This window comes from Apodemus sylvaticus, chromosome 21, assembly GCF_947179515.1.
Source record: "Apodemus sylvaticus chromosome 21, mApoSyl1.1, whole genome shotgun sequence".
NCBI classification, from domain to species: domain Eukaryota; kingdom Metazoa; phylum Chordata; class Mammalia; order Rodentia; family Muridae; genus Apodemus; species Apodemus sylvaticus.
This window is the reverse complement of record NC_067492.1, coordinates 1,135,659-1,207,747: the sequence shown is the minus strand read 5'-3', so window position 1 is coordinate 1,207,747 and position 72,089 is coordinate 1,135,659.

The window sequence follows — 72,089 nt, the reverse complement described above, 5'->3', positions numbered from 1 at the left end:
TAGAAGCCTGAGAACTGAATGTGTGGACCATTAACTAAGGGTCAATTTTTATTAATCTCATTCCAAGTTTCATTTCATGTCCCTGAAGTTGTTTTACGTTCTCTTGCTTTTTAAAAACCAGCGCCTTTCATTCATAGGCAATATAAGTCAGCAATTATATATGTAAAACACAATGAGGTTTATCTTTTTTTTTCCCAAGCAGTGCCAGGAGATTGGACCTAAGGCTCTCCATATGCTAAGCAAAGGCTGACACTGAGCCACATCCCATGGCATATTTCTGCTTTTTATTTTGAAACACAATCTCACCAAGCTGTCCAGGCTGGTCTTGAACTCACTCTGTTTGAGGGCTTGAATTCACAATCCTCCTGCCTCAACTTTCTGAGTAACTTGTATGATAGACATGTATAACCATGTTCAGCTAAGTTCCACAAGTTTAGGAAACTAAATTAGATGAAGCTCTTTAACTTCCACCACCTCAGGATATCAAGACTATACCTATCACTTTGAAAAAGTTCCCTGCTGCCTTACTTTCTTTTCTGGTGTTTCATAGTCTCACTAGGTCATTTCTTTCTAGCCTCACTCACTTAGAATAAACCCCTTCAAGGTTTGCCTATGTGGTTGGGCTCACCAGTAGTTTCTCCCACCAGTTGTGCAGTAGTAATTCTGTCATGTGACCCTGTAGATATTAAAAATCTAGGTTGCTTCTAATTTGGGACTATTATAAATAAAGCTGCCACAAACATTAGTTTACAAGTTTATGTGCAAATCTTTTCCTTTTTTCTTAAGGAAATATGGAAACCAGAGGAAGCTTCCCTGACTCCATAGCATCTCTACTTTTAACTTTTTGAGAAACTGCAGAATTGTTTTCTAAAAGCATTGTGGCATTTTGCTTTCCTCAACAAGGTATGGTACTCTACCCTTTCAAGTCCTTGTGTCACTTGGCACCATGGCCAACTGAATGAGATAATGGTCTGGTATGTGTGGTCATTCCCTGGGATAACACTGCATTGCCCTGGTTAATCATCTGGGTATATACTCCTGTTATTTGGCACTCATGTATCTTCTTTGGTGAAGTATCTTGTAAAAATCTTTCTTCATTAAAAAACATAGACAACACATCTTCTCCCATTGGATTTGCATGACCTCTTTGGCAGTCTCATGATCACCCTGTATCTGGGTCTTCAGCATATCTTACCATCATGTACCACTACAACCAGCTTCTTTTAATGCTACTCATATAGGACATGCAAATTCTTCCTGCAAATATTCTTCCTAGTTTCTGACCTGGAGAACTTTACACTGTCATACCATTATATTTCAAAAGCAAACATCTTCAGCTTTGTATAAAGTCTAGTTTATTCAACTGTTTTTCTATAGTTCATAATTTTACGTCTTAAGATATCTTTGCCAATCCATGTTGAAAAATATGGTCTCATGTTTTCATCTAAACATTTCCTAGGTTTGACTTTCATTTACACATATGACCCATTTGAGTTCCTTTGATGTGTGATGTGAGGAAAGGTCCAAAGCTTTTGTGTCTCAGCATGTAGCTATCCAATGGATTTGTTGGAAGAGGGATTTTTTTGTCCCGTAAGCAAGTTTTGTGCATTTTGTAAAAACCAAGACACAATAAGCATGAGTCTACATCTGTGCTTCAGGCTGGCAAGATGAATACCAATTTATACTTTCATGTGGTGCTCTAGCTTTATAATAACAATGATTCCTGACAGCCTGGGTCTTCCCTGACTTCCAACTTTGTTCTTTTAACAAATTATTTTAGGAATATAAATATTTCATGATACGGTAAGCATTTTAAGATCAGCTTGTCAAATTCTCTTGTTTGGTTGTTTTGTTTTTTTTTTCATCATTTTTTAAATTTATGTCTGTTCTCATGAGTGCAGGTGTCCAAATTGGCTAGAAGAGGGTATTGGATACCCTGGAACAAGAGTTCTAAGTGCTTGTGGGTTGCCTTGTCTTGATGTTGGAAATTAAATGCAGGTTCTCTGTAAGAGTGACCTATACTTTTAACCACTGAGCCATTTCTCTAGTCCTAACATGTTAATTTTGTAAGAGGAGACAGAGACAGAGACACAGAGAGAGACAGAGAAAGACAGAGATAAAAGGAAAGAGACAGAGAAACAGGAATAGAGATATAGAGACAGACAGACAGACAGACAGACAGATACACACATACACACACACAGAGAGAGAGAGAGAGAGAGAGAGAGAGAGAGAGAGAACTTCTGTTATCTGTTGATTGAAATTGCATTGAATCCATATTTGCTGCCTGCCGGGACAGAAAAGGGTCACTAGGTACTGTATCACCCTGAGCTTTAGATCTCTGGTGGTACAAACCGCCAGGGGTCTGCCTGCACTCAAGAACTGAGCACATAGGCTGTTTGTCTGCCAGCCTGCCAGGCTCAGGGCCTGTGTCCTGCCCAGGGAGATGCGGAAGGAGAGAAGACCCGCAGCCATACTCACTGCCTGCCGGGACAGAAAAGGGTCACTAGGTACTGTATCACCCTGAGCTTTAGATTTCTGGTGGTGCAAACCACCAGGGGTCTGCCTGCACTCAGGAACTGAGCACATAGGCAGTTCATCTGCAAGCCAGTCCATCGTGGGACCTGTGTCCTACGTGAGAATCAACAGAGGGAGTGACCCGAACCACAACATCTTCCCTCCATAATAGAGCAGACAGAGAACACCTGGTTGACCTTGACAACCTAAGTATAACATTGCTTGAGGCAAGACTGAGAAGGGCTCCAAAGGCACAAAAGAGGAAGGCAGCATATCAGTAATCTGTGCCAGAGGAAACCTAGTCATCCAGTGTTGCAGAGATAACCTTAAAGATCCACAGTAGGTTGAAGCACCAGCCAGTGACAATAAGACCATCTAACACCTGGGAGAACAAGATGTCTAAAGGCAAGCTTAGGAATGTTACTAACAGAAACCAAGGCATTATGGCAGCATCTGAACCCAATTCTCCAACAATAGCAAGACCTGGATACCCCAACACACCAGAAAAACAAGATTTGGATTTAAAATCACTGGTCATGATGCTGGTACAGGAACACATGAAGAACATACTTAAAGAGATTCAGGAGAAAATAGATCAAAAATTAGAATCCCTTACAAGGGAAACACAAAAAATCATTGAAAGAAATTCAGGAGAATACAAAAGCCAATAAGGAGTAAACGCAAAAATCACTTAAAGAAATACAGGAGAACTTTGATCAACAGGCAGAAGTCATGAAAGAGGAAACACAAAAATCTCTGAAAGAATTAGAGGAAAACACAAACAAGCAAATGACAGAACTGAGCAAAAACTTCCAGGATGTAAAAACAGAAGTAGAAACAACTAAGAAAGCACAAAGGGAGACAACTTTGGAGATAGAAAACCTTGGGAAGAAATCTGGGACCATAGACGCAAATATCAACAACAGAATAAAAGAGATACAAGAAAGAATCTCAGATGCCGAAGATACCATAGAAACCATCGACACAACAGTCAAAGAAAATGCAAAATGCAAAAAGCTTGTAACTCAAAACATCCAGGAAATCCAGGACACAATGAGAAAGCCAAATCTAAGGATTATAGGCATTGATGAGAGTGAAGATTTACAACTTAAAGGACCAGCAAATATCTTCAACAAAATTATGGAAGAAAACTTCCCTAACCTAAAGAGAGAGATGCCCATGAATATACAAGAAGCCTACAGAACTCCAAACAGATTGGACCAGAACAGAAATACCTCCCGTCACCTAATAATCAAAACCCCAAATGTACTAAACAAAGAAAGAATACTTAGGGTAGTAAGAGAAAAAGGGCAAGTAACATATAAAGGAAGACCTATCAGAATTACACCAGATTTCTCACCAGAGACCATGAAAGCTAGAAGATCCTGAGCAGAGCTCATGCAGACTCTAAGAGAACACAAATGCCAGCCGAGACTACTATAACCAGCGAAACTCTCAATTACTATAGATGGAGAAACCAAGATATTCCATGACAAAACCAAATTTACACAATATCTTTCTACAAACCTAGCCCTACAAAGGATAATAGGGGGAAAACACCATTATAACGAGGGAAACTATACCCTGGAAAAAGCAGGATATTAAGCTTCTTTCATCAAACCGAAAGAAGATAACCACACACGTATAAAATTAAAATCAAAAATGATAGGAAGCAATAACCACTACTCCTTGATATCTCTTAAGATCAATGGACTCAATTCCCTAATAAAAAGACATAGACTAACAGACTGGTTACATAAACAGGACCCTACATTTTGCTGCATATAGGAAACACACCTCAGTGTCAAAGACAAAAACTACCTTAGAGTAAAAGGCTGGAAGACAATTCTACACGCAAATGGCCCCAGGAAACAAGCCGGAGTTGCCATTCTAATTTCAGATAAAATTGACTTTCAACCTAATGTCATCAAAAGAGACATGGAAGGTCACTACTTGCTGGTCAAAGGAAAAATCCAACAAGAAGAACTCTCAATCCTGAACATCTATGTCCCAAATACAAGGGTGCCCTCATTCATAAAAGAAACTTTACTAAAACTCAAAGTACACATTGCACCTAACACAATAATTGTGGGTGACTTCAACACTCCACTCTCACCAATGGACCGATCAGGAAAACAGAAACTAAACAGGGAGACAGTGAAACTAATTGAAGCTTTGAACCAATTGGAGTTAACAGATATATATAGAACTTTCATCCCAAAGCAAGAAAATATACCTTTTTCTCAGCACCTCATGGTGCCTTCTCCAAAATAGATCATATAGTTGGTCACAAGACAGACCTCAACAAATATAAGGAGATTGAAATAATCCCATGCCTTCTATCAGATCACTGTGGAGTAAAAGTGGTCTTCAATAACAGTAAAAACATCAGAAAGCCCACATACACATGGAAACTGAACAATACTCTACTCAATGATACCTTGGTCAAGGAAGAAATAAAGAAAGAAATCAAAGATTTCTTAGAATTTAATGAAAATGAAGGCACAACATACACAAATCTATGGGACACAATGAAAGCAACGCTAAGAGGAAAACTCATAGCTTTGAGTGCCTCCAAAAAGAAATTCCAGAGAGCATACACTAGACGATTAATGGAACAACTGAAAGCCCTGGAACAAGAAGAAGCTAATTCACCCAGGAGGAGAAGAAGACAGGAAATCATCAAACTCAGGGCTGAAATCAATCAAGTAGAAACCAAGAGAACCATACAAAGAATCAACAAAACCAAAAGCTGGTTCTTTGAAAAAATCAACAAGATAGATAAACCCTTAGCCAGACTAACCAAAGGGCACAGAGAAAGTATCCAAGTTAACAAAATTAGAAATGAAAACGGAGATATAACAACAGAAACCGAGGAAATTAAAAAAAAAATCACCAGATCCTACTACAAAAACCTGTACTCAACACAACTGGAGAATCTGGAGGAAATGGACATTTTCTTAGACAGATACCAATTACCAAAATTAAACCAGGATCAAATAGACCATCTAAACAGATCCATAACCCCTAAAGAAATAGAAGGGGTCATAGATAGGCTTCTGACCAAAAAAAAAGCACAGGACTAGATGGTTTCAGTGCAGAATTCTATCAGACCTTCAAAGAAGACTTAACACCAATACTCTTCAAACTTTTCCACCACATAGAAACAGAAGGAACACTACCCAACTCTTTCTTCGAAGTCATTATTACGCTGATACCAAAACCACACAAAGATCCAACTAAGAAAGAGAATTTCAGGCCAATTTCCCTTATGAATATTGATGCAAATATACTAAATAAAATTCTTGCCCAACGAATCCAAGAACACATCAAAACGATCATCCACCAGGATCAAGTAGGCTTCATCCCAGGGATGCAGGGATGGTTCAATATAAGGAAATCCATAAATGCTATCTAATACATAAAGAAACACAAAGAAAAAAACACATAATCATTTCATTAGATGCTGAAAAAGCATTTGACAAAATTCAGCATCCTTTCATGCTAAAAGTCTTGGGAAGGACAGGAATTCAAGGCCCATATCTAAACATAATAAAAGCAATATACATGGAGGTAGAGAACATCATACTAAGTGAGGTAACCCAGACTCAAAAGGTGAATCATGGTATGCACTCACTAATAAGTGGATATTAACCTAGAAAACTGGAATACCCAAAACATAATCCACACATCAAATGAGGTACAAGAAGAAAGGAGGAGTGGCCCCTGGTTCTGGAAAGACTCAGTGAAGCAGTATTCGACAAAACCAGAACGGGGAAGTGGGAAGGGGTGGGTGGGAGGACAGGGGAAGAGAAGGGGGCTTACAGGACTTTCAGGGAGTGGGGGGCTAGAAAAGGGGAAATCATTTGAAATGTAAATAAATTATATCGAATAAAAAAAATTAAAAAAAAAAAGCAATATACAGCAAACAGGAAGCCAGCATCAAACTAAATGGAGAGAAACTTGAAGCAATCCCACTAAAATCAGGGACTAGACAAGGCTGCCCCCTCTCTCCATATCTTTTCAATATAGTTCTTGAAGTCCTAGCTAGAGCAATTAGACAACATAAGGAAGTCAAAGGGATACAAATTGGAAAGGAAGAAATCAAACTATCACTATTTGCAGATGATATGATCGTATACTCAAGTGACCCTAAAACTCTACTAGAGAACTCCTACAGCTGATAAACAACTTCAGCAAAGTGGCTGGCTACAAAATCAACGCAAGCAAATCAGTATCCTTTATATATTCAAAGGATAAGCAGACCGAGAAAGAAATTAGGGAAATGACTCCCTTCACAATAGCCACAAACAATATAAAGTATCTTGAGATGACTCTAACCAAACAAGTGAAAGACCTATATGACAAGAACTTCAGATCTCTGAAGAAGGAAATCGAAGAAGATCTCAGAAAATGGAAAAATCTTCCATGCTCATGGATTGGCAGGATTAATATAGTTAAAATGGCCATCTTGCCAAAGGCAATCTACAGATTCAATGCTATCCCCATAAAAATCCCAACCCAGTTCTTCATAGAGCTAGAAAGAGCAATTCTCAAATTCATCTGGAATAACAAAAAACCCAGGATAGCTAAAACTATTCTCAACAGTAAAAGAACTTCAGGGGGATTCAGTATCCCAGACTTTAAACTTTACTACAGAGCAATAGTGATAAAAACTGCATGGTATTGGTACAATATTAGGCAAGCGGATCAATGGAATAGGATTGAAGACCCAGAAATGAACCCACACACCTATGGTCACTTGATCTTCGACAAAGGAGCTGAAAGCATCCAGTGGAAAAAAGATAGTCTTTTCAACAAATGGTGCTGGTTCAATTGGAAGTCAGCATGCAGAAGAATGCGAATTGATCCATTCTTATCTCCTTGTACCAAGCTCAACTCTAAATGGATCAAGGACCTCCACATAAAACCAGACACACTGAAACTAATCGAAAAGAAACTGGGGAAGACCCTGGAGGACATGGGCACCGAGGAAAACTTCCTGAATAGAACACCAATAGCTTATGCTCTAAGATCAAGAATTGACAAACGGGACCTCATAAAACTACAAACTTTCTGTAAGGCAAAGGACACTGTCAAAAGGACAAAACATCAACCAACAGATTGGGAAAGGATCTTCACCAACCCTAAATCTGACAGAGGGCTAATATCTAATATATACAAAGAACTCAAGAAAGTAGAACCCAGAGAACCAAATAACCCCATTTTAAAGTGGGGTACGGAGCTAAACAAAGAATTTTCACATGAAGAACTTCGGAGAGCTGAGAAACATTTTAAGAAATGTTCAACATCATTAATCATTAGGGAAATGCAAATCGAAAAAACCCTGAGATTTCACCTCACACCAGTCAGAATGGCTAAGGTCAAAAACTCAGGAGACAGCAGGTGTTGGTGAGGATGTGAAGAAAGAGGAACACTCCTCCACTGCTGGTGGGATTGCAAGATGGTGCAATCACTTTTGAAATCAGTCTGGCGGTTCCTCAGAAAACTGGGCATGACACTTCCAGAGGACCCTGTTATACCACTCCTGGGCATATATCCAGAGGATTCTTCAGCATGCAATAAGGACACATGCTCCACTATGTTCATAGCAGCCCTATTTGTAGTAGCCAGAAGCCGTAAAGAACCCAGGTGTCCTTCAACAAAGGAATGGATAGATTCTGCTACTCCTGCTGCTGCTCCTGCTACTCCTCCTGCTGCTCCAGGTGCTCCTGCTGTTTTTGCTCCTCCTGATGCTCCTGCTTTTCCTCCTGTTCCTCCTGCTCCTCCTCCTGTTCCTGCTGCCTCTGCTGCAAACATGAGCTGATTCCCAAGCACTTTGTCATCAGTGGTAGCTGAATCCAAACTGACCCTGTGAGAGTTCTCCAAGATAACCTCCAGCAGTTTCAGCAGTGCAGTCACATGTTGACTAAAGGGACAAAGCAGACATAGACATTCTGAAAAGTGATTGGCTGTATAGTCTGAAAGATACAAAGCCTTGCCCTCAGGGCCCCTTGCTGGGGAGGGTTCAGGGAGATTAGGAAACTGATAAAGGGGTCCTGGTTTGATACCAGATGCAGCTCGTAACCTGCTCCTGTCACATCTCAGTTCCTCAGGGCACCATTGGAATTAGCACACTTCACACTTGCAATAGTCTACAGTACTCCTTTGGCCTATAGAGGAAACTTTTTATCACAAGGAATGTCAGATAGAATTCTAAGGTACCAAGGGCATCTGATAGCAGACTGGTGTTCTAGAAAGTGCAGGGACGTTGATCCATAGATATGTAGAAGTTGGCAGTTTTGTTTCTACAGAAAGTGTGTAGATCCTGGGTGATGACTTCATATATCACCAACTGTACTGAGTCCTAACTCCCTTTATTACTGCTATGCCAATCATGGTGTTCCAGCAAAGGCCAGCAAATGAGGCCTCAGATCCACTGGGCAGAGTCATCGTCTATAAAATGGATGCTTTTCTATTTCAATTAGGATAAAGATCAGAAAATTCCATGTTCATGCAAGATGAAAACTCATTTACAGTCTCCTTAGGGCTATGTTGATCCTGCTCTGTCATAATATAGTCCAAACAGGTCCAGGCAGCCACAAATCACAGGCACTGCCTATCAGCATCATGCTGAGCGGGTAGTAGGCAGTAGGCAGTAGGCAGTAGGCAGTAGGCAGTAGGCAGTAGGCAGTAGGCAGTAGGCAGGAGGCAGGAGGCAGGAGGCAGGAGGCAGGAGGCAGGAGGCAGGAGGCAGGAGGCAGGAGGCAGGAGGCAGGAGGCAGGAGGCAGGAGGCAGGAGGCAGGAGGCAGGAGGCAGGAGGCAGGAGGCAGGAGGCAGGAGGCAGGAGGCAGGAGGCAGGAGGCAGGAGGGACAAAGCACATACCTCAGTAGGTCAGAAGAAGGAGCACTGGAGGTTGGGAGAGAAACAGTCCAAAGATCTCTGGGACAATTTGTGTGTGTGTGTGTGTGTGTGTGTGTGTGTGTGTGTATGTGTGTGTGTGCTGTTCCTCAAATATCTACCTTGTTTGGAGAAATGACCTTTTACCTGAAGTTTCCTATTAGGCTAAATTGGCTGATCTGTGAGCCCAGGGAGGGATCTACTTGTCTATGTGTCTATGCTCCTCTGGTGTTAAGTTTCTATGTGAGGACTGCTGTATCCTGGTCCTTGTGGTGTATGGAGCTATATCTCCATGCTAGGCTATATCTCCAAAGCATAAATGTTTGAGGAGCTGATTGGTGAAGTATATACTAGGAGAATCCCTAGCTTGGGCCAAGATAAATTTGTGTCCCCAAGGTATGCTTCTTACTCCAATTAAGTCCCATCTCCAACAGTTTCTACCTCCTCCTAATGGTGCCATTCAGTTAAGAACCAATCAAAGATGAATCCACCAAAGAAGTCAGAACTCTCTGACTCAATAACCATCCCAAAGCACCATCTTTGAACATGATGCATTAGAGTCCAAGCCTTTAGCACATGAGGATTTAAGGGATTTTTTTTTTTTAATATTTAAACTATGTCAGAATGAAAAAGGGCACTGGGTCCCCTAACAAGCTCCAGAGGTGAATCTCAATCCTGGCTGATTTGGTTCTAGAGAACTACCTTCAGCAGATAGTGGCATCCCTTGACCACGTTCCACAGTACCACTGGGTATTTAATTGTGGTGTACCAAGCACTGTTCAGAACTTCCTGTTATAAAGTACAGTCTGTTGGACCTCCCACCATAAGATGGAGATGGAATATCTAGGATAAAATCAGAACAGGGTCAGAGCCCCCTACCTCCACCCAGTGCCACTCACTGTAGTTTACAAATTACACCCACTAGCTCAAGTTCAAAGTGTGTGTATGGATGAGTTGGCCCAGTGGGTGGGTACAAGCTGAAAATGGACAGCAGCTGCTTTACAAACACATTCATGGACAGCTGAGAGTGGGTAAGAAGAAGAGTGCTCCCCATGGCAGAGCACTGAACCGTGATAGGATACCACCCTCAGTGCAAAGAGCGAAAAGGTACTTGCAGCATACCGAGATAAAAGCTGAATGTCTTCACTATTTCAATCTCACCTTTCTACATTTTAATGGCTGACATGTCCTCCCTGATCATTCTCTGACTCAATGAGTCCTTTGATATATCTGCAAACAATGTTTCAGGGTTTCATAGTCACAAAGAAAGTAGGGTGAATATCTAGTGGCTGAGTGCCCAGAAAGGGTGTTTCTTTTGGCAAAATGAACCAGAGTGATTTCCAAAGTAGTATTTATTCATTTTGAAATTATGCACACAACAAACGTCTGGGTGAGCTGACTTCTCTAACCCGGGCACTAATGGGGAGGTAGGCTGGTAATTTGGAGCACTCACTCAGGAAATCCTGAAATTAAGGTTCTTTTGGAAGTATTGACTCATCCCCTTGCTACTTTCTGAATGCATCCATTTAACACACCAATTAGTAATTGTAAATTGTGCTCTAAATTTTGCAGGTGATTTTCTGATGAAATGTTGCTTTACTAATTCTAGTGGGTGCTGTTCAGAGTTTGGTTTTGCATTGAAAATAGCTTCGATTTTTCTCTTGATAAAAAATGGAAATTGCTAGAAAAGACCTATCCAACTGAATACTTCATAGCTATGCCTCTGTGGCTCCACAACATCCACTAATCAACTGGCAAAGACGTCTCAGTGCAAAAGGCACAGTGTTCAATCCCCCAAAGCCAACATGGTAGAAGAGGAGAACTGACTTGCTCAAGTTGTCCTTTGACTTCCAAATGCAAGCCATAGCTTCCACACCCACACATGCACATAACACATGCACATTCACATACACACAGAGTAAATAAATATATATAATGAAAACCTCAAAACTCATTTTCAAAAATGATACCCACGTGAGGAATTGAACACATTATAGAAAACAAGGCATTGGCACAGGGCAATCTATGGATTGCCGTGTGAGTCCAACCCTGAGACCCATTCATTAGATTTGCACACAGGGAAAACATGCATTATTTCACCATTTAGCATTTTCCTGAGACAGATTACTTTTAAACTATGAATGCTTACTGCTTGATGCCAAATAATAATTCTTATTTAAAACTAGTAATTTCAAATCTTAAACAAAAGTAGGTACTCATGATAGACTTTCTTAACTGATACAGTGGTGGGGGGCAGCATTTTCCTAAGTCATCCCTATAGTTTCTAGTCTTAGCAATGGAAGCATGCAGAGAGTGTATATTCTAAAGCAGAGTTTCCTACAAAGTTGGAAGAAAAAAAAGCTGGAATACCAAATGAGACCCCATTAAGGCAGTGACATTTACTATGGAAGAGGAGACTACATTAAGAAGGTCTGGTGCTGGTCACTGGAAAACCCTTTGAAGGCTTGCTCTCTGTACGTTTAGCCAGTATATTGTTTACTGTCAGAATGTTTGAATGCTATGACTGAATGCTTACAAACACTTACTGCCCCTGAATGAACTCAGTGTAGCTACTTTGTTTGGTTTTCACTTTGTTTGTGTTCCTTCACACTGTCAATGCTGAGGCTGAGATAAAGAAGAAAGAAGAAAGAAAAGTGAAGAAATATGGTTCTTTGAATTGCACAAAAAGCCAAATGAGTATTATGCCAGGGAATAGAAGGAGAAGTAGAAATGTGTCAGTTAGGGATCTCAAGGACGTGAGTACGTTACCTCACACATAGATAACTCTCTCATCACTCATCTACTACCTGTGTAGCATCTCCATGAGAATATTTGTATGATTAAAGATGAAAGTTTGAAACTGGGATAAGTGGGACATGAAATTCCACTCCAAACCCTAGCTTCTATGAAATTGCAAAAGTGTGTGAGCGATCAAATTCTTCCTAAACTCTTTGTCTGTGGCCCTTGTATGGCTTCCAACTGTCTCATACATTTATTGCTTAGATGTTCTTTTCTTTATTCATCTTTATTCCGTGCACAGCACTGGATGCTGAATGGGTTGGCAATCTTCAGCCAGGATGCTGTTTCCCAGATCTATAGACTGGAGATTCATGTTTTGCATCATGATGCCAACATGACAGTATATTTGAAATTTCAGCATATGGCTAATAAATCACTCAACACTCTTGCTCTTCTCTCTCCTTTTTTAGACCTCGTAGTCTCCTTTCTTTGGCTCTTGTTTCCAGAAGCCCCCTTCACACCTTCCTTCTGGTCATCGTATAAAATACATTTCTCATTGCTGTGGCCCAATGCCTGCAAAAAGCAACCCAAGAAATGAAGGAGCTATTTTGGATTACAGTTTAATGATACAATGTATCATTATGGGAAAACATGATAGGTAGTGCCTGCTCACATCCAGGTGAATCCGACCAGAAATACAGTTGAACTACAAATCGTTATAGATGATTAATGTATCTTCCTTTTAAAATGTTCTTTCTATTCCTTGTCCATTTTGCTATGGTGGTATCTGTCTTTCACTAATTTGCCAGTACAGTAGACAATTACCAAGATGGCTTCCATGACCTGCTAAGATGGCCTCTATTACCTCACTTCCTGGGTTCACACCTTGAAATTTCTCTCACAGAAGTGTGAATAGAATCCAGGGACGTACTTCTGGTGAACAAAATACTGCAGAAGTGATGAGGTATCACCTCTGATGTTGAGTTATAAAAAGACAGTTGTTCATATTTCCCTACTCCCTCCTTTCCCCCCCTCCCTCCCTCTTTTCCTCTCCCCTTCCTCCCTACTCCCTTCTCCTGTCATTTTCTATGTTGTCCTAAGGGGAAGGATGCATTATAAGAAACTGATGTTTCCAGCCAGCAGCCAGCAAGTACCTTGCGATTCCCATAGTCACATGGGAGAGATGAGAGCCTTGAGCATGAGACTGAATTGAACGCAGCTCCCAACAGTCCTGTTGCCATCCCATGAGACAACCAAGCCAGAGACAATCAGCACTCAGAAACTGTGAGGTAATACATGCTTGCTCTTTGCACCTCCTCTGTCCAACACTAGATAACTACATGAATAACTGATTGTGTGCTCAAGTAGGAGCCCCTCAACATTGTCATATGTTGATGACAGTGTTTCTCACATTGTCTTTCCTTCTCATGAGTGGTTCTTTTGATGAACAAATGTTTTTAACTTAAAACAGATCTAGTAATTTGGTTTTTGAAATGTTTAAAATTAAAAAATAATTAGTGATTACTGTTTTGTGTTTTTCCCTTTTCTTGTGTGACTTCAGATAGGGCATGATTAAAGACCAAGGAAGTGATTCCACCCAAGTCCAGCTTAGCAAACCAGCAAGTGTTTACGTGTTCATCAGTTTATTTACAGGAATGTAGGTAAGGAGTTACTAACAGGAGCAGGGTGCCTCAAAGGCAGCTGCATCCTCATGAATTTGCATCCCTGGAGCTCAACACACAGCTTGCAAGTGGAGCGGCCTCACCTCACTGGTCCAACAACTCTTTCTAGCAATTATTTCTGCTTATAGAACCTCAAGGAGAGGCATTGGGAGTCATGTAACATTCAGGAATTTTCTGAGACCCCACCCTCCACCCACAACTTCCTAATCCTTTAGGGAATGGTCCAATTCAGAGGAACTAGTGACAGTCTACTTTCCTGGGTAAGGAATGCTCAAGCTCTGTGTTTAAAGAAGTTTAGGAAATCTTTGCTTATCAGAAAGTCTTGATAATTATATTCAATTACTATTTTTAAAAAACACCCCTCATTTATTACAATGGAATATGTTCCTTAATAATCACATTATAATGCAAAACATGCATGAAACAATTACTTGGGGTGAAGCCTCCTGCCAGTTGCCTTAGCTGCATGGTGTAATTAAATCATCGCTGTTGTGGCAGAAGTGGCAGAGCAAACCAGACTTGTTTCTTTCAAGTCTTTACTATATTTATTTTTTTAATTAATTAACTAATTAATTAATTTATTTATTATTTGACATACCCTATCATTTTTGAATCCTGGCTGATCAAAAGAATTTTTTTTGTGTTAGTGCAGAAAAGTGAGATTAAGTTGATTGATTTTGCCATCTAAAATATAAGTCTTCCTTTGGTAGCTCCCCTTCATGTGGTAGCTTCAAAGGGAGAAGTCATAGGACACTAGGGACCAGAACCGCGGACAAGGGACCTGGGACTAGAGAAATAGGTCATAGGAAAATTGCTTGTTCATCAAAATTGAGGAGCTGAGTTCAATCCTCAAAGCCCTTGTTTTAAAAAGCTGCACATAGTGGTGCACACTTAGAATCTTGAGCTGGGAAGGTGAAGACAGATAGATCCCTGCAGCTCACTGGACAATCAGCCTAACCTAATCAGCAAGCTCCACACCAAATGGAACCCTATCTCAAACAAACAAAAAAAAAAGTGGCGACTAGCTAGAAACTCCCATGTCTCCTTGTGTATGCACAGTGTGAACATATATCTACACACATGTGCACACACATGTGCATACACATGTGAATCACACACACATACACGCACACAAGGTAATATAAGACACACCATACCTGGAGTGCTTTGTCTTGACCATAAACAGACATTTGTAGTTATATGAACTGAGAAAACCTACTAAACCTCCCTGAGTTTGGGAATTTTCCTTTTCTGAGCATCATCCAGCATTTTGCCTTTTTGACGTTCTGATTTTCCTGGAGCGTCAGTGGGACAAATCAGAGCACTGTCCTACAGAAACACAACCATATCCCCTCAAGATTTTCTCCCTGAGCTCATTTGTGTCCTTTGGCATGGTAAGCCACATAAGAGGCATGTACCCCAAACTGGGCTAATTGGAGAATCTTTCTGAGGATGCAACGGGGTGATGTAAAATTGAAAATTAGTTGGAATTAGTTGTTTCCAGTTCATTGACAGACATTCATGTGGTTCCTGTCTCACTGTTAGCTGTCTGTCCCAGTACTTTGTGAGATCTGAATTATAGTATATGGCTAAAATAACTGGCATTGTTTTATTGCCAATTTTTCAATAAATTTCCATATTTTGTTCTGTATTATGATTACGAGGAAGCATATAGTCTATTCTAGTGAAGGAGTCTTCCTTTTGAAAAGGTAGGTTTAGAACATGCTCTATTCCAGAACTTGATATCTGTAGTATTTTTGTTTAGCAAATCAGGTCAACTGCTTTAGATGTCTGGCTTGTGCTTCCATTAAGTCTTTTATTACAACAAAAGCCTTCCTGCTTCAAAGTGACTAGGTACATAGATCACAACAAACAGCATAACCAGAGGCAGTATTGAGAGCCTAATTCAGAGGGTTTCTGCTTCTACATGTACTGTTTGTCTTCTAATAGATGATAGCTTTTAGTGTTGTTATTTATAGGCAAATGTGTGTTTAATAATTGAATGTTCTTTTTCTGAATATGCTGTTGGATCTTAGGTATCAACTTCTTTAACTTACATCTTTATAAACACTGTAAGTGCAGAATCTCAAGGAAATACAGTTATACTGCTTGTATGTGTGTATAAATATTTCCATAAGAAGTATCACATAGTATTTGTTCATACCTTCTTTGTCTTAAAAGCAAGTGAAGAAGATAAAGCCATAGCTAAGAGGGGAATGGAAAGGATATATAGGACCTAGGAAACAAGAAGTTCTGACTTTCCTTTCATCTAGACCCACTATGGCTGATGTAGCTGCTATGACTTGCTTTCTGTGACTTCCATGCATTCCAAAGACAAGAACAGTTTATAGTGCAGAAGTTCACAGGGCTACTGGCCATCCAGGGCTACAGGGAAGTTTTCCACAGACCAGAAGGGACAAGCATCATACATGGTGGTTGGAGAGTTGGAGCCACAGCAATAACTGCTGGAAAGGGAGGAGTGTGGGTTCTTGGCTCTTCCTAAAAGCTTACATCCATCATAGACACTGCAAGTGAACTGAAGTCCACTTGAAGCTGAGGAAATAAAACACCAAACAGAGTGGAATACAAAGCCTCTGCTCACCCTTCACTGAACTGATTTCTTTTCTCAACAACTTTCTGCTGCTCTTTGATATGAAGTGTAGATATAAAATCACACATCACATCTTATGGCTCATTAGCAAACATCTCATTTCTGAGCACCAATTTCAAGTTCCTTTAGGGGTCTAAATCTGGAGTTTGGGTCTACACTAAATCACATTCCACCTTTTGCTTTCAATAAGTTATCTCAGTTACAGACACAGAGTTTAGGAATAATGGTGTCTCCAGGTAGGCAAGAGCAGGAGTCCTCTCTGACTTAGGCACTAGGATAAAACAAAACACAGTAAGGTAAACCAAGGTAAAATTCCTCAACCTGAAGTGGAACAAAAAATAAATAAATCCAACAGAATGAAAGGAATCCTAAAAGCAGGCCCAAAAGTCACACAGTGAGAGATACCTGCTCCCACAGTTAGGAGGTCCACAAAAACACTAAGTTAATAGTCACAACATATACACAGAGGACCTGGCACAGACCTATATTGTCCCCATCCTTGATGCATCACACTCTTTGGCCACATACATGTCTTGTTTAATTGGTTCAGTGGCGCATGTTCTCCTGGTGTCATCTGTTGCCTCTGACTCCTACAACCTTACCACCACTACTCCTTCTTTAGGATTCCCTTAGCTCTAAAGTAAGGTACCCAGTGGAAAGCTCCAATTTAGACACTGTCTGTGTACCTGACTATGGGTTTCTGCATTTACTCCCATCTGTTGCTGAAGGAAGCCTTTCTGATAATGACTGGACAAGGCAACAATCTGTGAATATAGCAGAATATCATTAGAAATTATTTCACTAAATTGTTTTGGCTAGTCATCTTTGGTTCTACTCTAGGTCTCTGGGATATCCAGTCTCTGCTTGTAGCCATCCAAGCAGTGTTGATGGGCTCCTTCTCATGAACTGGGCCTCAAGTCAAATCAGACATTCGTTGGCCACTCCTTTTTTTTATTTGATATATTCTTTATTTACATTTCAAATGATTTCTCCTTTCCTTGATCCCCCCTCCCCACAAGTCCCACAAGCCCTCTTCTGTCCCCCTGTTCCCCCCTCCATCCCTTCCCACTTCCATGTTCTGGTATTCCCCTACACTGCTGCACTGAGCATTTCCAAAACCAGGGGACACTCCTTCCTTCTTCATGGACATCATTTGATATGTGGATTGTGTCTTGGGTATTCCAAGCTTCTAGGCTAATATCCACTTATCAGTGAGTGCATACCATGAGTGTTCTTTTGAGACTGGGTTACCTAACTTAGAATGATGTTCTCCAGTTCCATCCATTTGTCTAAGAATTTCATGAATTCATTGTTTCTAATGGCTGAATATACTCCATTGTGTACATATATACCACATTTTTTGTATCCATTCCTTTGTTGAGGGACATCTGGGTTCTTTCCAGCTTCTCTGGCTATTATAAATAAGGTTGCTATAAACATAGTGGAGCATGTATCCTTATTACATGCTGGGGAATCCTCTGGGTATATGTCCAGGAGTGGTATAGTAGGGCCCTCCAGAAGTGTATGCCGAGTTTTCTGAGGAACCGCCAGACTGATTTCCAGAGTGGTTGTACCAGCTTGCAATCCCACCAGCAGTGGAGGAGTGTTCCTCTTTCTCTACATCCTTGCCAACACCTGCTGTCTCCTGAGTTTTTAATCTTAGCCATTCTGACTGGTGTGAGGTGAAATCTCAGAGCTGTTTTGATTTGCATTTCCCTAATGACTAATGATGTTGAACATTTAAGGTGCTTCTCAGCCATCCAAAGTTATTCAGGTGAAAATTCTTTGTTTAGCTCTGTACCTCATTTTTTAATAGGGTTATTTGGTTTTCTGGGGTCTACCTTCTTGAGTTCTTTGTATATATTGGATATTAGCCGTCTGTCAGATTGAGGTACTAGCTAGAGCAATTAGACAACATAAGGAGGTCAAAGGGATACAAATTGGAAACGAAGAAGTCAAACTATCACTATTTGCAGATGATATGATAGTATACTTAAGTGACCCCCCCAAAAAAACTTCCACCAGAGAACTCCTACAGTTGATAAACAACTTCAACAAAGTGGCTGGTCATAAAATCAACTCAAGCAAATAAGTAGCCTTTCTATACTCAAAGGACAAGCAGGCTGAGAAAGAAATTAGGGAAATGATACCCTTCACAATAGCCACAAACAATATAAAGTATCTTCGTGTGACTCTAACCAAACAAGTGAAAGATCTATATGACAAGAACGTCAGGTCTCTGAAGAAGGAAATCGAAGAAGACCTCAGAAAATGGAAAAATCTTCCATGCTCATGGATTGACAGGATTAATATAGTTAAAATGGATATCTTGCCAAAAGCAATATACAGATTCAACACAATACCCATCAAAATCCCAACTCAGTTCTTCATAGAGTTAGAAAGAGCAATTCTCAAATTCATCTGGAATAACAAAAAACCCAGGATAGATAAAACTATTCTCAACAGTAAAAGAACTTCTGCAGGAATCAGTATTCCGGACTTCAAGCAATACTACAGAGCAATAGTGTTAAAAACTGCATGGTATTGGTACAGTGACAGGCAGGTGGATCAATGAAATAGGAATGAAGACCTAGAAATGAATCCACACTCCTATGGTCACTTGATCTTTGACAAAGGAGCTGAAAACATCCAGTGGAAAAAAGATACCCTTTTCAACAAATGGTGCTGGTTCCATTAGGGTCAGCATGCAGAAGAATGCGAATTGATCCATTCTTATCTCTTTGTACTTAGCTCAACTCCAAGTGGATCAAGGACCTCCACATAAAGCCAGACACACTAAAACCAATAGAAAAGAAACTGGGGAAGACCCTTGAGGACATGGGCACAGGGGGAAAGTTCCTGAACAGAACACCAATAGCTTTTACTTTAAGATCAAGAATTGAGAAATGGGACCTCATAAAATTACAAAGTTTCTGTAAGTCAAAGGACACAGTCAAAAGGACAAATTGGCAACCCTCAAATTGGGAAAAGATCTTTACCAATCGTTGGCTACTCCTACCAGTTCTTCGCCACCACTGTTCCAATACATCTTGCAGGCAGGACAGATTTTCAATCAAAGGTTTTTGTGGCTGGGTTGGTATCCACATTTTGGTAGCCAGCAGTGTGCCTTCCTGCACTAAATAGACTAGAACAAACAGGTGAAGGCTCCATGCAGGCACCAGGTTGAACTCTCCACATTTAATGAGCTGCGTGGATTTTTGTCCTCGACAATGGAGCCTTTGATGTCTATTTGTGGAGAGTAACCCTCTGTCCTAGCATTGAACTGGGTTATTTGGGAATCGCCACAGGACCCCCTTGGCCAACAATTCAACCAAATGCAATCTGATCCTGCCACTGGAAGCCTTGCCTAGTTATAAGATACTAGCCTTAAATTCTTTATGTAGCCAAGGACGCCCTTGAACTTTGAATCCTCCTGCCTCTACCTGCCAAATTCTGGAATTATAGGTATGCATGACTATACCCAGTTGCTGTGTTGAGACCCAGGGCTTTGTACATACTATGGAAAGACTGTACTGAGTAATTTTTACCTAGATTTTGAACCAAGAACCTTAGAAACCTTAGAAAACAATAGCTTGTTCAAATGCTCTAGACAACAACAGAGGACAGCATTGAGACCTTCCCTAAAGAAACTGATGACAACTGTAAAGTACTTCAGACGCAGCTCTACCCTAAAGCAACTGCTGACCTGGGGAAATCAATGTTCCATATCTATAATTAATTATAGCATGCTCATGCATTAGATCAGTGGAAACACTCACCATCTTCCTTCTACTTTCCCAGCTCAGCTGAATGCTGAGCTCAGATACTGAAAGTCTAAGCCTCATGTGAAGGGAAGCAGTTTTGTGGAGTTTCATGTCCTCTTAGAAGCTGCTTCCTAATTGCTTCTCTGGACTGGATTCTGTCTTAGTTTCTCTGGCCCATTACTGTGTGCTATAAGGCTATGCTACCTCTCTGGTCACAACGAGACCCATAATTCCTGGCTCTCATGCATGTCTGAAAAGTGCCTTTGGACCTCAAAATCTTCATGTGGATCCTGAAGCCTTCTGAAGACATAAAGAGCTGCATCACATACTCTTGGCTACTTCTTTCTGCTCTTATTATGAATTAGCTCCCAGGGACTGATATGTTAATTCCTTTTCTCATTGATGAACCAACCAAATATCTGACAAAGTAACTTAAGGAAGGAAAGGTTTATATTATCCCACAGTTCAAGGTCACACTTCATTGTGGTGGAGTAGGTATGGTAGCAAGAGCTTAAAAACATTTGGTCACATTGAACCTGGAGTCTAAAAGCAGAGAATGGTAGATACAGGTTCTCAGCTTTTCTCTATTTAGTCTGGGGACCCCAGACTATGGGATGTTGCCACTCAAACTTATGGTGGGTCTTTCAACCTCCATTAACTCAAATCTAGAAACTTTCTCATAGTCGTGCTCAGAGGTTTGTCTCCTCCATGATTCTAGATCTTGTCAAAGTGATTATCAATATGAACCATCACAAGTTGTTAAGATTGAACTCTGCTTTCCTTTGAACATCTCCAGGGGCTGCTGCCTGTGGTTGCCCTATGCAGCCCACATTTGTCTCACTGCACAGAGTGGTTTGTGGGCCAATAGTGCTGGAGTAGCCCTTACAGAGAAGCTATTCAGCTGTACAGAATTTGGACCCTACTGGAACTATGGAATCAGAATCATTGTTTTAGCACTGTTCAAATAGTCAGGTCTCTCCCCCCCCCTTTTTTTTTCCTTTTTTTTTTATGGTTTTATTTATTTATTTATTTATTTATTTTTGGAGCTCGTGATTTTTTTAAAATATTTTTATTTTCTATATTCTTTGTTTACATTCCAAATGATTTTCCCTTTCCCGGATCCCCCCTCCCCATATGTCCCATAAACCTCCTCTCCATCCCTTCTCCAATCACCTCCCTCCTTTTTCTCTGTCCTTATATTCCCTTCCCATGCTAGATCAATCCTTTCCAGGATCAGGACCCTCTCCATACTTCTTTATGGGAGTCATTTGTTATGCAATTTGTGCCTTGGGTATTCAGGGCTTCTGGGCTAATTAATATCCACTTATCAGAGATTGCATTCCATGTGTATTCTTTTGTGATTGGGTTACCTCGCTTAGGATGATATTTTCCAGATCAAACCATTTGCCTAAAAATTTTGTGAATTCATTGTTTCTAATTGCTGATTGGTATTCCATTGTGTAAATATACCACATTTTCTGTATCCATTCCTCCTTTGAGGGGCATCTGGGTTCTTTCCAACTTCTGGCTATTATAAATAAGGCTGCTATGAACATAATGGAGCACATGTCTTTATTGCATGCCGGGGAATCCTTTGGGTATATGCCCAGGAGAGGTATAGCAGGGTCCTCTGGAAGTCTCATGTCCAGTTTTATGAGGAACCTCCAGACTGATTTCCACAGTGGTTGTACCATCTTACAGCCCCACCAGCAGTGGAGGAGTGTTCCTCTTTCTCCACATCCTCGCCAACACCTGCTGTCTCCTGAGTTTTTGACCTTAGCCATTCTGACTGGTGTAAGGTGAAATTTCAGGGTTGTTTTGATCTGCATTTCCCTAATGACTAATGATGTTGAGCACTTCTTAAGGTGCCTCTTGGCCATCCGAATTTCTTCATGTGAAAATTCTTTGTTAGGATCTGTACCCCATTTTTTAATAGGGTTATTTGGTTCCCTAGGGTCTAACTTTTTGAGTTCTTTGTATATATTGGATATTAGCCCTCTATCAGATGTGGGGTTGGTGAATATCCTTTCCCAATTTGATGGTTGCTGTTTTGTCCTTTTAACAGTGTCCTTTGCCTTACAGAAACTTTGTAATTTTATGAGGTCCCATTTGTCAATTCTTGATCTTAAAGCATAAGCTATTGGTGATCTGTTCAGGAACTTTTCCCCTGTTCCCATGTCCTCAAGGGTCTTCCCCAGTTTCTTTTTTATTAGTTTCAGTGTGTCTGGTTTTACATGGAGGTCCTTGATCCACTTGGAGTGAAGTTTAGTACATGGAGATAAGAATGGATCAATTCGCATTCTTCTGCATGCTGACCTCCAGTTGATCCAGCACCATTTTCCACTGGATGTTTTTGGCTCCTTTGTCGAAGATCAAGTGACTATAGCTGTGTGGATTCATTTCTGGATCTTCAATTCTATTCCATTGGTTCACTTGTCTGTCACTGTGCCAATACCATGCAGTTTTTAACACTACTGCTCTGTAGTATTGAGGTCTCCCCCTTTTAATTATTAAACTGAGGCACTTGTATGCCAGTGCTATGATTCAGGTACTCAGATGGCTACCTTATACTCTTATGGGATAAAGGTACCTACCACTCTCAAGGACTTTAAAATTAAAACAAGAAACTATCAAGAACTTTCTGGATTGCAGTAGATCTCAGCTACCCATCAGGGATGTAGAACAGTGTAGTTGTTAACACAATTCCTTATGAGTGACTATATTAGCATGATTGGATTTATACCTAATATTGGAAGCTCACACCTGGGTCTTGTTCTGTGCATCACACTATAGCTTGAATAACTACTCTGTCCTTCCTTTAAGAACACAAAGGACCCCTCCTTTAGCTGATGGTTTGGTGACCTGATGGGATGCTCCCTCTTCATAATTATAACTCGACTTTCCATCTAGAGGGTTTCCTGTGAGTTCCACTCAGATCTCCCCCGCTTTCCTTTCCTCTTCCCTCTTTTTCACAGAACTTTGTTTTTAAACCCCTGTTTTCCTCAGGGTTACAGTAAAAGACATGCAGATACATACAGCCATGCTAACAGACAAGCCTGAAGAGTTTTCTAGCAAACAACTAACATGCTTCCTTGGAGAATTTGGATGAGTCAGTTTTGTTGAATATCTAATCATGACTAGGAAAGAAGCCTCAGAAATGAAACTTGAAGTGACAGGCCCAGCCATTCCTTAGGAAAAAAGTAAAAGATAAGGAGGAAAAATAACCTGTGTGGAGTTATTGGAGGCAACTACATAGAAACACATGCAAAGTTTTACATGTGCTTTAATGGTGCTATTGTAACTAATCAAATCCCTGGCCAATGATGTTTATTGTTTTGAACTTCTGGTTCTCTGAAAGGAGAATGATTCTGGTTATTTTTTTAGCATTTTGGAGAAGATGACTGGCTTAGAGAAAGACCATTATTATTAAGGTTTCCCTTAATAATAGATTCAGGGTTCTATCAAGAAGTTCTTTCCGAGCAAAGCTGATGTGAAGGATGAAGTGGGGTCACAGAATTAAATCATTGCAAGGATGTCTAGCTGAAGATGCTGGCCTTATTCATTTTACTTTGTCTCAGTGTAAAACAGCTCAAGTAGTAAAATCACTTCCCTGTCACCAAGCAATTGCAGCTGTTGATAAGTAGCTATGAATGTAAGAAGGAAATGTTTTATAAAAAACTCATGCTTTCTGTGTACTCTGGGTTTTAGTCTTATTAAAGCTGATTTAGTAACTCATGTTTCCTAACATTTTGTAGTGCTAACACTTTGAGCTAACTCACACTAAGGAAAGGGCTAGGACACTACAGTTTCTCCCCAAACATCGCCTCACACTATAGTCTGAGTCTTCCAGAGAACTGTATGTTATAAGCTTGATCTCCAATTGTTTTGATACTAAGAGGAATGATGGTTTTCATTAGAGTGTCCCCCACAGGATCATGCATTTGAACACATGGTCCTCTGTTGGTGACATTGTTTCAGAACGTTTAGAAGGTTTGAGCTTGCTAGAGGAATTACTTTACTTGGAAATATGCTTTGAGTGTTCACAATCTCACCTTACATCTAATTTGATCTCTCTGTTTCATGATTGCAGTTGAGAATATAAGGGTCTTTGCTTTGTGCTCAGGCCAACAAGTCTGCCACTTGCTGCCATGACTCCTCACCCTGATGAACTCTTATCCTTCTGGAACTGTTAGGCCCGATGTAAGTTGATTAGATCATGCTATTTCATCACAGGAACAGAAAAGTAACTAATACAGGATGCGATGGCTTTGAGAGGCGGGACCTGTTAGGAAGCCTAAAGGTCATTGGAGGTTTTTACACTGGATCTAGCCACTTCCTCTTTTCACTTCCTCTGTTTTTCTTTCACTTCCTGGTCATTAGGTGAGTGGTTTTGTTGAAGGTGTAGGTATATGAGTCCAAAGGGCACCTGCTGAGATGTTAATGTTCTTGTGTCTCAGAGCAAAAAACTGGATAGAGAAAGAAATAAAGACAATAAACACTCCTGGGGGAATTTGCTCCAGGGCTTTCAGGTGTGTTGTTAAGCTGCTCGTGTATGCTCTCTCCATTTTCGTTTTGGAGGCACTCAGGACTATGAGTGTTCCTCTTAGCACTGCTTTCATTGTGTCCCATAGATTTGGGTATGTTGTGTCTTCATTTTCATTAAATTCTAAAAAGTCTTTGATTTCTTTATTTCTTCCTTGACCAAGGTATCATTGAGTAGAGTATTGTTCAGTTTCCATGTGTATGTGGGCTTTCTGTTGTTTTTGTTGCTATTGAAGACCACTTTTACTCCATAGTGATCTGATAGGAGGCATGGGATTATTTTGATCTTACTTTACCTTCAGTGTTAGAGATTAAAGGTGTGTACTAAAAGTGTGTCCGTATTCAGGCCAGAGGGATTAAAGGTGTGTGATATGTCTGTGTCCCAGCTGGAAAACACAGGCTTTAGATTTTAGGTGTGATTTCTTGCTAGAGTAGCCATGTTGGGTGATTAAAATTTCTCTCCACTTATGTATTGGAAGGAAGGAAGTGTGCCAAAATGAGGTCAGAGGTCAAACTTAGAGTCCTTCTCCACTCCCTATTTGAGTCCTTGAGATCAAACTCAGCATGCCAGGTTTAGCAAGTACTATTACTAAACTATCTAGCTTGCCCATTTGTTTTAGTTTTCTTGAGACAGTTCTAATATAGTCCACATTAGCCTCAAACTCACTATGAGGACAAGGGTAGTCTTGAACTTCTGATATGTTTTTATTTTTAACCTTTTGCTGTTGTTTGCCTGATTGTTTTTAAAGACAAAGTCTCACTCAGTTGCCTATCTGTGCTGGAACTCACTGTATTTAACCAATTGGATTTACAGTATTTTTGCTGCTTCAGCCTTCTTCTCACTGGTATCAAAGGTGTCAGCTAAAAAGCCTTGCATCTTTGCATTTTTGAAACTATACTACAGTAGCCTTTCTTCAAAGTAAGGCATTTTTTTTCCTGTGGGAAGAATCATACATACCCAGGCCAAGTACTGATACTTTGAATTCTAACTCCCTAGATTTCCTCATGATTGTCAGAAGTCAAAGTATAGAAGACAATATGAGTTTAGTGATTAGGAATTTTAAAGCCCAATTTCAATAGATTTTTCAGTATCTCTAATGAGTTCATGCCTGTGTGTTTTGTGCCCATTATGTGGTTAAAAATGGCAAAAGCCAGAAAAAAATCCCAGCAAAGAAAGGGGAAGTGGGCACAAAGACCTACCCTCTACTGAGAAACTCTACAATGCCTGCTGGGAGCAGGAAAGTCAGTTACCCACACTGCAGGGCAGGCCCTATGCTCAGAAGCAGCTGGCTCTGGCCAACACAAAATAGACTCCATGTTTTTTTGTATGCTTTTGTTTTGGTATATTTGTCTTTTTGGTTATTTGCTTTTATTCCTTTTTTCTTCCTTTCTTGAGAGAGAGAGAGAGAGAGAGAGAGAGAGAGAGAGAGAGAGAGAAATGTAAATGGGTAGGTAGGGAAGTAGGGAGGACCTGAGGAGGAGGAGTTGGGAGAGAGGGAAAAATATGATTAAAGTATATTGAAAGTATATTGTATGAAGAAAAGTTAAGCCAATAAATATTTTAAAAGAAAGAAAACAATAGAAAAAGAAAAACTCTGGAAAGAAAAAGGTTCAGGTTGAGGAATACCCAGATCTCAGAGGCAGCAGCTTCCTTTACCAGGTCCCTCACAACTGTGCTCCCAGGCACCAGCCCTGCAGGAGGTTTGGAACATTAACCTGGGTACCCAGAACCCCTGAGGTTCTCAGAGGAGGTGCAGAAAAACACTTGGGAAAATGTCTCTCCAGAAGTCTTATAAAATGCTACTGGAGGGCTTCGATAACCACTATTTCTGAAAAAAGAGTCTGGGTTCAGTGTGTTGTGGAAATGTGGAGTCACAGGAGGAAGTCCTTCCAAGCATTCTAGAGCTCTACAAAGCCAGGCTACACTGTCTTGCTGTCCTAGAGGCAGCTGCTCTTGCCTTTCAGAAAGTCTTGGGATCAGAAGTGCTGAGCATCAACCTAAGAGGTGGGCCAGCTTCCCTTCTCTCTCAGATATATTGTCTTCTTTTACTTGAACAAAAAGACTTGCGTAGTGTATATGTGGTAATAAGTGGGTAAACTTAAGCAGCATGAGCTGTCAGCTTCCTGTCCAGACACCCGGAAGTCATTTGTAAGTTTTATACAGGACATTTTATATGATGTGAAATAAGGTAATATAATAATATCAAGTTAAATTAAACCAGGGTGACTGTAACCCAGAGATACAAAGACCGGTAGTATTGAGTGAGAAAATAGATGGGCAAAGAATAGGTTTCAAGGACAACCCAGATCACTCTGGACCCTTCTAATCTAATTAAAAACCTTTCAGCCTGGCTCTGTTGGTTTGGTTTTCCACGCTTTTCCACCCGAATGTTGTGGTTCTGGGAAGCCCGAGGCCGTCTGATGCTCTGAGTGATAGGGACCCGCTAATGCGGTTCCTGGAAGGAATGATGGCTTTTCTCTGTGTGCAGTTTCTACTCTAGCCCACCTGAAACTACTCCCCATGCTTGTTATAGATCTTGACTTAAAAGCCATTTCCCATCCCCTGAAGTGCAGCCATCACTCCTGGGACTGTTTATGTCTGAAATTTATGAGCGGATGCATCTCCACATTGTATCTGGTGGAGACCTGAAGGTTGCATTTGTGAATCCTCTTTCATTAAGACAGACATAATGATGGTCATACATTGCAGGGGACTCAAGCTGATCTTCCCCACAACACTACCTCCATATTCGCTTCTTATCTGTGTTCAGATTTCCACAGCGGTAGCCGTAGTATCATTTTAACAGTTATAATTCTCAATCACATATTTCTCATTGCCATTCACTTTTCTTAGTGATCACATGTTAATCTGTTGTATAATGTCCAACACTATACATTTTGCAATACATTGCTACAGGCAGACTGCATCTTGCTGTTTCTTCATTCATACATTCATAATAATTCATAATGCAAAAGCAATACAAAATCTGGCTACATGCTTGTGTGTTATGAATTATTTTCTCAGGAGAGAGGGTCTAGAATGGAGCCTCTGGGTTTCTCTGTCTGTTGTTTGTCACGTTAGTTGCTTTTCCCAAAAGGGTTGAAATGGATCCCAGCAGTGATAATATAATGCTGGCAATAATACAGCAGTAACACCATTCTCAGTGACTTTCTGATACTGTGGTGTTTTTGCTAATTCAGATAAAATAGTTTCACCACTTTGCTTTAGTATGTGTTTTTATTTCTGCATGTGAAGGCAGAAGTTATTTCCCTATGTTTGTTCTTTTTATTTCCTCTTGTACCAATTATCAGAGCGACATATTTTATCATTTCTCAATGCCCTGCATCCATCACATTTTTAATGGGGTTTAGAAATCTGTGCAGCTGATAAGGTGTTAAGGATCAACCTGATCTTGTCATTATCCTCAGCAGGGTTTGGCAATGTTATTCTTCACCCATTCTCAGACATCACCAAGGAGCTGTTGTTTGGTTTCTGCTTTAGCATATGCACGTGGTCCATATTCCAATGCACTCTAATGAAGGGCAACAGCAGCAGCAGCAACCTAAGTCAGTGACTCAAAGTTGGCAGCCAACTAACCAGTCCTTGTTATATAAGCAGGGCGTCCTCAATAACATGAGTCATCTTTACAGAAGCAAACGCTTGCACTACTGATGTTGCTCATTTGGTAGGGTGCCTCTTGTGCATGAAGTCCTGGGTTCATCTGCAGCACTTCATAAACTGCATGTAGTGGCACATACCTATAATCCAAGCATGAAGGAAATAAAGGCAGGAGGATCAGAAGTTCAAGATCATCTTCAGCTAGACAGTGAGTGCCATTCTGGAGTACTAAAAATAAAATCTTTTAAGAAAAGCAGCATACTATTTACTTTCACAAGATACCAGTATCCATCATAGTCATGTTTTATGGCCGTTTATTTGCTTTACCTTCTTAGCAAAAAACAAAAAACAAAAAAACAAAAAATTGTGTGTGTGTGTGTGTGTTCATAATTATCTTTCTTGAAATTAGGGTTTTATTAATTTTGTTTTACATTTCTGAGACTGGAACAGCAGGCAGACTCCAAGGATGGTCTGCTATCGTCAACAGCAACTGTAGCAAGTTCTCCTGAGTCTGGGGCAGTCTCTGCTGGACTCTTCTGAAAGGGCTCACAGGAGTCTGAGAGGAGAGGAAGCAGAACACACAGGCTGCCACCTCACTTTCTGAGAGTCACAACTCTCTTGTTACATAATTTTCCTCCATATCCTAAAAAAAGCCACTCCCTTGATAAAACAGGCCCTTCTGTACTCTGTCCTCACAAAGCCTTTTCTTCAGATCAGAGGCTGTGATTGTCATGGTTACACAATGCTAGTAGGTAAGCAAGAGGACACTGGGTCCCCAGCTCATGATACCCCTACTCCCATTAAGCCATCAAGACGATTTTCAAACATTGTGACCTTTGTCACCTGTTTCTTTCCCTCAAGTGCCTGCTGCCCTTCTAGGTTAAGTACTGAGCAGTGTTAACATAGGATGAACTGGAAATGGAGGCAGAGCTATGGAGCATAACTGGGGGTGCTCCCACCTTGCACATCAGGAAGGCAGTTGAGTCCAGAGTTCATCATCCTAGAGGCCTACTGCTATCCCCGGGAATGGAATGCTTTAAATTCTTCCAGGAATAGATGTAGTGGGCACCAGCATGATGCTGATTTTCCTGGGAACCTTGACCAAGGGTTGTGGGTAGGATTTAATGGACATATTAATGTGATTCATCTTCAGGTACCTTACCTTAGACCCTCTTCCTTTTATACCGTGAATGCTTGTAGCTCTTGTCCATTGCTATGACCAAAGGTAGTGTAAGGTAGAAAGGGTTGGTTCTGGCTTAGAGAAGGTGCAGTCCATCATGGTGGAGGGGGCACAGCATCAGGATCCTGAGACAGCTGTCAGACTGTATCCACACAAGAGAAAAGAATGCTGGTTCCCAGCTAACTTTCTCCTATTCATTCAACCCCAGCTCAGCTGTGGTGTTCATGTTCTGGGTGTGTTCCCTCTTCCTTTAGGTTTCTCTAGAAACATGAGCACAGAAACACCCAGAGTTCTGTTTTTCAAATTATTCTAAATCTAGTCAGGCTGACAGCAAAGATTCACCCCCAAAAAAGAGAAACATTATTTTTTACAGAAAACTGTTCCCTTCCTACATGTACATTACTTCAACTCAAAGTGTGCTGTTTGACCTTATCACATCTGAGCTAAATATTACCAGACAGTGAGATCTCCTGTTCCACTCTCTCCTGATTCTGATGCTTATACCAAGCTTTCCTTCCCTGGGCCCATCTCTTCAGCCTATTCTCAGACAATTGACTACCTGGTTCCATAGTATTTACTACCTTGGAACCATGTCTGGAACCAAGACTCTGACTAGATAGTGTGCCATACCACACATCTGCTCTAATTGGCTGTATTAGTTGTTTATTTCATTGCTGTAACCAAACACCTGACAGGAAACAACAGGATGGAATGATTTATTCTGGCTCACAGTTTAAGAAAGAAATCAACCCCTCATGGCAGGGAAGATTTGGTAGCAGAGTAAGGTAGTTGATTATACTGAGGCTGAGACATAAAATCTCAAGGCCTGCCTCCAGTGACTCACTTCTTTTAGGAATGCTATACCTCTTTCTATGGGGCCACAACTAAAAACCTTTGGACTACCAGGATCAAGTGGATCAAGTGTTCAAACACAGGAGCCTACAGAGGGTATTTCACATTCAAATGACACTCTCATTTGATTTGATATAATTCTTTAATTCAAGGTCATGAATCTCAATATTTTTGAAGTGTGGTGGGGAGGGAGAGGGAGAAAATCAAAACCCTGCCACCATTCTTCTTAGTATTGCCTGCTCAGATGGCAGTTAGGATAGTGATTATCACACACACACATCACACACACACACACACACACACACACACACACACACACACACACAGAGAGAGAGAGAGAGAGAGAGAGAGAGAGAGAGAGAGAGAGAGAGAGAGAGAGAGAGAGAAGTTATAGGTTGCAACTGTATGGACACAAAGAAAAGTCTGCAGAAATTCATTGTGCACACAATAAAATAATTTGTATTAAAAAGTAAAACATACAAAATTAGACATGTTTCGAATGCTCAAGCCATATGGTGTCGAGGTTTGGGACAGCTTCTAATGCTCATCTTGAGAATGAGGGTCAGAGGATCTAGGCTTTAGAAAAGGCTCTGTAGTTACTACAGACATCCTTCTGCTTGTCTTCTACACAAGATAGAAAATGTGGCTAGGAGTAGGCAGTATTGTCCTTGGCATTAGGCAGTTCTCAGTTTCCATTCTGACTGTGGTTCTTCATATTTAGTGTGTGTCTTTCCTTGGTCAGATAATTTTCCAGCTTCTACTTTCTATCTCACAGCTTCAACTTTCTTTATCTGTAAAACAGAAGCAATGTGGCCTGGGCCGAGGCAAGGATATCTCAATTGGCAAAGTGATTGCCTTGCATGCCTGAAGACTGGAGTTGGGTCTTCCAAAGCCACATAAAATGTTGAGTGTGGAGTGTACAATTATAATCAAAAGACTGGGAATCTGGAGACAGATATATGGGACTCACCCACCAAACCACCTGTCCTTGTTAGCATGCTCTAGTTTCCAGTATGAAACTTTGTTTCAACAGGAAAGGTAGATGGCATCTACGGAAAGACACCTGAGTTTGTTCTCTAGCCTTAATACACACACACACACACACACACACACAGAGGTGTACATAATTATGTACCAGCACACATGTACACACAAAACAGGTAATAAAAGCAGGCCTTCTTTGATATACACCTAGTATGACAAACTCATGTGTTCAATAGATGCTGTTACTTTAAAATTAATAAATATTGTTAAGTAGGTGAATATAGTGGTACACACCCATAATTCCAGTATTTGTGGAGATGAGAAAGGAATATTTTGAGTTCAAGACCAGTCTGGATTGCATACCAAGACCTTTCTCTCTCTCTCTCTCTCTCTCTCTCTCTCTCTCTCTCTCTCTCTCTCTCTCTAAATATATATATATATATATATATATATATATATATATATATATATATATGTATATTAAATAGTTTAATGGATTTCAGGATGCCTTTTTTTCCTCAGTCTATTTGTGGACCCAGAAGGGTAGAAAAACTATAAAAGTGTTTAGTGTTGGAAGCCAATGAAGTTCTGAGTAAATATGTTTTGCTAACATGAGCATGGCCATGCCAAGAACTGAATGTCTCAGACCCATGAGACCAGTAAGGCCTTCCCTCCCTAGATCAGGCTCAGAGGAATGACAAAGATTTCCTCTTGTCCCAATATTGATGTTATGAATGACTGACTTTTATCTAAAACCAGTATATGCAGAAACTACCAACTACAGCTTTCTCCTCCCAAGTGGAACTGTCCCCCCCCAAACCTCCTAATTAAATTAGCAACATTCCTCCCCTTCCGTGCTGCATAAAATAAGCCTGCCTTTTTGCTCATTGGTAAATGGACTGAGTTTCTGGATTACTGGTGCATCCCCATCAGGCTGCACAGCACACCCAATCCTAGAGTTTCTCTATACGTGTCTGTGTCTGTCTTTCCTTCATTCCCTTGTCACCCTAAGCAGAATCAATCCTTAAGCTATGCAGGTCAAGGCATTCTATTTATGGTGACCCATTTGTATTTCATTTCCCTTAAATGATGGGCAGTATCTTTACCCAAACAGCTAAACCAACCAGTCCTCTTCCTACTCTGCCTCCTATCAAGAACACTTTGCTGGAGGAGGGAAACAGCACATTTCTCAGTGTTGTTTCCCAAATGAGCTCTGTCAGATGCAGAATCCACCTTTCTGATGATGACCTTGCCCAGTGAAAATTAAAGACTCATTCATCTAGAGACAGCCAAATGTAAAACTACACTTGTAAAATAACACCTGCCAAGTTATTGCCCTTCAGTCGCTTGGCAAACAGTAAGCCGATGAACTCAGAACACTTAGGAATTAAGGCTTTCAGAAGTCATCATCCAAGGTGGTACATGGATCTTTTTGAAGGGAACTTCCTGCTGGATTCTTTTGCTGTGGTTTCCTTCCCACCCACCTGAAGCTCATGAAAGCAAAGAGCACATCTATCATGCAAAATGGGACTCGTCTGAAATAACTGGAACGAAACCAAAGTTGAATGCTAGGAATGCTCACAGCAGACACTGTGCATGGACCTGGGAGATGACTCATTAATATCTGGCACTGGTTCATGGAGGTCAGAGACAAATCTCATACTCACAGCCTCTGTGCCAAGTCCTGATAGCAGGGTGCTCACTGACATCCTTCAGCAGCCTCACCAACCTGACTAACCAAAGGCTCCAGCCAGCAATGTGTCCTTCCCTATGTTGCTTTGTCAAGACTCAAAGTGGAGACCACTAGAAATGCTTATCTAATTAAAAAAATCATTTTATGAGTATCTGTGGAGGGGGTGGGTCAAGTCTGTATATGAGCGACCTGTTCTATGTAGTGCGTATGCATGTGATTGTCAACTTTTCTAGACAAGGCCTAGACATCACCAAATAAAATGAGCTGGCTGACTAGTGAACCTGGGTCCTCCTGGGTCCACCTACTCAGCACTGGGATTAAGCTGTGTTATGCTTGTCTGTTTGATTGGTTTGTTGTTGTTGTTTTTTTTTTTTTTTTTCAAGAGTGCTGAGGATTTGAACTCAGGTCCTTATGTTTGTGTGATAAGAACTTTAATGACTAAGTCTTCTCTATAGCCTTTCCTATATGATGATACATAGGACCCTGGAAACACAGAGTAGAGGTCTCAGTCTCCTTTCCATCCTTGAAAACCTTATGGTCTTTACCACCTATGGTATCATCTATACCCCCACGTACTGGCTGGTTTTGTGTGTTAACTTGACATAAGCTGGCGTAATCACAGAGAAAGGAACCTCCCTGGAGGAAATGCCTCCATGAGATCCAGCTGTAAGGCATTTCTCAATTAGTGATCAAGGAGGGAGGGTCCAGCCCTTTGTGGGTGGTTCCATCCCTGGGGGGGGGGGTACTCTTGGGTTCTATAAGAAAGCAAGCTGAGCAAGCCAGGGGGAGCAAGCCAAGGGAAGTGAGCCAGTAAACAGCATTCCTCCATGGCCTCTGCATCAGCTCCTGCCTTCAGGTTCCTGACCTGTGTGAGGTCCTGTCCTGACTTCATTTGGTGATAAACAACAGTATGGAAGTGTAAGCTGAATAAACATTTTCCTCCTCAACTTACTTCTTGGTCATGATGTTTTGGGTAGGAATAGAAACCCTGATTCAGACACCCCACCACAGCCTAACAACTTTGTTGAAAGAAATATGTTCATCTACCTCAAGGCCAGTGTGTTAGTTTTTTCCTCTTTTCGACCCCAATGCATAAATTTCCTTATCCTAATATATCGAATGATAATTGTCTTGGTGTGTGTGTGTGTGTGTGTGTGTGTGTGTGTGTGTGTGTTTCTGAGACAGTCTCTTACTCTGTATCCCTAGCTGGACTGAAACTCACTATATAGAAAGAAACAGCCTAAAACTCAGAGATAACTGCCTGCCTCTGCCTCTGCCTCCAGAGTTCTAGGACTAAAGCCATGAACCACCACGCCCAACCCCAATGCTGTTTGTACTTTAAAAGAATAAAAATGACTTCTTTGTCTAGCTGTCAAGATGACAGATAACCTGCTTGTGCCAAGAATGCTTCACATACTCTTTGACAGAGGCTTGATCCTCTAAGTATTCCTTCCAAACTCCCAGGTGCATAGGACTCTGCCTTAACAGTTCTTGTCTCTTCTGCCATTGGCAATGTGGGTAGTATTTGAAATCTCTTAAGGAATCTATATAAAGTTCCCTTTTATTCCTAAAGTTGAATTTTTGTTTCTTGTGTTCTCTGGAGTCTCTGAAATCAGGGCACATCCTATGGGCAATTCCTGGCATCTTTCCCACTTCTAACTTAAGGAAGAGTTTTAGGACACCTTGATATTTGAGACAATCCATTAAATAAAGCCAGGAAAGGAGGAAGGAAAGCAATTGCCCTGGTTATCACAAGGGCTCTTGGATTGCTACTTTGTATCCACTGTCTGTTTCTCTACTTCAAGACTAAGAAAGTTTAAAAAGGTCATCTTTAATCACCAAACTTCTCTTGTTAGAAATCCACATTAACCCTTCACATAGTCACTCCATTTTACCTTCAGTTGTTTGGAGATGAGTGATTTTAAAAGCCCACTGCCCATCAAGAGCAATTAACAGCAGAGAGATGACAACCCATTTTGAAATAGCTGACAAAGTATTTGGGGGAGAGAGCTGGGTCCTTGCTCAGAGTACTGACCATGAAGCACGTACCCTGAGCTGATGTGCTTGTGTACGAAGAATGAGCCAATATTTGCCACCCAGGGTCACTCCATTGAAAATTACACCAACCGATCTCACCTTACGTTAACATTGAATTCTAGACCAGGGGATGAATCAAATTTTAAAATCTGAACATCTCACCCAACAAGGAGGAAAGGGTAAATGTATCTGGGCAGCCTCCATGGACAGACACACACCTTCACAACCTAACAGATGCCTGTTAGGTGAAAGAGGAAACATATTCATTGCCATGATCAGGAAAGTCAGAAGACCTAACATGAATGGACAGGGTCACTTTGCTCATGTTGGAGGGGATGCTGCCTAAAAACAGGGTCATGGGGCTCTTTTCCTCCTTCCCACTCCATTTTTATTCCTGTGCTATACACACACAATTTAACATGCACAGAGGAAAGAGGGCAGCTAGCTCTAATTGTCCAAAAATGGCATAGTGTTTGTACTCCCCGGTGCCTCTTGGCCCAGGTGGAAATTGCTTTCCTGATTAGTATGTTCATGGTCTATTCTGTAGGTCTGACTTGTTTTTCTGATCATACTGAGATGAGCACTATTTAGGCTGCTGGATACTGAAATGACACAGTAGTCATCTTTTTACACAATTGCTCTGACACAGGATGGGCTGGGGCAGTGGAAGAGAAGTAATAAAAGAGACAAGACCAGGAAGTCATGGGGGTACTGATTCCCATTTCAAGGATACTGCTTCCTATCTTGGGGGAACTGCCTCACATCTTGGGGGTTCAGCTTCAGTGGCACTCTGGGGGATGTACTGCTTTTACTGCAGAATAATGTGCTCCCCACAATGCCTGTGCTGCCCACCTTGTTCTGTGAAGTACATGCTAGCCCCAAAGGCACACATTGCACTGGTGGGTCTGGGGTGAGCTCATCCTAAGGGTACAATGAGTAATGTCCCCAGAATTCTCTTGCCCAGGTACAATATTTCACTATAAAATAAATGGTGGGGGAAACAAGGTTCATTAAAAAGTGTGGAACACTCACTGTGACCATTAACTGACAGGATCTAGAATCATCTATGAGACACACCTCTGAGTGTGTCTGTTAGGCGTTTTCTAGATCGGGTTAATTGGAGTAGGAAAATCGTCCCTAATCATGAGTGGCATCACTCCAAAGATTGAGTCCCAGACTGAATGGGGAAAAAAATAAAGTGAACTGAGCTCCAGAATCTCCTTCTGCTTCCTAACCAGATGTGAACATGACATGACCAGCAAATGGTGGGCCCTGCTTTACAGTGGGAGCACATGCCTCTGTCTGCCTATGTACTCACCCTGGTACCGAACAGGGTTCTGCTTTGACAGCTATTCAATGACTCATACACACCTCATACAATCACTTTATAAAGATAAAATGTTTGGTTTGATTCACATTTTTAGAGATTCAGTACATCACTAGTTGTTCCCTGGTTTGGGGCCTGCACAAGGCAAAGCATGGTGGGGAATGAACAGCAGAGCCTAAATATGCACTCTATATCTGAAAACAAAAGAGATGTGTCCAGGGATATATTAAGAATATTTCCAGTGGTTAAAACCTTAGCACATCCCAGTTATTATCTTGCATGAGTCCTAATAGCTCCACATTAAGAATCAAGCTTCCTGAAGCCAAGAAACACTGGAGATCAAACCATAGGGACTGGAAATGGACACACTTGAATCACCTTTGACCCTGATCCATGGACCCTCAGCTTGGGGGTTTCCTTAGGAAATGAGATCAAGTTCTAAAGCAAATTGCTCCATGAAGGCTCAGCATGGCACATCACAGAAAGGAAATGCCCTTAAGTAAGGCAGGATTTTGAGTAGCCCAGACCTCTTTGGTGGCCTAGGTTGTTATATGGGTGATTGTTTCATATGTGTTAGTTACTTTTATTATTGCTCTGATAAAAGCAATTTAAGGGGAAAAGGCTCATGAAGCTTCTTGAGAAAAATAAAAAGTTGTAGCCCGAACCTCAAGTATGTAAAGGTAATCAGAACCAGAACTCCTAACTGTAAATGCCCTTGAGAACTTGGAAGAGGGCATGGAGGCAGGCAGAAAGAAGGTGAGGAGAGTATTCTTAAAAGGTATAATTCCTTTGGGGAGATATGCTGTGTCTATGGATGGTAGACAGGTGTGGGAAGAAGGGTCATTGTAAAAGCTAAAACCCTACTCTCTCCAGAATGAATAGCTCTTCTCATCCATTCCCTGCTGGCAATTAATGATATACCACCACACAAAAGCTCCCTCACTACTGAAGCTATAGTCATCACCTGCCAGGGTTTAAGTTCCCACATGTTATCATCCTACATTCCTTATAATATAGAAGTTATCTGAGCAACAATGAAATTGCTGTTTGTTTTTTTCCAGTAGAATATATTTTATTAATAATGTAAACAAGGTGTACAGGCTGGTTTTGTGTGTCAACTTGACACAAGCTGGAGTTATCTCAGAGAAATGAGCCTCCCTTGAGGAAATCCATGAGATCCAGCTATAAGGCATTTTCTCAATTAGTGATCAAGGGTGTGAGGGTCCACTCTGGGTCTCAGATGCTTATGCCCAGGCTCAGTGGCACACAGTTCTTTTCTTGCTGAGGATCAAGATGTAGAACGCTCACCTCCCTCTCCAGCACCATGACTACCTTTATGCTACCATGCCTCCCACCATGATGATAATGGACCTCTGAAACTGTATGCCAGTCCCAATTAAATGTTTTCCTTTATAAAAGTTGTCATGACAGTGGTGTTTCTTGACAGCAATAGAAACCTAACTAAAACATCCTCTTATCAGGTTTCTTTAACTCAAAATGCAGACAGGCATATTGGTTATCAACTGAAGAGCATCAGAATCCATGACAGGCTATGCCCAGGGTATAACAGGAGTTTGAATTCAAGCTTCAATGAAAGTCCTTTCTAGTTTTCAAAATTGCTTCCCCATTACCTTAGTTAAGTCTATTGCTGTGATAAACACCATAACCATAACAAAAGGCAACTTGGAAGAAAAGGGTTAACTTCATCTTTTTTTTTTAATTTATTGATATATTTATTTACATTTCAAATGATTTCCCCTTTTCTGGACCACCACTCCCCGAAAGTCCCATCAGTCCACTTCCCTCCCCCTGTTTTCCCACCTAACCCTTCCCACTTCCCTGTTCTGATTTTGTTCGATACTGCTTCACTGAGTCTTTCCAGAACAAGGGGCCACTCCTCTGTTCTTCTTGTATCTCATTTGATGTGTGGATTATGTTTTGGGTATTCCAGTTTTCTAGGTTAATATCCACTTATTAGTGAGTGCATGCCATGATTCATCTTTTGAGTCTGGGCTACCTCACTTAGTATGATGTTCTCCAGCTCCATCCATTTGCCTAAGAATTTCATGAATTCATTGTTTGTAATGGCTGAATAGTACTCCACTGTGTATATATACCACATTTTTTGCATCCACTCTTCTGTTGAGGGATACCTGGGTTCTTTCCAACTTCTGGCACTTATAAATAGGGCTGCAATGAACATAGTGGAACATGTATCCTTATTACATGCTGGGGAATCTTTTGGGTATATGCCCAGGAGTGGTATAGCAGGATCTTCTGGAAGTGAGGTGCCCAGTTTTCTGAGGAACCACCAGACTGATTTCCAGAGTGGTTGTACCAATTTGCAACCCCACCAGCAGTGGAAGAGTGTTCCTCTTTCTCCACATCCTCGCCAACACCTGCTGTCTCCTGAATTTTTAATCTTAGCCATTCTGGCTGGTGTAAGGTGAAATCTCAGGGTTGTTTTGATTTGCATTTCCCTAATGACTAATGAAGTTGAGCATTTTTTTAAGATGTTTCTCTGCCATCCGAAGTTCTTCAGGTGAGAATTCTTTGTTTAACTCTGTACCCCATTTTTAATAGGGTTGTTTGGTTTTCTAGAGTCTAACTTCTTGAGTTCTTTATATATATTGGATATTAGCCCTCTATCTGATGTAGGATTGGTGAAGATCTTTTCCAAATTTGTTGGTTGCCGATTTGTCCTTTTGATGGTGTCCTTTGCCTTACAGAAACTTTGTAATTTTATGAGGTCCCATTTGTCAATTCTTTTTTTTTCTTTTTTTTTATTCGATATATTTTTTATTTACATTTCAAATGATTTCCCCTTTTCTAGCCCCCCACTCCCCGAAAGTCCCATAAGCCCCCTTCTCTCCCCCTGTCCTCCCACCCACCCCTTCCCACTTCCCCGTTCTGGTTTTGCCCTATACTTCTTCACTGAGTCTTTCCAGAACAAGGGGCCACTCCTCCTTTCTTCTTGTACCTCAGTTGATGTATGGATTATGTTTAGGGTATTCCAGTTTTCTAGGTTAATATCCACTTATTAGTGAGTGCATACCATAAGTCACCTTTTGAGTCTGGGTTACCTCACTTAGTATGATGTTTTCTAGCTCCATCCATTTGCCTAAGAATTTCATGAATTCATTGTTTCTAATGGCTGAATAGTACTCCATTGTGTAGATATACCACATTTTTTGCATCCACTCTTCTGTTGAGGGATACCTGGGTTCTTTCCAGCATCTGACAATTATAAATAGGGCTGCTATGAACATAGTAGAGCATGTATCCTTATTACATGGTGGGGAATCCTCACCTGAAGAACTTCGGATGGCGGAGAAGCATCTTAAAAAATGCTCAACTTCATTAGTCATTAGGGAAATGCAAATCAAAACGACCCTGAGATTTCACCTTACACCAGTCAGAATGGCTAAGATTAAAAATTCAGGAGACAGCAGGTGTTGGAGAGGATGTGGAGAAAGAGGAACACTCCTCCACTGCTGGTGGGGTTGCAAATTGGTACAACCACTCTGGAAATCAGTCTGGTGGTTCCTCCGAAAACTGGGCACCTCACTTCCAGAAGATCCTGCTATACCACTCCTGGGCATATACCCATTTGTCAATTCTTGATCTTAGAGCATATGCTATTGGTGTTCTGTTCTCCCTGTACCGATGTCCTCAAGGGTCTTCCCCAGTTTCTTTTCTATTAGCTTCAGAGTATCTGGCTTTATGTGGAGGTCCTTGATCCATTTGGATTTGAGCTTAGTACAAGGAGACAAGGATGGATCAATTCACATTCTTCTGCATGCTGACCTCCAGTTGAACCAGCACCATTTGTTGAAAAGGCTATCTTTTTTCCATTGGATGTTTTCAGCCCCTTTGTCGAGGATCAAGTGGTCATAGGTGTGTGGGTTCCTTTCTGGATCTTCAATCCTGTTCCATTGATCTGCCTGCCTGTCACTGTACCAATACCATGCAGTTTTTAACACTATTGCTCTGTAGTATTGCTTGAGGTCAGGGATACTGATTCCCCCAGAATTTCTTTTGTTGCTGAGAATAGTTTTAGCTATCCTGGGTTTTTTGTTATTCCAGATGAATTTGAGGATTGCTCTTTCTAACTCTCTGAAGAATTGAGTTGGGATTTTGATGGGTATTGTATTGAATTTGTATATTGCTTTTGGCAAAATGGCCATTTTAACTATATTGATCCTGCCAATCCATTAGCATGGGAGGTTTTCCCATTTTTTGAGGTCTTCTTCCATTTCCTTCTTCAGGGTCTTGAAGTTCTTGTCATACAGATCTTTCACATGTTTGGTAAGAGTCACCCCAAGATACTTTATATTGTTTGTGGCTATTGTGAAGGGGGTCATTTCCCTAATTTCTTTCTCAGCCTGCTTATCCTTTGAGTATAGGAAGGCCACTGATTTGCTTGAGTTGATTTTATAACCTGCCACTTTGCTGAAGTTGTTAATCAGCTGTAGGAGTTCTCTAGTGGAGTTTTTTGGTCACTTAGGTAGACTATCATGCCATCTGCAAATAATGATAGTTTGACTTCCTCCTTTCCAATTTGTATCCCTTTGACCTCCTTATGTTGTCGAATTGCCTGAGCTAGTACCTCAAGTACAATATTGAAAAGATAAGGAGAAAGGGGGCAGCTCTGTCTAGTCCCTGATTTTAGTGGGATTGCTTCAAGTTTCTCTCCATTTAGTTTGATGCTGGCTATCGGTTTGCTGTATATTGCTTTAATGATGTTTAGGTATGGGCCTTGAATTCCTGTTCTTTCCAAGACTTTAAGCATGAAAGGATGCTGAATTTTGTCAAATGCTTTTTCAGCATCCAATGAAATGAACATGTGGTTTTTTTCTTTGAATTTGTTTATGTAGTGGATTGCATTGATGGATTTCCATATATTGAACCATCCCTGCATCCCTGGGATGAAGCCTACTTGATCATGGTGGATGATCCTTTTGATGTGTTCTTAGATTTGGTTGGCAAGAATTTTATTGAGTATTTTTGCATCGATGTTCATAAGGGAGATTGGTCTGAAGTTTTCTTTCTTTGTTGGATCTTTGTGTGGTTTTGGTATCAGCGTAATTGTGGCTTCGTAGAAGGAATTGGGTAGGGTGCCTTCTGTTTCTATTTTGTGGAATAGTTTGAAGAGTATTGGTGTTAGCTCTTCTTTGAAGGTCTGATAGAATTCTGCACTGACACTATCTGGTCCTGTGCTTTTTTTGGTTGGAAGACTTTCTATGACCCCTTCTATTTCTTTAGGTGTTATGGGACTGTTTAGATGATCTATTTGGTCCTGATTTAATTTTGGTATTTGGTATCTGTCTAGGAAATTGTCCATTTCCTCCAGATTCTCCAGTTGTTCTGTGTATAGGCTTTTGTAGTAGGATCTGATGATTTTTTGGATTTCCTCAGTTTCTGTTGTAATACCTCCCTTTTCATTTCTAATTTTGTTAATTTGGATACATTCTTTGTGCCCTTTGGTCAGTCTGGCTAAGGGTTTATCTATCTTCTTGATTTTCTCAAAGAACCAGCTCCTGGACTCATTGATTCTTTGTATGGTTCTCTTTGTTTCCACTTGATTGATTTCAGCCCTGAGTTTGATGATTTCCTGTCTTCTACTCCTCCTGGGTGAAATAGCTTCTTTTTGTTCCAGGGCTTTCAGGTGTGTCATTAAGCTGCTAGTATATGCTCTCTCCATTTTCTTTTTGGAGGCACTCAGGGCTATGAGTTTTCCTCTTAGCACTGCTTTCATTGTGTCCCAAAGATTTGGGTATGTTGTGCCTTCATTTTCATTAAATTCTAAAAAGTCTCTGATTTCTTTCTTTATTTCTTCTTTGGCCAAGGTGTCATTGAGTAGAGTATTGTTCAGCCTCCATGTGTATGTGGGCTTTCTGTTGTTTTAGTTTGCTATTGAAAACCACTCTTACACCATAGTGATCTGATAGGAGGCATTGGATTAGTTCAATCATCTTATATTTGTTGAGGTCTGCCTTGTGTCCAATTATATGGTCGATTTTGGAGAATGTACCATGAGGTGCTGAGAAAAAGGTATATTCTTTTGCTTTAGGGTGAAAAGTTCTATAAATATCAGTCAAATCCAATTGGTCCAAAGCTTCAATTAGTTTTACTGTGTCCCTGTTTAGTTTCTGTTTTCCTGATCGGTCCATTGAGGAGAGTGGAGTGTTGAAGTCCCCCACAATTATTGTGTTAGGTGCAATGTGTGCTTTGAGCTTTAGTAAAGTTTCTTTTACGAATGAGGGTGCCCTTATATTTGGAGCATAGATGTTCAGAATTGAAAGTTCTTCTTGGTGGATTTTTCCTTTGACCAGCAAGAAGTGTCCCTCAGTGTCTCTTTTGATGACTTTAGGTTGAAAGTCAATTTTATCTGATATTAGAATGGCTACACCGGCTTGTTTCCCGAGACCATTGGCTTGTAAAATTGTCTTCCAGCCTTTTACGCTAAGGTAGTTTTTGTCTTTGACATTTAGGTGTGTTTTCTGTATGCAGCAAAATGTAGGGTCCTGTTTCCTTATCCAGTCTGTTAGTCTATGTCTTTTTATTGGGGAATTGAGTCCATTGATGTTAAGAGATATTAAGGAATAGAGATTATTACTTCCTATCATTTTTGATGTTATTTTTATATTTGAGTGATTATCTTCTTTTGGGTTTGATGAAGGAAGGTTACTATCTTACTTTTTCCAGGGTGTAGTTTCCCTCCTTGTATTGGAGTTTTCCTCCTATTATTCTTTGTAGAGCTGGGTTTGTGGAAAAATATTGTGTAAATTTGGTTTTGTCATGGAATGTCTTGGTTTCTCCATCTATTGTGATTGAGAGTTTTGCTGGGTATAGTAGTCTTGGCTGACATTTGTGTTCTCTTAGAGTCTGCATGAGATCTGCCCAGGATCTTCTAGCTTTCATGGTCTCTGGTGAGAAGTCTGGTGTGATTCTGATAGGTCTTCCTTTATATGTTACTTGGCCTTTTTCTCTTACTGCCTTTAATATTCTTTCTTTGTTTAGTGCATTTGGGGTTTTAATTATTATGTGGCAAGAGGTATTTCTGCTCAGATTCAGTCTGTTTGGAGTTCTGTAGGCTTCTTATATGTTCATAGGTATCTCTCTCTTTAAGTTGGGAAAGTTTTCTTCCATAATTTTGTTAAAGATATTTGCTGTCCCTTTCAGTTGTAAATCTTCACTCTCATCTATACCTATAATCCTTAGGTTTGGTCTTCTCATTGTATCCTGGATTTCCTGGATGTTCTGGGATACAAGCTTTTTGCATTTTGGATTTTCTTTGACTGTTGAGTCAATGGTTTCTATGGTATCTTCGGCATCTGAAATTCTTTTTTCCATCTCTTGTATTCTGTTGTTTATATTTGCATCTATGGCCCCTGATTTCTTCTCAAGGTTTTCTATCTCCAAAGTTGTCTCCCTTTGTGATTTCTTAGTTGTTTCTACTTCTGTTTTTAGATCCAGGATGGTTTTGCTCCATTCCATCATTTGTTTGTTTGTGTTTTCCTGTAATTCTTTTTTTTTTTTTTTTTTTTTTTTTTTTTTTTTACTTTTTTATTTATTTTTTTTTTATTTTTTTTTATTTTAGTAGTTCTTTTTTTTTTTATTCGATATAATTTATTTACATTTCAAATGATTTCCCCTTTTCTAGCCCCCCCACTCCCCGAAAGTCCCGCAAGCCCCCTTCTCTTCCCCTGTCCTCCCACCCACCCCTTCCCACTTCCCCGTTCTGGTTTTGCTGAATACTGTTTCACTGAGTCTTTCCAGAACCAGGGGCCACTCCTCCTTTCTTCTTGTACCTCATTTGATGTGTGGATTATGTTTTGGGTATTCCAGTTTTCTAGGTTAATATCCACTTATTAGTGAGTGCATACCATGATTCACCTTTTGAGTCTGGGTTACCTCACTTAGTATGATATTCTCTAGCTCCATCCATTTGCCTAAGAATTTCATGAATTCATTGTTTCTAATGGCTGAATAGTACTCCATTGTGTAGATATACCACATTTTTTGCATCCACTCTTCTGTTGAGGGATACCTGGGTTCTTTCCAGCATCTGGCAATTACAAATAGGGCTGCTATGAACATAGTAGAACATGTATCCTTATTACATGGTGGGGAGTCTTCTGGGTATATGCCCAGGAGTGGTATAGCAGGATCTTCTGGAAGTAAGGTGCCCAGTTTTCGGAGGAACCGCCAGACTGATTTCCAGAGTGGTTGTACCAATTTGCAACCCCACCAGCAGTGGAGGAGTGTTCCTCTTTCTCCACACCCTCTCCAACACCTGCTGTCTCCTGAATTTTTAATCTTAGCCATTCTGACTGGTGTAAGATGAAATCTTAGGGTTGTTTTGATTTGCATTTCCCTAATGACTAATGAAGTTGAGCATTTTTTAAGATGCTTCTCCGCCATCCGAAGTTCTTCAGGTGAGAATTCTTTGTTTAACTCTGTACCCCATTTTTTAATAGGGTTGTTTGGTTTTCTGGAGTCTAACTTCTTGAGTTCTTTATATATATTGGATATTAGCCCTCTATCTGATGTAGGATTGGTGAAGATCTTTTCCCAATTTGTTGGTTGCCGATTTGTCCTCTTGATGGTGTCCTTTGCCTTACAGAAACTTTGTAATTTTATGAGGTCCCATTTGTCAATTCTTGCTCTTAGAGCATACGCTATTGGTGTTCTGTTCAGAAACTTTCTCCCTGTACCGATGTCCTCAAGGGTCTTCCCCAGTTTTTTTTCTATTAGCTTCAGAGTGTCTGGCTTTATGTGGAGGTCCTTGATCCATTTGGATTTGAGCTTAGTACAAGGAGACAAGGATGGATCAATTCGCATTCTTCTGCATGCTGACCTCCAGTTGAACCAGCACCATTTGTTGAAAAGGCTATCTTTTTTCCATTGGATGTTTTCAGCCTCTTTGTCGAGGATCAAGTGGCCATAGGTGTGTGGGTTCATTTCTGGATCTTCAATCCTGTTCCATTGATCCTCCTGCCTGTCACTGTACCAATACCATGCAGTTTTTAACACTATTGCTCTGTAGTATTGCTTGAGGTCAGGGATACTGATTCCCCCAGATTTCCTTTTGTTGCTGAGAATAGTTTTAGCTATCCTGGGTTTTTTGTTGTTCCAGATGAATTTGATAATTGCTCTTTCTAGCTCTGTGAAGAATTGAGTTGGGATTTTGATGGGTATTGCATTGAATCTGTATAGTGCTTTAGGCAAAATGGCCATTTTAACTATATTGATTCTGCCGATCCATGAGCATGGGAGGTTTTCCCATTTTTTGAGGTCTTCTTCCATTTCCTTCTTCAGAGTCTTGAAGTTCTTGTCATACAGATCTTTCACATGTTTGGTAAGAGTCACCCCAAGATACTTTATACTATTTGTGGCTATTGTGAAGGGGGTCATTTCCCTAATTTCTTTCTCAGCCTGCTTATCCTTTGAGTATAGGAAGGCCACTGATTTGCTTGAGTTGACTTTATAACCTGCCACTTTGCTGAAGTTGTTTATCAGCTGTAGGAGCTCTCTAGTGGAGTTCTTTGGGTCACTTAGGTAGACGATCATGTCGTCTGCAAATAATGATAGTTTGACTTCTTCCTTTCCAATTTGTATCCCTTTGACCTCCTTATGTTGTCGAATTGCCCGAGCTAGTACCTCAAGTACAATATTGAAAAGATAAGGAGAAAGGGGGCAGCCTTGTCTGGTCCCTGATTTCAGTGGGATTGCTTCAAGTTTCTCTCCATTTAGTTTGATGCTGGCTACCGGTTTGCTGTATATTGCTTTTACTATGTTTAGGTATGGGCCTTGAATTCCTGTTCTCTCCAAGACTTTAAGCATGAAGGGATGCTGAATTTTGTCAAATGCTTTTTCAGCATCCAATGAAATGACCGTGTGGTTTTGTTCTTTGAGTTTGTTTATGTAGTGGATTGTATTGATGGATTTCCGTATATTGAACCAACCCTGCATTCCTGGGATAAAGCCTACTTGATCATGGTGGATGATCGTTTTGATGTGTTCTTGGATTCGGTTGGCAAGAATTTTATTGAGTATTTTTGCATCGATGTTCATAAGGGAAATTGGTCTGAAGTTCTCTTTCTTTGTTGGATCTTTGTGTGGCTTTGGTATCAGCGTAATTGTGGCTTCGTAGAAGGAATTGGGTAGTGTTCCTTCTGTTTCTATTTTGTGGAATAGTTTGAAGAGTATTGGTGTTAACTCTTCTTTGAAGGTCTGGTAGAATTCTGCACTGAAGCCATCTGGTCCTGTGCTTTTTTTGGTTGGAAGACTTTCTATGACTCCTTCTATTTCTTTAGGCATTATGGGACTGTTTAGATGGTCTAGTTGGTCCTGATTTAATTTTGGTATTTGGTATCTGTCAAGGAAATTGTCCATTTCCTCCAGATTCTCCAGTTGTGTTGAGTATAGGCTCTTGTAGTAGGATCTGATGATTTTTTGGATTTCCTCAGTTTCCGTTGTTATATCTCCCTTTTCATTTCTAAGTTTGTTAATTTGGATACTTTCTCTGTGCCCTTTGGTCAGTCTGGCTAAGGGTTTATCTATCTTGTTGATTTTCTCAAAGAACCAGCTCCTGGTATTGTTGATTTTTTGTATGGTTCTCTTTGTTTCTACTTGATTGATTTCGGCCCTGAGTTTGATGATTTCCTGCCTTCTACTCCTCCTGGGCGAAATAGCTTCTTTTTGTTCCAGGGCTTTCAGGTGTGTCATTAAGCTGGTAATGTATGCTCTCTCCATTTTCTTTTTGGAGGCACTCAGGGCTATGAGTTTTCCTCTTAGCACTGCTTTCATTGTGTCCCATAGATTTGGGTATGTTGTGTTTTCATTTTCATTGTGTTCTAAAAAGTCTTTAATTTCTTTCTTTATTTCTTCCTTGACCAAGGTATCATTGAGTAGAGTATTGTTCAGTTTCCACGTGTATGTGGGCTTTCTGTTGTTTCTGTTGCTATTGAAGACCACTTTTACTCCATAGTGATCAGATAGGAGGCATGGGATTAGTTCGATCTTCTTATATTTGTTGAGGTCTGTCTTGTGACCAATTATATGGTCGATTTTGGAGAAGGTACCATGAGGTGCTGAGAAAAAGGTATATTCTTTTGTTTTAGGATAGAATGTTCTATATATATCTGTTAAATCTAATTGGTCCAAAGCTTCAATTAGTTTCATTGTGTCCCTGTTTAGTTTCTGTTTTCCTGATCGGTCCATTGAGGAAAGTGCAGTGTTGAAGTCACCCACAATTATTGTGTTAGGTGCAATGTGTGCTTTTAGTTTTAATAAAGTTTCTTTTACAAAAGAGGGTGCCCTTACATTTGGGGCATAGATGTTCAGGATTGTCAGTTCTTCTTTTTGTATTTTTCCTTTGACCAGCAAGAAGTGTCCCTCAGGGTCTCTTTTGATGACTTTGGGTTGAAAGTCAATTTTATCTGATATTAAAATGGCTACTCCAGCTTGTTTCCTGAGACCATTTGCTTGTAAAATTGTCTTCCAGCCTTTTACTCTAAGGTAGTGTTTGTCTTTGACCCTGAGGTGTGTTTCCTGTAAGCAGCAAAATGTAGGGTCCTGTTTACGTATCCATTCAGTTAGTCTGTGTCTTTTTATTGGGGCATTAAGTCCATTGATGTTAAGAGATATTAAGGAATAGTGATTGTTACTTCCTATCATTTTTGACGTTATTTTTTAAATTTGAATGCTTAACTTCTTTTGGGTTTGATGAAAGGTTACTATCTTGCTTTTTCCAGGGTGAAGTTTCCCTCCTTGTATTGGTGTTGTCCTCCTATTATCCTTTTTAGGGCCGGGTTTGTGGATAGATATTGGGTAAACTTGGTTTTGTCATGAAATATCTTAGTTTCTCCATCTATGGTGATTGAGAGTTTTGCTGGATATAGTAGTTTTGGTTGGCATTTGTGTTCTCTTAGAGTCTGCATGAGATCTGCCCAGGACCTTCTAGCCTTCATAGTCTCAGGTGAAAAGTCTGCTGTGATTCTGATAGGTCTTCCTTTATATGTTACTTGGCCTTTTTCTCTTACTGCCTTTAGTATTCTTTCTTTGTTTAGAACATTTGGTGTTTTGATTATTATGTGACGGGAAGTATTTCTGTTCTGGTCCAGTCTGTTTGGAGTTCTGTAGGCTTCTTGTATATTCATGGGCATCTCTCTCTTTAGGTTAGGGAAGTTTTCTTCCATAATTTTATTGAAGATATTTGCTGGCCCTTTAAGTTGTAAATCTTCACTCTCATCTATGCCTATAATCCTTAGGTTTGGTCTTCTCATTGTGTCCTGGATTTCCTGGATATTTTGGGTTACAAGCTTTTTGCATTTTGCATTTTCTTTAACTGTTGAGTCCATGGTTTCTATGGAATCTTCAGCATCTGAGATTCTTTCTTCTATCTCTTGTATTCTGTTGTTGATATTTGTATCTCTGTCCCCTGATTTCTTCCCAAGGCTTTCTATCTCCAAAGTTGTCTCCCTTTGAGTTTTCTTAGTTGTTTCTACTTCTGATTTTAGATCCTGGATGGTTTTGCTTAGCTCCTTCACTTGCATGTTAGTGTTTTCCTGTAATTCTTTAAGAGATTTTTGTGTTTTCTCTTTCATGAGCTCAGCCTGTTGACCAAAGTTCTCCTGTATTTCTTTAAGAGATTTTTGTGTTTCGTCTTTCATGACCTCAGCCTGTTGAGCAAAGTTCTCCTGTATTTCTTTAAGTGTTTTTTGCATTTCCTCCTTGTTGGCTTTTGTATTCTCCTGGATTTCTTTCAATGATTTTTGTGTTTCCCTTGCAAGGGCTTCTAACTTTTGATCCATTGTCTCCTGAATTTCTTTATGTATGACCTTCATGTGTTCCTGTACCAGCATCATGACCAGTGATTTTAAATCCAAATCTTGTTTTACTGGTGTGATGGGGTATCCAGGACATGTTGGTAGAGGAGAATTGGGTTCAGATGTTGCCATATTGCCTTGATTTCTGTTAGTGACGTTCCTGCGTTTGCCTTTTGCCATCTAGATCTCACTGGTGTTAGTTTATCTTGTCAGTGCTGGACTCACCAGTGCAAGCTGCCCCTTCCCAGTTGGCCTCTGGTGCACAGCTTACCTCCTGCACTGCTTGTAGACAGTGTGCTGCTGCCCAGGCTGTTCAGATCCCAAAGCAGGCACCCGAAGGCTCCCGCTGGGGCCCGCTGGATTCACTGGAGCACACTGACTTCTCCCAGCTGGCCGCCCGGAAGCCCAGCTAGCCACTTGCAGGACTTGGAGATGTAATGCTGCCGCCCAGACTGATCTGGATCTCAGTCTGTCCGATTCCTGGAGTACGGAACCAAGATGGATCCTCCTCTCCTGACTGGTGGGAGGCCGAGTTCTGAAGTGGCCTCCGTGCAGGAAAGGCGCCGCACAACTGCAGCTGCTTGCTGTCCGGCTGGTCAGCGAAGGTCAGTGGTCGTGGGCGCAGGGCCTAACTGGTCCCTGTGACGCCTTGGTTCCACTGCTGATGGCCCTTCAGCTGGAGCAGCCACTGCTGCCGCTGCTGCCGCCGCCGCCGCCGCCGATCTCTCCTGTAATTCTTTAAGAGATTTTTGTGTTACCTCTTTCATGACTTCTGCCTCTTGACTCAAGTTCTGAGGTCCCCTTCTCCCAAATGGCTCTAGCCTGTTTCAAGTTGGCATAAACACTCGCCAATACATACATGATTAGTTTGGTTTTTATAGCAACAAGAGAGGTAGTTACTATTATTTTCCTTCTTTCCACCCAAAAGAGAGTGAATCTGAAAGAAGCCAAACAATTTTTTTTTCAGTGTAAAATAGCCAAGTAAAGGCAAAGCAAGCATGGGAGAGCATGTCTTCTGATTCCTTGTGTACTCTGCCAGCCCTGCAGTGAATGTAATGTCCAGATGCAGTGACAGATAGGGCTTTTCAAAAGACCACAGAAATACTGCAGGTCCTGTGTACAGACTCTCACTATTAACAACACATGGCAGAGCGGCATGCGAGAAAGGTAGCATTCCCAGAGTGCAGTGTGACTACAAAGGATGCTCCCAGTTGCTAGATATTTTTAGGTTCACAAATGTGCATAGGCCACAGAGGCATGAGATTCCACCAGAAAAAAAAGTTAGAAGTTTGAAATAGTCAAATGACAAACAGCAAGAAAAAAAATCTCTTGGTAAAAGATGAACACAATGTTTTATAGCCTGCTGGGAAGCAGTTAAGATTCAGGGTCAAATCATGATCAAATTCCAGTTAAGATTATCCCAACTTGGTGGATGACAGCAATAAAAATTAAGCAAGTATATTGGTCAGCTTTCTGTCATTGTGACAAAACACCCGAGATTAATCAGCTTGCAGGGGCAAAGGTCCATTTGTGAGTACAGTTTCCCAGAGATTAATCCAGTCACACAGCTGTGTTGTTTCTAAGACTCAGTGAGACCAAACACCAGGGATGTAGGGCCATGTGATGGATCAAGTCTCCATACCCAATGGCAGCCAGGGAACAATGAGTGAAGGGGCTGGGGCTAAAAATTCCCTTCAAAAGCCCCTCAGTCAACCTTCTTTCTGACTAGACTTCAACTCCTGAGTTGCCATCACTTCCCAATAGTTAAACTACAGTTTCATTCACCTGTTTATCCACTGCCTTTATGACCTAACCCACCTGCATTGGGCGCAGGGGGAGAACCTTCAACATATTAGTGTTGGGGATATTTCAAAGCATAGCAAGGTCTATGTGCAAAGAACATGTGCAAAGTTCTAGCAAAGACCCAATATGTAGTACACTCTCCATGAGTCATTCATCCTCTCATTTTTGTTTCCAATGGCACTAGGAGGTAATGTGGAGATTTGTCTTCTGAGCTGACAGTTTGGGAAAGGGGTATTCCAGTACCACTGGCTGTAGCATAAATGGGTGTAGCCACCAGGCAGAGATGGGTAAGGATTCCTGGGCCCATCTCAATGTTGTGATTTTTTTCTTCTACAATAAGTTATCTGGAACTCCCAAGACCCATTCAACCTACAGAGATGTTGGAAGAAATTGTCATTTGAAATGAAGCAAACCATTTCAATTTCTTTTACTTTTATTCCCCCCTTCCCGAAAACCAATAGATAAGAAAAGTTGGGGGCTTTATTTTATTATTTTTTCAAGAAAAAGAAACACAGTAATTCTTTTTATAAATAAAGAAAATTTTCTTTTCCATGAAAGCCAAATATTTTTTTAAAAGCAAATTTCATTCTCCCAAATATTTGACAAGAGAAAGCTGTGAGATTCCAAAGGAGTCAGTCAGCTGTGTAGATTGACTTTTGAAGTGAAAAATAAACCTTTACTTAACAGATGTCATGAGTGTGACTCTGAGAAATAATGACAGTTTTACAGTAGGATGATGGCAGAATTTCTAAGGAGAATGAGAAAAGTTTTGGTGCCAACTCTAGAATGTTGACAACATGATCATTAACAATCACCTCAGCTGAGGAAATCAAAAGTAAGTGTTTTTAAGAGTTTTAATGTGTTTTATTAGACAGCAGAAATTGTTCCATAAATGGTGAAATGCACCTTGCAAGAGGAAAGGTCATTTCTGTTCGTGAGAAGTGGAGCAATCAAAAGGCCCACTTTCTTTCAAATCACCACAGATGAAAGTGACTCAAAGTGAATTTCAAAGTTTCAGACAAGAGATCATGCAGGCATGAAAGGGGAGTGTGTGTGCATGTGTTCATATGGATGTGAATGTACATATGTATGCATGAATGCATGTGTGTACCTGCATGTACATGTGAACACATGTATGTGACTGTATATATACATGTATGTATGCATGTGTGCATATCCATGTGAATGCAGGTATGTATTTGTGTACATGTGCTGATATGTGTGGGTATATACACACATGCACATGGCTGTGTACATACATGCATGTATTCATGAGTGTATATGCCCAGACATTTGTAAACACATGTGTGTTTATGTACATGAATAAGAGCATGTGTATGTGTGCACACTTGTGCATCTATGTGATGTGTGTTTGTGTGTGTGTGTATATATATTGATGCACATGAAGTTTGCATGTTTAAGTGTAGAGTAACGTGCCAATACCCATGAAGGTCAGGAAAGAATCTAGGATGTCATTATTCTCAGCTCTGAGGTTACAAGTCTACATCACCACACTCAGTTATTTGTTTATAGGTTGTGTGACTTGAACCCAGATTTTCATATTTTAAGGAAAATACTTTGTTGACTGTGCTGTCTGCAGAGCCCACAGGATTTCAGACTCTATCACACTAGCCACAACAGCAAATCCATGTTCTGTGATGCTAACAGGTATGTTCCAACCCTGATGTCCCATCAGTACTCACTGCTGTATTTAGAATAATTGAAACAGTTTCAGGCATGTTTGCCAAAAGCAAATAACCTTTCCTCCATTCAGATCTCCCACTCTCTCCTCCAGAGTTCCTCCTTCATACAGTCAAGTGACTTTCAAGGTGTCTCAGAGTTCACCCTCAACCTCTTACCAGTTCTTTGCCTCCCTAGGTTGCAGCTCGAAGTCTGAAGATTGCCCTTAGAGCTTCTAGCTTTGGCCCTGGCTAGTCACCATAGTGTGCCTCCACTCTTGAGAACATTCTTCTGGACATCTGAACATGGGAAAAACTCCAAAAATACTTTACCTGAAGACTGGGGTCAGAATTAAGTGAAAACATTGGGTCCTTCTCTTTACTACTTTCTTTTCATAGCTGACCTTGACTCTGAAGAGCTTCTCAAACTACAACCATGGAGCTCAAGAAAGAAGAGATGTATTCAGGGAGAACTGTGTGAGACTGATAGACTGCCCACTGTACTACCTAAGGGAAGGACTTTTAAAAAGACAGGCATCTCATCAGCATTGGTGTCTGTCACAAATACAACAAAAAAGTCTTTGGAAAAAAACACTGTTCCCTCCAATCAGTATTTCCTATCCAAAATCATCTATAATTCTCCTCTTTGGTTGTCAAGGCCATTTAGGGGTCACCCATCTATCAATCCCATATAGAGAGAATTATATTGACTGGGCTCCTCCCTGAAGGAAAAGAACACTTTGGAATGTATTAGATTTTTCACTTAAATGAAATTGTGCCATCTACAGAGTTACATGTCAGACTAAAGGGGAAAAGACATAAGTCATCACAAGGAAAATGGAGCACACACCACCACTGTCACCACAGACATTGATATGAAGGTGCCATTGTGGCAGAAGAGCAGAGAGTGACATCAAAATTAACAACTGAAAACTAGGTGACAAAACATGGATGGAGACCTCTCCTCACCTGGACTATGTCTAACAAATAGAACATCCCCAAGGGAAGCTGAGGGACTGCACATAGGAGAGGTGGTGGTATGTATGTATCTACAAAGGTTCATGGGACTTGTGCCAGTGCATTGGAGTATACACCTTTCAAAGTTCAGGCACCCCCATGGGTTCTAGGGTAATAAGCCTAGAACCTTCCTGTTTCTGTATTTATTTTTAACTGTGTATCCCTGGTACAATTCTTTGTCCTGTGACACAAGAACCTGCAAGTTTCCTCAGATGCCCTCAGAACTCTGACCCTGTCTGTACCTTGGGAGCAGCTGATGTCCACGATACTCACACTCTGTTATTTTTGAGATGGCTATATTAAGATGAACCACCTTGATAACTCGTTTCTCTCTGTTTTATTCTCTCCTTATTTGGGGATAGTTTTTCTGCTCTCTATAGGTTTAATTGGACACATAATTCAATCTAAATTTAAGCAACCTGGAGTTGTTTCCTGGATCAGAGTTGAGACAAAGAACCAGTTCTAGCTGGTTTCTATAAGGGCACATGTGCTGGCTTCACAATTTCAGTTGGTCTTTCAGCAAAGGTACCAGATCTAAGAGGTGTAAGGCTTCCTGTTAACATTCTTGACAGCTGGGCTGGATTTGGGACTTATTGTTGCCACCACAGTCTGCCTGTTTCACAGCCTCAGTTTCCTCCAGTGACACTTTATGTGGACCACCTGGACGAACTTGCCAGAGACAGTGGTTTGGTTTAGCTTTGCTCAATTTCTAGCTGTATTTTCACTTGGAGTCTTCCTTTTACACTGTTTCTACAGAAACTCTGTATATCTAGGTTTGCCATACTTTCTCAGCCCTTCTTAACATGTGTGTGGAATGGAGCAAAGCCAGTATGGTATGATGTTCTTAGCTGGACTTCCTAAGGAGGCAGGTTTGTGTGCTAGATATTAGGGAGATGGGCTTACAAGCAGCCATAAGTCTCTACAACTCTTAAGAGTCCTGTGCCACAACTCTCTCTGGTGTGTGATTCTATTCCCTTCCTGAAGCGACACTAGATTGTTACCATTGCTCTTAGTGGAGGGTTTAAATCATGCTTCCCTGGCATATGAAGGAAGAACTTGGTGTTAGGTCAAAGCAGGTTTTCAACAATGGCAACTCTTCCCAATCTAAGCCAGATCAAAAGGGAATTGCTCTGAGGAGCTTTGAGGCAGAGCAGAAAGATAGGAAAAGTTAAATTAAAGGGGGGGGGCATATGAAGGGAAAGTGTGTCTTAAGCTCCACTTAGTTGAATTAAGTCTCTCACCAGATGAGACTCACAAAAATGCTGTGAAAGTTAACTGAAGAAGGACAGTATTGATTTTCTATGGCTGTATTCTAAGTAAGAATGCTAAAACAGTGATGGACTGTGCCTCTAGCCTGATCCTCTATGTCTGTCCATGATGGCTTTATACCTTTCCCAGTTGTATGCTTGCAATTTTGGGGGAAAAATCTCACAAACAATCCTATACCATGTTTTTTTACAGTAAAAAAATCTTGACTCCAGGAGGCCCTATGACCTCATCAGCTGTGATCCTGTCCAGGGCATAGGAACCACCCTAGGACTTAATTTAGGTTCCTTGGTAACCCTTGAGGTGTAAATTGAGAACACATCAAAATTGCATATATGGTTACTGAAAAGATATCTAAATACGGCTATTAGGAAGTTCATGCCTACTCTTTGATGTGTTCCATTCTTTCTTTGGCTCCTTTTCACTATTAACTACTTCCCCATGCTTAGATTTATGTTCAAATTTCTTAATGAATTCCAACTCTGCTTTATACTGGCTCATCGTGAAATTCTCTAGTGGAGGTAAGAATCCTGTCACCTGTCAATGGGTGGAGGAGAGAGGCTCTAAAGAGAACTCCTAGCTGCTTCAGGTACAGTGTGGAACTGTCTTCATAACACACACACACACACACACCCCACCTGCACACACCATAGTCTTCTCTAGAGTGCCTAACAGAGTCCCTTCAGGGGTAAAGACTGATAGGAGAGCTAGACATCTATGTGTATCCCTGAGATTCCTATTGCTGGTTCTTATGGAACCCTGTAGAGACTAGAGGACATGTGTGTCCTAGACATGCTGTGTTCATTCTTGCTTCTCTCTGACAACTGGTCCACACCAAGTTTCCAGTATTTCTTTCTTCTGCCACACCAGACAAGAAAGGGCATTGATTTTCTACATGGTCCACCACCACCCGTATTGTAAAGAACAGTGTTCCAGTTATCTACATCTCATTGGTGAAAAAGGTTGTGGACTGACTGGGTGCTGGCCTGATTGTATGTTCCATGAGTAAGCATCTCTGGTCACCAAGGTCATCTCTTGATATGTTTTGTGACCTGGCATTGAATTGATTGGTTGACATCTTGCAGTGACACACAGCATACTGGCTGGTTTTATGTGCCAACTTGACACAGGCTGAAGTTATCACAGAGAAAGGAGTTTCAGTTGGGGAAGTGCCTCCATGAGATCCAACTGTGAGGCATTTTCTCAATTAGTGATCAAGGTGGAGGGCCCCTTGTGGGTGGTACCATCCCTGGGCTGGTATTCTTAGGTTCTATAAGAGAGCAGGCTGAGCAAGCCAGGGGAAGCAAGCCAGTAAGGAACATCCCTCCATGGCCTCTGCATCAGCTCCTGCTTCCTAACCTGCTTGAGTTCAAGTCCTGACTTCCTTTTGTGATGAACAGCAATGCAGAAGTATAAGTTGAATAAATCCTTTCCTCCCCAACTTGCTTCTTGGTCATGATGTTGTGCAGGAATAGAAACCCTGACTAAGACACAGTGTAATTTTGGTTCTATGTGTGTTCATGAGTATTGCTGTTTTATTCATTTTCTTTTCTTACAATTTCTGTCATGATTCACTGTCAGAATTAGTATAGCCCTTTCAAGTGATATATCCATGAGTTTTATGGAAGCTTAGGCTACACAGTGAGACTCTTCTCATGACTCTTTCATTATCTGGAGTTTGCTGTGTTTACTGAGTCTTGCCCATTCCTCCCATTCCTCTCTTCACAGTTACATGGAGCTCACCAGTAGGACCATCTGGGCTTTGAGTATTGTTGTGGAGGTCTTTTATTGAGAGATTTAATTTCCCTGATAGATGACATTCAGACTTTCTGTTGCTGCTGTTTTAAATCTGTTTTACTAAGTGTTTGCCAAACCATGTGTTAATTTTTAAATTATCAAACTTATTTGTAAAATTTTCCTCCATGTTAAATTGTTGTGCATACAATGGAACACCTCTGAATCTCACTCTTGTCAGAGGTTAGGCCTTCTTATCCTGACTTCTTGATTGTGTCATTTGTAGATTACCAACATTGTGGACCTTTTCAGAGAACCAATATTTACTTTGTTAATAATCTCCTTTTTATTATTATTTAATTCCACTTTCTTAATGCTTAGCATGGTACTCTTTGATTCTAAGGTAGAAAGAAACCTGGTCATTAATTTTAATTTTTTATATTGTTGAGGAATTAACAATCGTTAATTTTAATTTATATCCTTATTTTGCTGCATACTATGAATTTAAAAGTGCTATATTTCCATTGTTAATTCGAATTTGAATATTTTTACTTATAAGTTTAACAGTCGGGACAGGAACTCTAGCAGAAACCAGGGAGGAACACTACTTACTAGGTTGGTTCCTATCACTTACTTAGTTTGCTTTCTTATACCATCCAAGACTACCTGCCCAGGGAGGTAGCCCTTCACCCACAATAGGCTGGGCCTTCCCACATCAATCATTAATGTAGAAGATGCGCTACAGATTTGCCTACAAGCAATCTGGATGGAGGCATTTCCTCGTTTGAGGTTCCCAGATAGCTCTAGCTGTGTTAAGCTGCCAAAACAGAAAACAAAAACTACAGAACAAACTATTATACCTGACTAATATTCCAAATATTGGTGGCTTCTCTAGGTATGTTATTGGCTTCTTTTTGAACATATTGTCAGTCATTATGTTCTATAATGTTTCAATTGTTGGAATTAACTGAGTCATTTTATGACAGTCTTGGTTAGATTTTTTTTTTGTCAACTTGTCATAAAAAGGGTCCTATGGAAAAAGGACTTCTGTTGAGAAAAGATCTCCATTAAGGCGGCCTATAGGCAAGTCCAACATTTTTTCTTTCAGTAGGAAAGCATGACCTTTTTTTGAAAATAGATTTTTTAATATGATATATTCTGATTATGGATTTCTCTCACCCAGCTCCTTTTAGACCTCCCCACTTCTCTATCCAGTCAAATCAAGACTCTTTCTTTCTAACTAGGATATAAATGGCCATATAGTAATAACAATTAAGAATAATAAAATATATAATATAAAATGATTGCTATATACTAATTATATGTTACATATTATTATATATTATATATAATTATAATGTAACACATATTATATTATACAATTATATGTTATATATAATATATAATATAATATACTATTAGTATATATTAACTTATATATTAACTATTATATATTATATACTGTATATATCATATTACATATCACGTATCACACATCATATATCATAATTCACCATCATCCTATGCTATATGTTATATTAACATAATAATATACAATATATGATATACGGTATAATGTAATATGATGTATAATATATGACATATAATATATTATGCATTAATGTTATATATGATAATTTAAAAATAATTATAGAAAATACAAATGCATAAAACAAAATTGGACAAATCAAGCTAACAGAGAAAAACAAGCCAAACAAAAAGTTTAAGAAACACATATATCCAGGAAATTTCCTTAATTAATGACTAATTTGGGTGAACACAGCCCATTGTAAGCAACACCACCATGAGCCAGTGTGTTGGAATGTTTAAGAACACAAAATTAGCAAGCAAGAGAGAGCAAGACAGTAACATGATTTCTTCATGGTCTCTGTATCAGTTCTTGTCTCCAAATTCCTGCTTTGAGTTCCTGCTTTGACTTCTTCCTTGTACTTATAAACAGGAGTAAATCCTTTCCTCTGCAGGTTGCCTGAGGTTCTTCTATTTTATCACAACATAGAAAACAAATCAAGGCAATATATGGTCTATTGTCAGCTACTCGGAGTTGAAAGGAATCTACATTCCGAAGCTGCTTTGCATGCTCTGCTCTGTCACTTGTCACATTGGATGACAATGTTCAGGACATCTGTACATTTAACAGTTTCTTTGTATATGACTTAACAATTACTATAAGAATGTTCTAAAACACTGCATGTCAAATTCTCTGTCTTCTTATGCTGTGGGACTTTACTTCCTGTGTTTAGAGGACGTATTGCTAAGTCTAATACATGTAGAAATGTTATATATTCTCAGTGAATTAGGTTTTTAAATTCATATGAAAGTATTACCCTTTTGTAATACTTATTTCCTGACATCAACTTTGCTGTGCATTAATGTGTCTATGCTTGCTATTTATTTTTGCACAAGTTTTTCATATTCAGATATTCCATTCTTTTAGCCCCAACTCTGTCTCCATGTTTTCCAGCTAAAAGATGTCTTCTATATAAAGTACCATAGGCCGGATCTTGCATTTTAAACATTTATTCTAAAAATCTCAATCTTTTTATTTGTACCTTTAGATCACTTGGATTTAATGTACTGAGATGTAACTATCAGGGGTTTTTTTTTCCTAGTGGTGAATATAAGACCCAATAGCCTAAATTTACCAAAGTCCATTTTAAAATAATTGAGTGACTCAATTTTAATTCTAATTTGGCTTCATGGGGCTAGCATACAAATCTTAGTATCCCAGGCATACTGTTTTAGATCAGGGATTTTTTTTTCCAACATAAGTCATCATCTGTCTACATCTAGATATAGAATCAATGCTTAGCTTACAGTGTTATCAGGACATTAGTCAGAGACTTGTCTAGTGAAAATGAAGCACAAGAAAACCAACATGGCAAGAAATATTTCTGTAACTACACACAAGATGATGCTACATTTGATGGGCCAACTTTGCAAAACAGTAAAAGCAGTGCTCAGTTCCAAGTCTGAGTCAATATATCCCACCTCCTACTTCTGTTGCTGACTCTCCAATTCACACAGTATACCTGTGCCTTCTCATTTCCCAGTATTCAAGCACATTCGCAGCAGTGTGATCCCACCTGCTTTCTGCCATGATTCTAAGGCTCATGTACTATGTCTACCTGTGGAATCAATGTTCAACTCACAATATTATTTCCAAGGCCTGAAGGATAGCTCTGTGGTTACAAGTGATTGCTGTATTTCCAGTGAGCATGAGTCCAGTGCTCAGTATGGGGGTGACTCACAACTGCTTGCAACTCCAGATTCAGAGAATCTGATAACTTCTGGCCCCCATGGGTAACTACTCATACAGCGCACACACTCAGAGAAATATGCACATAAATAAAAATCATCGTTTCAAGTTTAAACTAATAGCTATCATTTAGGATCTTAGAGGAAGAAACAAAGTTCTTTATGTCTTCATTTCCCATCCTCAGTAAAGCACATTCTTCCCTATGGCTTTACCTTTGTATGGCATTCTGTGTCTTCAACCCAAGAACATCTTTATTATTTTCTTCTTACAATTCAGTGCTACTGATATAGTTTTCTAGGCTTCCATTCATCTGTAAAAGTCTATGCTTCAGTCTTGGTTTTGTAGAGTATTTTTAATTCATGTCCAATCATAGGTTGACATGTTTTGTTTTGTTTCTAACATTTAAATTTTCTTCATTGTCTTCTGGACTATTATTTTCATTAAAAGGCTGTCACTTATGTGGCGTCCCCTTGCTTGTACTTTTTGGGCTTAATATACTTATATTTGTGTTTCAGAAGCTTGCAAACAATGGTGGATACTGTACTTCTCTGTAATTTTTTTTGCATGTGATTAAGTGAGTTTCCTGGAAGTAGACATGATTTTCACCAAATCCACGATCATCTGAGCTATCATTTCTTTTTGCTGTACTTCCAGTGCTTCCAATTATACACAAATTAGATATTTTATACTGTGCCACTCATCTCTAAGGTCCATGTTTCTATTTACCTTTGTGATCTCTCCTCCCCCTAATCTTCCTTTATGACTCACCATTTTCAATCTATTAAGTCTCTCTGGTGAATGTTTAAAATCTAAGTTGTTGTAGTCTTTTGTCCACAACAAATCTACAAGGATCATTGACTCCCTCTATCTCACTGAATAGCCTAGGCTAATTGTGAACTTGTACCATGCCTGCACTTGCCTGCTGTGCTGTGATTACAGACATGGGCTACCTCACCCAGGTTCCCCTCCCATTTCTTGTTTAGATTCTCTAGTACTCATTACAGAAACAATATTCTTTAAATTTTTGAAAAGTATATACGTGTGCATGTGCGGGTATGTGTGCATGCATGTGTGCGTGCGTGCGTGCATGTGTGCGTGTGTGTGTGTGTGTGTGTGTGTGTGTGTGTGTGTGTGTGCCCTCGCCATAGCCCAGACTGGCACATAAACAATAATCTTTCCTCTTCCTCTTCATCATTTCCTACCTGCTTGTGCTATACAACTAGCAATTTTAAAATATATTTACAAGACCATTTTTAATATTCTGTATTTAGCCTGTCTGTTGATCCATTACCTAGTTGTCTGTCTGCCTGTGTGCCTGCCTGTGTGCCTGTCTGTCTGTCGTCCTATGTGTGTTACATTTCTGTGGGCTTTTCTCCTCATGTATATTGATTTTTCTTGAATCTTCACCAGAATGAATGACATCCCAAGAGTCCAAGGGTTTTGCTGTATTCCTCCGTGTAGTGAAGATAGATTATCATTTACTAGGTAATTAAGCTAGCCATGTACTGATGTGGTTTCATTGTTTTAGCATACATATCAGTGAAGCCTCAGGGAGTTTTCTGGTAACCAGGCCCTTCAATCTGATGGGGTCATGGTTCTGTTATCTCTTAGCATTACCCAACCCCTAGCAAGTTACTCCCACTTTCCCATCACTGCTGGTCTACCCACAGTTTGTGCCCAGACAACCTGATGAAGACTCATTCCACCATAAGCCTCATTCTCTGCATCCTGGCTTATAGACTGTGTCTACAAATGCCCTGAAATTAGTTTCTAGGCATTTATTTCTGGAGGAATGTGGCCATGATTATCACCTTTACCTTAGGTCTGGCTTGCTGTGATAGGAAACAAGGCAGAGGGTAATTGAAAGTTTATCTGTCTCAGGAATGGTGAGGCTTACCCTGTTTACCAGTGCCTAAGATAGTTTCCTTTCCTACGTGCTCTGCTCTGCACTTATTACAACAGAGGGTTAATCTTCCATGCACAGAAGTGTACTACAGTAGCTTTCCTACGTGTTTGCCACATTTTGCTCATAATGTTTTGGCTCTTCAGGGTCTTTTGTGGATGCAACTCCTATATGGATGGGATTTTGTCATTTTTCAGTTTTAATGGAGAAAAAATATCATGGATATTTTCAAAGAGACTTCATTAGTTTTGTAGGTTGCTATGGGCACTTTGGTAAGGGTTTATATGAATATATAAACATGAGATGTCTTCCCAATTTTGTGTGTGTTGAATCTTTCTATTAATGTTTTATATATTTTTTTAATTTTAGTTATTTTGCCACCTTCATTAAACTTACTCCTACCTGTTTTGTAGATATTATAGACAGGATCTCTTTCTTGGCTTCCTTAAGACTAATAACTGGTGTATAAAATACTCTGTGTGTTGGCTTTGTTTCAATGCTTTGAATTATTTTACTAAGTCTAAGAACTATTTTACTATGTCCTCCCCCTCTCCCCCACGCCCTCACGTGTATGTGTGTGTATGCATGCGTGTGTCTGTGTATGTGTGTGTGTGTGCATGTGCGTGTGCGTGTGCGTGTGCGTGTGTGTGTGTGTGTGTGTGTGTGTATGTGTGTGTGTGTGTGTAAAACTATGTCATTTGTAAGCAAGGCTGGTTTTATGTCTTCCTTTTTAATTTGGATGTCCTTTATTTCTCTGGCCCAGTTGCTTTGCTGGTGCTCTATGAGCTTTAAACTATCAACTTTATTACCAACCATAGAAGGACTGTCCTCACCTCAGAGTTGCACTAGAAACAAAACAACAGCAAGACATGGGATGCCTTCTGACCTCTTGACTTATAGAAAAAAGGGTATTTTGGTTCTTCTGGAGGGTTCTCAGCAAGTAATAAATGATCCATAAGTAAAAAGTGTTCCTGCCCAAAAGAACTTCTCTATTCACTCTGAGGCATCTCTTTTTAAAGAAAGAAAGAAGTTATTCTGTTTCTATTTTGTTTTGTTTCAGTTCCTATGGTAGACATTCTCAGATTTTGTTGGTTTGAAAATACCTCAAGATGCATCTAATTTGCTAAGGAATTATGTAAATTATAAAAATAGTAATTTCTCAGATTGCAGAAACACATGTGACTCTTCTTTTGGATTGCTTTTTTGTTTTGTTTTGTTATATTGGGTATTAACCCAAAGCTATTCATAGAAGCAGAGGTAAGGGTCTGTAAATCAATATCACAGCATTTCCTCATATTAAGTATCACTTTCTTTGTTTTTGTGTTTTTAATGTTTATACTTTTGTTTTTGGGCAAAACACTCTTTTAATAATAAGAGTAGAACAAAAATGTCCTTTTCTAATACCAATGTTTTCACACTGTCATGGCTGATCTTGGTTGCCAACCTGACTACATCTGAGTCAACCAAAACACAGGAAGCTGGGCATGCCTGTGAAGGACTTTCTCCAGTGGATCTTTGAGGTGGGAAGAGCACACTAAATCTGGTAGCAACCCACATGAAAAAAAAGGAGCTCTTTCTTCTAGGAACATTCTTTCAGCATGTTCTTGGTCTTGCTGGCAAGTCACTTATCCTGAAGCAGGGGGATTCCTTCACTGGCATTAGAACCCACTTCTTCAGGATTCCAGAATACAGTGAAGACCAACAGCTCTTGAGAACTTCCCTGGGTTTCCAGCACCTTATTGGGACTGCTGAGACATCCATGGACAAAATACTATTGTATCCTTGGCTTTTCTGTTGAGAGATATCCATTGTTGGACTACTCAGACCACAGCTTTCAATCCAATCTGTTAAATTTCACATATATATATATATATGTATATTCATATGTGTATTTGTTCTATCAGTTCTGTTCCTTTAGAGATCACTGACTCACATATATGAACACATGTATGTATTTATACATGAAACGAGTATATCATATATTATATATACACATTCTGAGTCAAATTTATTTTTTGTTATTGGTCGGCCAGTATCTCTGGTTATGTTAGAGACATCTAAACATTAAACACAAATGAGTTTTGTAACCCAGGAACACAGAGAGCCCTGTCCTGCACTCAGAACTTGATCCTTGTAGGATGCTTTCAGTAAGTATAGCCATAGCATTCAGGAAAATAGCCTATAACCATCATCCTAGCTGCCACAGCATCTTCCATGATCCCAAAACATTTCATCTGCAGCCTCTGATTCCAGCTTCAGGGTTTTCTTGTTATACCAGAGTGACTCCCCTTCTTCCTGGTCTTATTTTAGTTTCTAATATCTGTCTCAGCTTTAAAATAATATGGTCACTGCCTGATGAAACATTAAGAGCATAGTTGTTGTTTTTTAAGGCTATAGGCTTTGCTATTTTATGCTTTATTTTCATTCTATTGACTCCCATTAGGTCCCACAGTGCATCTCTAATGTTGGGTAAAGGCTAGAATTCCACAGGGTACAATTTCTGAACCAGTCTCAAGACTTTGTTCCCACACCATGTTTGTTACAGAGGGATGGGAATAATTGCCTTAATTAGTCATTTACTCTGCTCTGGAAACAAAAAAATGTGCTGATAGCTATGTTGTGGTTTAAATCTGAAATGTCCCCTACAGGCTGGTATTATGGGTGCTGGTCCCCAACTAATAGCAAAATTTTAGAAGGCTGTGGAGCCAGGCCAAGTCACTAGAGATGGGCTTTTGAGGATTGCAGTCTAGACTTCTTGGTGAACTACCACCTCAATAACCACTGTTTCCCACATGCCTTGCCTCAATAGCCCATCTTATTCTGCCATGCTTTATCTACTAAGAGACCAAAACTCTATGAAATCATGAGCTATACAATGCCCTTCCTCTGTCAGGTTCTTCTAGTAGCTACTCTGTCACAGTTACACCACAGTAACTCACACAGGGTGTGTGTGGTACTATATTTGCAGTAGTTTCCCAAAATATGATCCATGAAAAGGAATACTCATGGACATTTGGGCTCTGTTAGAATGGAAATTTGAGCTGTGATGGTTTGTATATGCTTGGCCCATGGAGTGACACTATTAGGAGGTATTGCCTTGTTAGAGTAGGTGTACCATTGTGGGCATGAGCTTTAATACCCTTGTCCCAGCTGTCTGGAAGCCAATCTTCTGCTAGCAGCCTTCAGATGAAGATGTAAAACTCTCAGCTCTTCCATTGCCATGCCTGCCTGGACACTGCCATGTTCCTGCGTTGATGATAATGGACTGAACCTCTAAAGGTGTAAGCCAGCCCCAGTTAAATGTTGCCCTTGAAGATTTACCTTGGCCATGGTGTCTGTTCACAGCAGTAAAAACCTAAGACAGAAGTCAACATCAATCACTGCCCTTGTGCTTCATACATTCTACTTATAGATGAGGGTGGACACCAAATTCCTGGGTATATCTAAAAAAGTTATTTCTGTGTGTTGCCATCTCTCATTTTTTGAGATTGATAGGATCATAAGTGATCCTCACATTGTTCTAAGGTAATTCTCCCTTCTGAGTGGATTCTAGGTACAAGATGAGGCTACTGGCATGCAGCTCCAAGAAGCTTCTCTACTTTGACTATTAATGCCAGGTAGCCAGTAGATAGTATGTATAATTATAAGTTTTTCTTTGGTTTTTTTTTTCAAATAAAGTCATTTTGTTTTGTTTGGAAACAGGGTTTCACTTGTCCTTGTCTGTGCTGAAACTTGTTACATAGATTAGGTTGGTCTCAAACTCACAGAGACCTGCCTGCCTGCCTGCCTCTACCTCCCAACTGCTGACATTAAAGGCATATGATACCACATTAACCTCAAATAAAATATTTTTTCCACCCAAATCCTTGTATTTTAAGTCCAGGTTACAAGGAAAAATAATGGTAAAGTCAATGAGGAAATTATTTTCTTAAAAGATAATATAAAATCTGGAAAGATATCACAGAGGTAAGAGCAATTGCTTTTCTTTCAGAGCACCCAGGGGTCTAAGATATCTTCTTACCTCAAAAAGCTTCTATATGTGTGTGTGGTGCACATACATACTCACATAGGCACAACTACACAATAAAATTGTGTGTGTGTATGTGTGTGTGTAATGTTACATATATTAAAATAGAAAATATTATAGATATTATATATACTACACATATTATATATACATATATACATGTATATATTCCAATCTAAACCTTATGTTAAGGCGTGTGGTTTCTCATTTATTTCATCCTCACCTCATCAATAATGTTGCTAGCGGTAAATGAGCTCATTCACGTGATTTCATGGGCATAAGCAGAGAATCAATCTGGAGAAAATAGAAACTGACTTAAAAATTTTTGAAGCAGAGTCTCCCTCTGTAACCAAGGCTGGCTCAAAACTGAATATATAGTCCAAGTATCCTGCAACTTGCCATTTTCCTCTTGCCACACCCTTTGAAATACTGAAATTACAGGTGTGAGCCACCACAGTCTGTTGGAAAAACACATTTTGAAATGCTATTCCCCATAAAACATGAAGGTCCTGCTGATGGAGTAGGACTGTGGAAGACACTGGATCTGCTGCATCCAGCCAGAAGAAACCACCACAAATGTTTAATGTCAATCAGACCAGCCATTAGATGTCATGTAAATAATGAAAGGGAGGAAGACGAACTACCTTAGATCATAAATAATGAAAGGGAAAATATCAACTGACTGAAATTTTCATCCCTCACCATCCTGTGTGATTAGAGACAGACATTCTTCTCCACAGTGTCTTGGGAAATTCTAATGTCACATCTTCTGTCAATTATCATTTTTATTTTAATTTTAAGAAATAGAAATCTGGGAGTTTTCTCCTTTCTTCTACTCAAATAAAGACCAGAAAACCCATGTCTGCTCTGGATTTACAATCCCAATTAAAATAAATATACACACTGATTAAAAGTACAGGCCTAATGACTAGCTCAGACTTGATAATTGTAAATAAATTGTCATTTTGACATGGGTAATTTTTTAAAACCACTTTTATTGTGGAAATATATCCTAAGATCCTGGGTAGAATGTATTTGATATGTTAAGTAGATTATTAGCCCTAGAACTTCCTGAGATTCTTCTGTTGTTTTACTTATAGAAACACAGAAGCTAGAATGGCTATTGAATGAAAAAAAATGAACCAAGAGAGATAGATAAAAAGCCAAGAGGAAGCACTGCCTACTCACAATGCACCCCAGGCTGACTAGACAGGAACAGACCTGACATTTCTCTCAGGTTGCCTTTTAGATTGTGCAGTTTGAATTAAATGCACCCCATCTCCCATAATCTTGGGCATTTGGATACTTAGTCCCTAGTTTGTGGAGTTGTTTGGGAGGGTTTATGAGTGTGACCCTCCCTAGAGGAAGAATGTCAAGGGTTTTGAGGTTTCAAAAGCCACATGCTATTCCTACTGCACTCTCTCCTTCCCACTTGTAGATCAAGATGTAAACTCACAACTCCAGCTCCATGCTTGCTGGCTGCCATATTCTTTGCTACAATGATGATATACTCTTCTCTCTCTAAAATCAAAATCTTAAAATAAACCTAACGATAGAAAACAACTAAAACATTTATTTACATTTTTGTTGTTTTTCTGTGTTTGTTTGTTTGCTTGGTTGGTTGGTTGGTTGGGTTTTATTTTGTCTTTTTGACACCCTGGTTTTGCTGTGTCAAGGGGACCTTCCCTGGTCATGGATACTTGGAGTTCCACATACCTCTTGTGATTGGACATTTACTTCTTTCTCTGTTTGGGGAGTATTCTGCTATAGTTCCATTAGCTGGTCTTTCTATTCTATGTGATTCCTCTTCTACACCATGAATTCTCAGGTTCAACCTCTTGACATATGATATACCATGTGTGTTCTCTTCTTTTTTCCATGTATATATGTGTTTAAATTACTGCCTTGACTTTGTCCTCCATCCTTGGAATTCATTCTTTTGCATGTTCTTGCTTCTTAATGATGTTATTTACTGCAGTTTTATTTCATTAACCAAATTCTTTATTTTAAGTATTTCTGTTGGTCCCTGTTCAGTCTTCTTGATGTCTTTTCCTCCATTTTGGACTCTTATTTCAATTCTTCTGTTTATATTTACTTTGAACAATATACGAGGGGTCTGATATGGAGCCTCTTAGTCCATGTATTTTCTTGCTTGAGTCTTATAATCTTTCTGATTATAGGACTTGAAAATTTTGAATCTATGTCGTCATTAAATCTTTTAAAAAGTGACACCCTGATTTTTCTCTCAGATACTTGAGCTGTCTCTGTAGTTTCAGATTCCCTTTAAGGAAGTTGGTTGGTTGAAGATGAATCATGGTGGTGGCTATGTCACATTCTGGGTCCTGTTGGAGTAAACTTTGTTTACCCCTCTTTCTGAGCCTATTTGAATATTTCCTACATCAGTTCCTAGAGGAATTCAGCCACAGGAACTAGTGACAATTGGGGGGTGATTGGTAAGGGTAATCAATGAGATGACCCCATCATGCTATGTCCCAACAGGACCAAGGGTGATGCAGCATTCTAAGCATCAAAACAACTGATGGAGTCAGTATTCCCACTACTGCCTGGATTTTGTGAACTCCACTTGAGAAGAATAGCCAGCCCATGTGATATTTAAGGTCCAGTCTGTGAATAAAGATTTGGGCCTTGAGTAATTTCTGGTACCACAGCAGTGCAGACTTTGAATCTTTCCATGACCTCTGAAACATCAATAGTCAGAAACATACACCCACATTGATCATATGTGGAGCCAAACTTTGGCCTGCTGAGGCTACTGGGAATGGAGGTTAGATCAGAATGTATTCTCTGCTTCCATGGGAAACCTGGGCACACAGTGCTCTTTGGGCACACTGTGCTCTGTGGTCCTTCAGAACTTAGAAGCTTGATATTAGAGCTTTACATACAATCTTAGAAGTATCAAAAACCATGCCAAATTTTCACCAGAAACCAGCAAAACACAGGATGAAGTGTTCCAACCTCTGAAAGTAAGTAATTATGAACCAGGAATGCTTTACACTAAGCCACCTTTCAAAACCAGGAGAGAAATAAGATTATTTCAAGATACATAAATTAATGCAATATATAACAACAAAGCAACTCCTATAGAAATTTCTCAATGATATAGTTTACATCAGTGGTTCTAAACATGTAGGTCACTATCCCTTTAAAAGTTGAATGATTCTTTCACAGGGGACACTTATCAGATATCCTGCACATCAGATATTTACACTGTGATTCATAACTAGCAAAATTTCAGTTATGAAGTAGCCATAAAAATAATTTTATAGTTTGAAGTCACTACAGCATGATGAAATGTATTAAAGGGGTGCAGAATTAGGAAGGTTGAGAACCAGTGGTTTACATGGAAAAAGAATAAAAATAGTTTGCTTCACATGACTACAGGATTAGATACACTACCTGAAAAAAACACATAAATAACCTAGACTTGGAAGAGAAAAAGTCATATCCAATACAGCAAATCAATAAAACTTCAAATCTATTAAGGGTAATCAGAAGAAATATCAACAATGTAGCAAAACGGAAGCTATAGGAAGTAGCAAACTTCTTTCTATAATATTCTTAAATGTCAGTGCCCTCACCTTGCCACTCAAAATACAGACTAATGTATCAGATTAAAAAGCAAGAGCCAGCTGTGTAGTGTCTCTAAGAAATATGCTTAACAGCATCAAAGGACTTAAAAAAAAAAACCCTACCAAGCAAATTAAAACTGTCCACAATTAGGTACAGCTATTCTTATATCAGACAAAGTAAACATCAAATCAAAACTAAATAAGAGATACACTTTACAAAAACACTACAAGTCAATTAAGAGAGGAATTTATTTAAAGCAAATATAACAATTCTAAACATGCATGCATTAAATGTTGGAGCCCCTAATTTCATAAAACAAACACTAAGAGGCTTAAAAGGTCTCATAAGTCTTGACACAATAATAGTGGGGGATTTCAGTAATGCTCCAACCTGATATTTAGATAGGTCTTCCATGCTAAAAATAAGTAAAGAAACTTAAGAATAAAAATGCATTAGGGATACTAATAAAATACTCCACCCAGCAGACCAAAAATATGCATTTTTCTTAGTGGAACATAAAGCCTTCATTAAAATCCATCATTTCATAGGATACAAATCAAATCTCAGCAACTACAAAAGAAGCTGAGTTAATTCTTTGCATCCTATCAGATCATAATGGAATAAATCTGGAAATCAACAAGGGAAACTACAGAAACTATAAAATATTGAAGACTAAACAATACATTTCTGAGTGAATCCAAGCTATGTTTATTGCAACAAGTGATCATATTTTAAAACTCTGAGACATAAGGGTTATAGAGAGATGGCTCAGTGGTGCAGAGCACGCTTTGCTCTTTCAGAGGACCAGGGTCCAATCCCCAGTACTCATATGGTGGTTTACAACCATCTATAACTGCAGTTCTGTGGGATCCAATGTTTTCTTATCTCACTGGGCACAAGAAAACATGCAGGCAAAACACTTAAATACATAAAATTAAAATAAATCTTTTTTTAATCTAAGTGGTCTCAAATACCCTAACGATGCACTTCAAGACTCTCAGGAACAGGAAACCAATCCTAAACCTAGTAGACATCAAGAAACAGTAAAAATTATGGAAGAAATTAATGAAATGTAGACTAAAAGAACAATACAAAAAAATCAACCAAAAAGTTTGTTCTTTGGGAAACTTAGAGTGACAAATCCTTAGCGAGTCTCACAAAAAGAAAGAGGAAAAAGACATAAATTAACAAAAATAGAAGTCAAAACGGTGCCATTGCTGCAGGCTCCAGTGGATTATAGAGTATTGCTAGAGATTATTTAGAATACTTAAATACAAGTAAATAAAACTGTCAGTTAACAAAAGGGCTAATGAAATGAATAGATAGATTGAAAGAGAGAAATAAAATGGTTAATAACTTTTAAAATGATTCAATTTTCTTAGTCATCAGAAAAATATAAACTAAAACTACTTGAGATTCCTGGCTCCAGTCAGAATGGCTGTTACCAAGAAAACTGACAACAAATGTTGGGAAGGATATGGACAGAGAGGAACCCTTAGTTACTCTTGGCAGGTATGCAAATTAATGAAATTAATGGAAATCAGTGTGGAGATTTCCTACCACAATAGAAATAGAACTACTATATGATCAAGTAATCTTCTCTTGGGCATACACCCACAAAACTCCATACCCTAACAAAGAGATATTTGCACTTCTATGATTATTGCTGTTTTATTCACTGTAGCAAGGAAATGGAACCAATTTAGTTGCTCACAAACAGATAGATAATGAAAAATTAGGGCATATAGCAAACAGAATGCTATTCAACTCTAAAGGAAAATGAACCCACAAAATTTGCAAGAAACCAGAAGGACTTAGAATGTATATTAAGTGAAATCACCCAAACTCAGAATGGAAACATTCTTATATTCAGATCCTAAACCATAATCTATGCATCTAAATCTGTATGTGTGGGTATAGTATACCATGCAGAAAGAAGAAAAAGAAATGATGCCAGCTGATAAGGAAGAACAGAGTATAAGTAATAGAAATTTGAATTATGAAAGAATATACAAAATTGCTTTCTAGTTTTAATTGTCATCAATTTTGATTTTGGGGGTTTTATTTTTGTGGTAGATAGGTACATAAACATGTAGTAGTTGATAGTGTAAAATCCAAAGCACCACTTCAGATCGGGGCTGTTCTAACTCTTCTGAAGTTATTGAGATGTGTAGACTTTGGGTCTAGGCAAGTGCTCATTAGAGTAACTACTTTAATCTGTCTGTGTTTTTCTTTTTAAAATGTTGGTGTTTTGTTTTTGTTTTAACTTACAAGTTCTTCACAATAAGGTGATGTGCATGTGTGTGTGTGTGTGTGTGTGTGTGTGTGTGTGTATGCAGGGGCAGACAGAGAAGGAATACTAGAATTATAGCCCCCATACCACTTTTATAATTAAAAAGTAGCAACACAAAAGGTCTCTAGGATCCCAATTTTTAGTTGGAAGTTAACATTTACTGAGAAATAAACATAAAGTTTCCAAAAATTCTGCCCTGGAGTGCTAGCCTTAT